At 32.2% G+C, this 57500-nt stretch overlaps 1 protein-coding gene and 1 pseudogene across 2 annotated transcripts; both read right to left on the bottom strand.

Annotated features, from left to right (window-relative positions):
* Nucleotides 1–14467: 14467 nt before the first annotated feature.
* LOC117909778 (disease resistance protein RPV1-like) lies at nucleotides 14468–21930 on the bottom strand. Of its 2 annotated transcripts, XR_004650444.1 has the most exons (6): nucleotides 21215–21930; nucleotides 17689–18764; nucleotides 17233–17553; nucleotides 16108–17126; nucleotides 15365–15956; nucleotides 14468–14969 (listed from the first exon to the last, which is right to left on the bottom strand). XR_004650444.1 is itself a non-coding variant. In XM_034823829.1 (5 exons), the coding sequence occupies exons 3-4, from the start codon at nucleotides 16630–16632 to the stop codon at nucleotides 15378–15380; spliced, it is 1104 nt and encodes a 367-aa protein (XP_034679720.1). In that variant the 5' UTR covers nucleotides 16633–17126; nucleotides 17233–17553; nucleotides 21215–21295; the 3' UTR covers nucleotides 14468–14969; nucleotides 15365–15377. The 2 variants fall into 2 exon arrangements, 1 of the variants encoding a protein (XP_034679720.1); XM_034823829.1 differs by lacking the exon at nucleotides 17689–18764 and having other exon boundaries at nucleotides 21215–21295.
* A 34379-nt stretch (nucleotides 21931–56309) lies between these two features.
* LOC117909786 lies at nucleotides 56310–57171 on the bottom strand (annotated as a pseudogene).
* Nucleotides 57172–57500: the final 329 nt, after the last annotated feature.

The following is a 57500-nucleotide window of genomic DNA, read 5'->3' as shown; positions in this document are numbered from 1 at the left end:
TTACCTATCTAGGCAACCAATCCGATTGTTTTGTGACAATAAAGCCGCATGTGACATTGCTCATAATCCAGTACAACATGATCGTACAAAGCATGTCGAGGTGGATAGATTCTTCATTAAGGAAAAGTTGGATGATAAGATTGTGGAATTGCCTAAGATTCGATCAGAAGATCAATTGGCCGATATCCTCACCAAAGCTGTCTCAAGTCAAGTGTTCTCAAAATTTTTAGACAAGTTAGGCATGTGTGACATCTATGCACCAACTTGAGGGGGAGTGTTGAGATATTAGGAATGCTTTCCTTATATCATTTAGTGTTGAGATATTAGGAATATTGAGATATTAGGAAAGTTGAGATATTAGAATATTAGTTGTTATTTCCTTATATCATTCTTTCCTTGTATCATTCCTTCCCATTCTTAGAATGGTGATTACCCTTTATATATACTTTGTACATGAACGAATGAAAATATGAATGGAAAAAACTACCATTTATCAATTTGAAGAGTTAGTACCTTCATAAAGTTTAAAAAGTATAGTATTAGTGGAAACAAGGGTAGACATATATCAAATCATCCTTGTGAAAGAATATAATAAATTACTTTAATATACCTTTGCCCAATTAATTTAGTCATAATGTGAGGCTATGTTTGATTCTGAAAAGTACCAAGGAAAGATAAAAAAATGTTAAGGAAAATGGTTTTCTTGTGTTTGGTTTTACTATAGAAAATAGGAAAGAAAATCAAATATAATTAAAATTAGTTAAAATTTTATATAATTTGAAATTATTTAATCTTAATACAATGGAGAAAAAAAAAGTTAAATGGGTTTAAAGAAGCAAATAAAGATAATTTTTTATTTTTTATTTTCTTTCATTTTTTCTTTTCTTTTATTTTTCCTCTTTATTTTTTTCCCTCACATTTTCCCTCAAATTTTTCGGAAACCAAACATAGCCTAAAAGTATGTGTGGACCCTGCATTTCGGCTCATGTGTTTTCCACTAGATGGCGAGCTCGATTTTGATTTGAAACATGATCTTTATTGATTAAGAAAATGACTTGGAGTCGCCACTTATTTTTGTTTTATTTTTAAAAAGGGTAAACAAAATAAGAAAGAAAACCCTAAGTGCGACTCCTTATTTTGGAAAAGGTGATCTACGAAAAATCGGATCGGGCTCGAGGGTCAGGTTACTTATCGGGAAGGTATGGTGAAGATCATAGCACCCCTCTAAGTCCCTAAAGTCAGGTCTCTACTAATAAAATGAAGCTGACGTGGCAATTGATGAGTAAATCAATGAATATCCTGAATGATCATGCACACATAAGAATCGAGACATGCATAGACAACGATTAGAAGGAAAATAAGTACATACCTGGGCGAGGAGCCACCATGCGCTATCAATAAAGAGGGTTAGTACACCATATAGAGCATAAAACATATCACATGCATCACTAAACAGGGATTAAAATTGTTCGAAGGAAAACTGGATTTTTGAAATTCATTTGAGAATCGGAATCTTAGAGATTATTTGAAAATTGGATTCTTATGAATTAAATGTAAGAATGAGAATGTTTAGAAATTAAATTTGAAAGAAAATTGGGATTTTGAAGAATTATTTGAAAGTTCGGGATTTTTAAGAAAAATTAAGTTACAAAAATTGGGATTATGGGAGTTAAATTTTGAAAGGGATTAGAATCGTAAGTTATTTGAGAAGTAAAAAAAAAAAAATTGGAAATCTTAGAAATCATTCGAAGGCAGAATTTATAAAAATAATGAATAAGATGATAGTGATAGTGATAATAATAAATAGCGGGATAAATAAGGGAATTGGAGCATGGGAAACTGAGAATTGAGTTCCTAGATAGGACAATTGGAATTTCAAATAGCTAGATTTAGAAATCGGAATCTTGAAGAATTAGATTTTAATGATTGAGATTTTAAAGAGAAATAAGTGGGTAAGCATGGAATAATGTTATTAATTAATCAAAATGATATTTGGACGGATGAATAGTGAATAGTGGGATTTTTGAAAATTAAGTTTGAAAGTCGGATCTTTGAATAATTGGACTCTATTTATTGGAACTTTTAGAAGAAAGAAATAAGTAAACGTGGAATTTATAACAGTGATAACAAAGATGATATTTGAATGAATAAGAGTGAATGGTAGAATTTTTGAGTCTAAAGGTTAAATTTGGAAATCTGATTTTGAAGAATTGAATTTTAATGATTGAAATAAATTAATAAATAAATATGGAATAATGATACTAATTAACAAAAATAATGTTTGAACGAATAATAAAAGAAAAGATTAGTGGAATTTTTCTAATTGAGAATTTGAATTAGGGTGTTGGGTTTTTAAAGGATATGACTTTGAATAAATAGGTAGGTATGGGATTATAATACTAATTGACGAGAATAAATATTTAGGCGAATAACGATGGATAGTAGAATTTTTGGGATTGAAGTTTTGATTCAGAAATTGGATTTTTGAAGAATTAGACCTTATATAAATAAATAGATATGGAGCAAGAATCCTAATTAACCAAAATAACATTTTAGACGAATAATGGAATTTCTGGGATTGAAAATTGAATTAAGACATGGGGTTTTCAGAAGATTGGACTTTGAATAGATGTGGAATAATGATTCTAATTGATGATGATAAAATTTAGACGAATTGTAGAATTTTTAGGATTGAAAAATTGAATTAAGACAAGAGATTTTTGAAGAACTAGGTTTTAAATAAATAGATGAATATGGGATAATAATCCTGATTGATAAAAATAAGATTTAAATGAATTATTGAAAAATTAAATTAAGACAAGGGATTTTTGAAAGACTAGATTAGATGGATAGGTGAATATAAGATAATAATTCCAATTGATGATCATAAGTTTTAAACGAATATTTGAAGAATTAAATTAAGGCATGGGATTTTCTTGATGGATTTAAACTCTGAATAACTAATAAATACGGGATAAAGATTCGATTTATGAAAATATGAATTAAACGAATTATTGAAAAATTAAGTCAAGGCGTGGGATTTTCGAAGAATTAGACTTTTAATAAATAGTTAAATGGGGGAGGATAATTCTAATGAGAATAAGATTTAAACGAATTGTGGATTTTTTAGAATTGAAAAATTAAGTTGGGAGTTGGATTGTCGAGGGATTCAGACTTTAAATAAGCAAATGAATATAAGATACTAATTCAAATTAAAGAAAGTAACATTTAGACAAATAGTAGATTTTTAGGATTGAAAATTAAATTATGACATTGGATCTTTTAAAAGGATGGGATTTTGGATAAATAAACTAACATAGGATGATAATACCAATTAATGAAAATAACCATTTGAAACGGAATAAAAAGAACAGTGGAATTTTAGGGGTTTGAAAATTAAGTTAAGACATCGGATTTCTGAAAGGTTGGATTTTAAATAAATAAATATAAGATACTAATTCTAATTAAAGAAAATAACGTTTAAACGAATAGTGGAACTTTTAGGATTGAAAGCTAAATTGTGACATTGGATTTTTTTTTTTTTTCGAAGAATTAGAATTGGACTTTCATGAATGAGATTTTTAAAAGATGATAAATCGATACATGTGAAATAATAAGAATAGTTAACAATCATAACATTTAAACGAGTGAAATCGAATAAAATAAATTTCGAGATTAAAAATTAAATTTGGGCGCAGGATTTTTTTTTAAGAATTATAATTAGACTTTAATGAATGGGATTTTTAAAAGATGATAAATCTATACATACGAAATAATAATAATAATTAATAATCATAATATTTAAATGAGTGAAATAGAATAGTATAAATTTTGGGATTGAAAATTAAGTTTGGACGTAGGATTTTTGAAGAATTAGAATTAGACTTGAACACATGAGACTTTATTTTTAAAAAGAAATAAATAAGTAAATATAGAATAGTATTAATAATTAAATAAAGATGATATTTACTCGAATTAGAAGTGGGCAGTGGAATTTTTAAGCAACGATTGGAATTTTCAAAAGAAATAAATAACTAAACATGGGGTAATGATAATAATAACAAAATTAATAATAATAAAGAGTAAATAAATAGATATGAAAGGTAGAATTCTGAAAAACTTATTGGAAGAGGGAATTTTTGGACTTGAAAATTCTAAGGATAAAAGATTATAGAGTTAGATTACTTGGAAATTAGATTTCTGAAAATAAATTTTTAGAGTATGTGGGCTTTGGGGATGGGTCAAGAAAGGAGGCCACGTGAAATAGAATCATGCTAGTGGGCTTGGGTACAACTAGTGCCGCATTTAGAGGCTCAACATGGCCCATGCTGAGGTGATGGACCCTGACCGATGCCTAATGGTGACTGCTGGGCCACCTGAGTGAGGCAATGACTACTGAAATGGGCTATATGGCAGCATATTGGTGGGCTGGTTGGCTTGCTTGGCAAGGGCTACAAAGCCGATTGCTGCTGACCTCAAACACGGGCCTAAGAAGGGCGCTTCTAAGGGGATTGCTAAGGGGGATTGAACTTGGGGGCGCATATGCATAGGCTGCTGCTGCATCCACCCACCGAAAAGCCTTTGCAGCTGGAGATGGGGAGGGCTGCACCTACAGACAGCGGTGTCGGTGTAGATCTCAGTGATGGAGAGACGTTCAACTGGAGAGGCGCGGGCTTTCGTGATTCATCCAAAGCTTCAACGTGACAACGAATGAGATTCTATGATGAGGATTCAAGCGAAGGTGATGAAAATTCAGCTGGCGAAGTGGATTGAGGAGGAAACAGATGACTGGAGCTCGAGTGATGCCGCACTACTCAGGTTCGGGCAAAGACGCATGAAATGGTGAGGCGGTGGCCTGGTGCCAGGCTGCTACCGGTATGAGGAAAATTTTCTGGCGAGGGTGTGGACGCCGCACGGCTTGACTGAATGAATGGGACGGTGAGAGGATGACAGCTTGTTAATGAACCCGATGCATGGAAGGCTTGGAAGGTATGGGCATGGTGGATACATGGTAGGCATAGGCATAATAGAAATACCAGTGTGCTTGAGCATGACATGACTAAAAAGAGTGGTGAGTTAGAGAGAAGAGTGGGCGTGGAGATGGGTATGGAGGTTAGAAGGATGGTGAGAAAGAAAGTGAAGGAAAATGGGTCTGGGGGTATATGGAACGAGAACTGGGTATGGTTAACGTGAAGGGTACGTGTGCATGGCTCCATGCACGAGAGAGAGTGACCTTGGGGACTTCTATGGGGATGAGCATGACGCGGGTGTGGTGGTTAGAGAGAAGGCATGGCATCAAGGGTCTTAGATGGCTTAGCTATGGTGGATATGGTTTCCTCTATTATTGGTGTGCGGACTGGTAGAAAGGTTCGGGTTCAATGCCATTGGGTTGGCATGAAGCACCCAAAGTAACGGAGAAGCTCATTCCTTGAGAGGCCATGGATGAGCACACTGTAAGTCAACACTGTCAGTCCCAGTTTTCTCTTCTTCATTTCATCCCGTAATTCACAAGCACGAGCCATGTTCTGCTCTCGGCAATACTCTTCAACTAATAGACTACGAGTTTGGGAATCAAGTTCCACACCTTTTTCCATCATCTCTCGCATGATCTCTAATGCCTTCTCCATCTTACCAGCCTTACAAACCCCATTAAGAAGCGTGTTCCACATGATTAAATTCGCCTCAATACCACAAGCGACCATCTCATCTTCAATCCTAAAAAGCCTGTTCTATATCACCCCGTCTCATGAACCAATAAACATCAAAATAATACAATCCAACCAACAGAGTAGGAATCACCAAGAATGAGATATAACGAGTATGAAGAGCGAAAATACATAGGAAAACCATGATAATCGTACCTGAAGATGATCCCCTCCTGCTAGGTCGGCCGAGAAAAATCACACCTCCTCCTCCTCTTCTTCTCCTCTTCTATCCTGGCTTTTCTCCTTTTTTTCTTCTTTTCCTATCTCATCCGCTGTTCCTATCTTCCTTGGCAAGCCACTCCTCCGTTTGCTGTTCCTCACATCAGCAGCATGGCTTCCCTTTGCTGTTCCTCTCATCAGCAGCATGGCCTCCTCAACTACCAATCTGGCCATCCATGCTTGCACGTCTAATCCGGCTTCCCTTCAGCAGAAAAGGCCCCCCCCCCCCCCCCCCCCCCTCCAATGCCATCAAAAAATCCCTTTAAAAAAAACTAAACGTCCTTGCTCTCTAAAGGGGGTCTACAGTATGTCTGCATTTTTCAATCATTTATCATATTTTATTTTATTTTACTTTTCTATATTTGTCTTCCATAGATCATTATTATTTAATTTTATTATATGATTTAAAATGAAATACAATATTTTAGTGAAGAAAACTGGTGTAATAATTCTTTGAAATAGAAGCAATTCTCTTGAATGCATGTGTGGACGTGTTTTTCACATACATTTTCACTCGACGACGAGACTCGCTTTTTATTTATTTGGTGAAAAATATGATTTTTAGAAAAGATTTGGAGTCGCCACTTATTATTATTATTTTTAAACGTAAAAAACACAATAAGAAAGAAAAACCCTAAATGTGACTCCTAAAGAAAAAACAAGTCTCTGAAAAACTGAGTTTAGGTTCGGGGGTCAGGTTACCTATTGGGAAGGTACAGTGATGAGCCGTAGTACCCCTTTAAGCCCGTATATATACAGTTTCTACTAAACGAATCAAGGGAATTGTGGCAATTAATTAATTAATTATGGATACAAAAAAAAAATAATCACACAAATGAGTATGTACAAGTCATGGTGAAAATCAATATACACAAAAATAATGATGAAATCTAATTAAAAAAATACACAAAATAAATTACAAGAAGATTATACAAATTGATTTATTGAACAGATTAAAAAAAAAAGGTATTTTTTTCAAGAAATTTCAAATGAGTTTATTAAAACCAATTTCAAATTAATGATTTCAATTTATTTATTTACAAAAAAAGAGTCAATTTATTTTCTCAATTTCATTTGTATTTAATTTTCAAAAAAGTTATTCACACTTATTATATCAAAAGAATTTATAACAAAATTTCAATTTGGGTACAAATATTATTTTTACTTTCTTTTACTAAAAAGGAATGAATTTTTACAATTTTATTTATAAAAAAAATATTTAGATTTATTTTCATTTAAGAAAGTGACTTATACAAATTATTAAAGAAAATATGACTTTGTTTACAAAAGAATTTTTAATTAAAAAGAAAAAAAAAAATTTCTATTTCTAAAAATTACTTTTAATCTCATTTTAATTAAGGAAAAAGAATTTATTTAAAAAAAATTGGACAATTTTATTAAAAATTAATTTTCGAGAGAACTTTATTTACAAAGCAATTTTCAAACAATTATTATTAGAAACAAATTTTTTGGAATTTTATTAAAAGCGATTTTCTAAATTTTCCTAAAAACACTTTTTTGGATTTTTATTAAGAAAACTTACTTTTATTAAAAAGAATAATTTTTGAACTATTATTTTATTAAAACATGTTTACTGAATTGTTCCTTTTATTTAAACAAAATTTATGGTTTGTTTGATATTCAATTTTGTACACAATAAGTAAATATATACAAACAAATATTTACAAAAACCAATATAAATATAACCAAATAGAAGTGGGAAAAAAACATGTACCCCAATAAGCTTACAATAAGTTCAATGCTCCATTTACAGTTTTTCAAGTCTCACTTTCTCTCATGGAATTCCATACTCCACGTGTTATAAATCTATACTCAGCCAACAGAATTGTAGAATGGACCATGCAAAAACAAAAACAACCCAAATGTAAATATCTAGAAATGTACAAAATTCCAAATAAATATTCAAACCCAAATTCAAACTTCAAATTAGTCTAGTAAATTTCATTAATTAAAAATGGGTCTAAATTAGCAAATTTAATCCAACATAAATATCTCACATGTTAACCAAAATACAAGCACAATCTAATAAGCTCAAAATATGATAAATTAAAATAAATTCCATTAGGCCTAAATTCAATATCCCCATTTAATTTCATATCCAAGCCTACATCCACAACAAAAAATCAACCCAATTTAATATGCAAACCCATATCCAAAATATACCACAATTCTCATGTCAAATCAAATAATTAAAATGAGCACAACCATATAAATTATCAACTAATTTAACACAAATTAGCAAATTCTAAATTAATTCACCAACAATAAATGAGCCCAAATTTCATATTAATTTACCCAAAATAAATTAACTACTAATTAGCAAAGCCCAAATTTCATATTAATTTAACAATCCAAATTTTACAAACAACCATTACTATTAAAATCAAAGAAAGAAAAAATAAAATAAATCAAAAAGAATTTACACTTTTGTGAAGACCATGAGGGAAATTTGGGGCTAACAATGGTTGGGAAGGGATAATGAATTTTAAATAACGAGAGAATGAGAGAGGAGGGGGGGGGGGGGGGGGGGGAGGGATAAAAGGGCGCCAGAAATGGAGATGGCGTCACCGGCCAACAGTGGCATTGCCGGCTGGCCGATAGTGATACAAGCAGCAATGAGCTTTGATGGGTTTATAGGTGAGATAAAAAATAGGTATGAGGAAGACGAAAGGGAAAAAAAATGGAGAGGCCATGGGGTGGAAATGCAATCTCTGCAAGTGCGGTGTGGTAGTGTGTGGGAGGAAAAAGAAAGGTAGTGGTAGTGTGTGCGAGGAAAATGAAGTAGAGAGATGAAAAAAATGGGGGCGTGAGGGTGGGAGTGGTGAGTAGCGGAGGGAAGAAGATGGAAGAGAAAAACAAAAGAAAAAAAAAATGAAAAAGGAAGAGGAGAAGAGTGGAGGGAGAAATGTGGGTTCTCTCTCCCATGTGTGGGTGTTGGAGGGAAAGTGAGGGAATGAGAGAAAAGAGGAAGAGGTCGCCAGCCGACAGTGGCTTGTTGGCGGCTACTGGCCAGTGGTCCTACCGATGGTGGTGAGGATTGATGGGTTTTTGGGAAAAAAAAATTTAAATGAAGAAAAGAAAATAAGGAGTAAAAAAAATGGAGAAATGAGAGGAAGGTGGGAGAAGAGAGAAGGGAGAGAATGAAGAAAATGGGGTGAAGAAGAATGGAAGAAAAGGAAGAAAAAATGGGGAAAGAAGGAAAAAATCAGGTCGAAAAAATGAAGAAAGGTGAGTAGCTTAAAGAAGAAGAAAAAATAAAATAAAATAAAAAGAAAAAATGAGGGGAAAATGAGAGGGGACGATGATCTTGGGAATGGGGTGGTATGGGAGGAGAGAGAAAAATGGAGAGTAGGTAGAGTAGGTGGGAAAGGAAAGAAGAGAGAGGAGAGAGACAAGAAAGTAAAAATATATTTACTAATAATAGTAATAGTAATAATAATAAAATAAAATAAAACAATATATAAAATAATAAAAATTAAAAATTAAATTATGAGTGAACAAAAAATATCATATGTAATCGAGATTTAAATCTAAGGATAAAATTGAGCTCAAAATTAATGTAAAAATAAAATTTGAACAAATTTTGGGGTTTACAGCATGATATCAATCTTGTTTTTTATTATTTTTTTATTTTTTAACTTAATATTGGGGGAGGTTTGCCTTAATACTCAAGCTCTTTCTTTGGTAAAAGAAAATGGACATATGAGTGAATAAAATTCTTTAAGATTATTTTTGGATCTGAAAAGTACTAAGGAAAGATAAGAGAAAATAGTTTTCTATATTTGGTTTCATAATGAAAAGTATGGAAGAAAATCAAATATAATTAAAATTAATTAAAAATTTGTGTATTTAAAATTATTTAATTTTTATATAATGAAGAAAAATAAGTAAAATGAATTTTAAGAAATATATAAAAGTAATTTATTGATTTTGAATCTATTTTTTATTTTCTTTAATTATTTCTTTTCTTCTACTTTTTCTTTATATTTTCTTTTCCTCAAATTTTCTGGGAAGCAAGTATAGGCTTTATGAATTTTTTAGGATGGAGACACAATACAAAAAAAAAAAAAAACCCTCACACTCCTTTATTCATTTCATGAATCTTTTGGCATTGTTGTGCTTTTTTTTTTCTCCAATTCTTTTCTCAAAATATTCCTTGGCCATATCCGATGGTAATGACTAATGTTATTAGAAAATTATTATATTGTATCATTCTCAAATCTTTTGTTGCTCTCTCTTTCAACCCTAAAATCATTTACATGGTTGTTTGAGCCCAAATGTTTTGTCATTCTTTTAGCCAAATTGGCATATAGCAGAAGAAGTGCATGGTTATGAAATTATTATTTTTATTATTTAAAAAATCATGACTCTAAAATACTTACTAAAATAGTTTTAGGCGGTGAAAACATTTATTATAAAACGTATAGTTTGCTAAATTTTAGTTGTTCACATTATAATTTAAAAAAAAAAACTAAGATCAAAAATTATATTTTTATTGTGTAGTTTAATATGGAGATAATTATTATATAAAAGGCTAAAACATTTAACATCTCCATTATTATCGCAATGAAGAAGACGGGGACAAAAAAAAATTAAATATTATATAACTTTATGTGGACCCCGCATTTTGGCTCATGCATTTCCCACTCGATGGCAAGCTCAATTTTTATTTTGAAAAATGATTTCATTTATTAGGAAAATGACTTGGAGTCGCCACTTATTTTTGTTTTATTTTTAAAGGGTAACAAAATAAGAAAGAAAACCCTAAGTGCGACTCCTTATTTTGGAAAAGGTGGTCTGTGAAAAATCGGATTGGGCTCAGGGGTCAGGTTACTTATTGGGAAGGTACGGTAAAAACCGTAGCACCCCTCTAAGTCCCTAAAGTCGGGTCTCTACTAATAAAATGAAGCTGACATGACAATCAATAGGAAAATCAATGGATACTCAAATCAATCATGCACATATGGGAATCAAAACATGCATAGAAAATGACCAAAAAGAGAGTGGATGCGTACCTGAGCCACGAACGAGCAATGCGCTATCATAAAAATGGGGTCAGTGTACAATAAAAAAAAAAAAGCACAAAACCTATCACATACATCGCCAAACAGAAATTAAAACTGTTTAAGGGAAAACTGGATTTTTGAAGTTTATTTGAAAATTGGAATCTTGGAGATTATTTGAAAATTGGAGTTTTAGAGGTTATTTGAAAATAGGATTTTTAGAAATTAAATGTAAGAATGAGTTTTTTTTAGAAGTTAAATTTGAAAGAGATTGGAACCTTGAAAATTATTTGAGAGTTTGGGATTAAGTTACGAAAATTGGGACCTCGGAAATTAAATTTTGAAGGAAACCAAAATTGAAATTCATTTGAGAAGTAGAAATTGTGAAAATCGAATTATAAAAATTGGAAATCTTGGGGATCATTCGGAGGCAGAATTTTTAGAAATGAATGGATAAAATGATAATAATAAATAAGTAACGGAAGAAATGCGAGAATTAAGATATTGGAAACTGATAATTAAGTTCGAAAATTGGAAAATTGGAGTTTCAGATAACTAAATTTGGAAATCGGAATTTTGAAGAATTATTTAAAGACGGAATTTTAAATAAATGAATAAGTGAATAAATAAATGAATGGAATAATAATAATGACTGGATAAATAATAGTGAAAGTTAGAATTTCGGAAATTGGAAATTGAACTTAGGGATCAGAAATTTAAAGAATTATTTAGAAATAAATGAACCAGTGAATAAATAAATGAACAAAATAGCGAAAGTATGGATAAATGATTACAAAGATGGGAATTCTGGAAATTGGGAGTTGAATTTAGAGATTTGGAAATTTGAAGAATTATTTAGAGGGGGGATTTTAAATAAGTGGATAGGTGGATGAGTGAATAAGTAAATGAATTGAATAATAACGATGACAAAATAATAAAGATTAGGAAAGCTACGAAAGATAGAATTTTCGAGATTGGAGATTAAACTTAGAGATTTGAAAATTTAAGAGATTATTTAGGGATGAGATCTTTAATATATGAACAAGTGACTAAATAAATGGATGAGATAACATTAATAACGAAAATAATCATTAAACAGCTGAATGTGAACAATGGAGTTTTTTATATTGGAAATTAAATTTGGACGTTGGGTTTTTGAAGAACTGGACTTTAATTATTGAAATAAATAGATAAATATGGGATAATAATACTAATTAACGAGAATAATATTTAGGCGAATAAAGATGAATAGTAGAACTTTTGGGATTGAAAATTTAATTAGGACATTGGATTTTTGAAGAATTGGGCTTTAAGGAATGAGATTTTTGAAGGAGGATAAATAAACACATGAGGAATAATAATAATAATTAACAAACATGATATTTAAACAAATGAAATTGAATAGTGGAAATTTTGAGATGAAAATTTAATTAGGACATTAGATTTTTGAAGAATTGGGCTTTAAGGAATGAGATTTTTAAAAGAGGATAAATAAATACATGAGAAATAATAATGATAATTAACAAACATAATATTTAAACAATGAAATTGAATAGTGGAAATTTTGAGATTGAAAATTTAATTAGGACATTGAATTTTTGAAGAATTGGGCTTTAGGGAATGAGATTTTTAAAAGAGGATAGAAAAATACATAAGAAATAATAATAATAATTAACAAATATAATATTTAAACGAATGAAATCTGAATAGTGAAAATTTTGAGATTGAAAATTTAATTAGGACATTAGATTTTTGAAGAATTGGGCTTTAAGGAACGAGATTTTTAAAAGAAAATAAATAAATAAATATGAAATAATAATAATGATAACAAGAATAATATTTAAATAGATGAAAGTGAATAGTCGAATATTTGAGATTGAAAATTAAATTAGGAAGTCAGTTTTTGAAAAATTGAATTTTAATGATTGGAATTTTTAAAGGTAATAAATAAGTAAATACGGAATAATAATAATAATAACTAGAATAATATCTAAACGGATGAAAGTGAATAGTCAAATATTTGAGATTGAAAATTAATTTAGGAAGTCGGGTTTTTTTTTAAGAATTGAATTTTAATGATTGGGGTTTTTTTAAAGAATTAAATAAATAAATACGGAATAATAATAATAATAACTAGAATAATATCTAAACGGATGAAAGTGAATAGTCGAATATTTGAGATTGAAAATTAATTTAGGAAGTCAGATTTTTGAAGAATTGAATTTTAATGATTGTAATTTTTAAAAGAAATAAATAAATAAGTACAGAATAATAATAATAATAACAAGAATAACAATTAAATTCGGAATTGTGGGATTTTCAGAAAATTAAATTTAAAAATTCGGATCTTGGAGAATTAAAGTTAAAATTAGAACCTCAAAAAAAGAAAGAAAAAAAAGAAAAAAAAATTACTTTGAAGATTGAACTTTGAAGAATTAAATTTAAGGAATCGAGTTTCGAGAATTAGAGTTTGGCAAACTTAGTTTAGATTCGGGTTTTAGAAGATTTTTTCGAAAATGGTAATAATAATAATTCTTTTTTTTTTTTGTTTCAGAGAAAAAAAAAACATGAATAAGTAAATAAATTAGAACTTTAAAATTTATTATTATTTTTAAAGGATGGTTTGAGAATATATAAAACAAACAAGGAGATTTTTTTTAAAGAAAATGGAAAGAATTTAAAGTGCCAGTTTCTTCACGTGTCAACAAAACCCATTTCTTTTTTTCTTTTATCAATCAATTCCATGCATTACTGTAGCCCAACTTCCATGCCCCTTTTATCCATTTCTACCCTCTGCCTCACGCACATGATCTTCTCTACTCCACTCTCATCTCTTCTGCCTATAAACAAATACACAGATATTGTACCCATCTAGAACTGAGGCTGCAAATGATGCGTTGTCTTCAAAAACATCCGCTTGGTTTGTCAGGGGACCGAAGACAGCATCAAACTTGAAGCTTGGGTGCCCCATTTGATTTTACTGTAAGCTCACCATCCTCACCAGATTCAAAATCAACCACCATTGAAGCTCCAGCTGCAATTTCTTCACCATTCAGCGGCCTACATCGACAAAATACCCTTGTGCTCCCTTTCGACTCTAAAACCTTATTGTAAAGTTCCTTTTATCCCTTAACCCCTTCCATAAATTTGACCTTAAAACGTTCATAGGAATCTATTTGCTGTCCCATTTATAGACTGAATGGTAGAGCTCATTTCATTCATATCTGTAAGACACTTCTCGTATGATGAAACCTTTTGGGACATGCTGATGTGTTCTAATATCAAAACCTTCAACTTTCTTTTCATGCCCCTCAAAGACGAGAACTATTTGCTCCTCTTTCACTTTTCCCTTAAACACGAGATATTTGAAATCCTTACCCTACAACCGCCATGAACAGAGAAAGAAAGAAAAAAAATACGAACAAAAACAGAGCATAACCACGGGAAAGCAATCAAGCCATTGAACTAGATCCTGCATCTTGTGCTAATAAGAGGATCCAGAATAGGTGGAGGAAACCGGGAGTAATAATACGATTGATAAGATACCGAGCCCAAAAGAGCAAAACGACACAACAGTTATTCATCAAAGGAATCCAAGTAACCGGGAAAGAACCAAAACAAAGTAGGCATGAAAACTCAGATTCCGCACAGTTCACTACGCAATAAAATAAAATAATAACATTCAAGGAGCAAGACGAAATAATCAAGACCTGTGACGACGGGGAAGAGAGAATAAGAAAGGTGTGAAGAAACCATACCTGAAGTGTTCCTCTGATCCTCCCCTTTCACTGGCTGCCGAATACCACCCCCCCCTTACGAAAAAAAACCTCCTGTTTCTATCTTGTCCCTCTCTTCCTCAGCAAGCCACTACCCACTCTCCTATTCCCCCCCTCAGCAAGCATGGGCTTGCAACTACTTTCATGGGCAGCCATTATCTCTTGCCACACGTCCAAGGCAGCTGAATTTCTCTCCCGGGTCATGCCATGCCCCCCTTGTTTAAAACCATCAGAAAAACCAAGAGCTGAAAAGAGAAGGTCTACACCTTATGTTTGATTCCAAAAAGTATAAAAGAAATAAAAAAAAGTCAAGGAAAATAATTTTCTCATGTTTAGGTATCTATAGAAAACAAAAAATAAAAAAAAATCAAATATAATTTAAATTAGTTAAAAATTTATGCATTTTCAAATTATTTAATTTTTATGTTGATAAATTAAAATTAGTTAAATGAGTCCTAAATAGCAAATAAAAATAATTTATTGATTTAAAAAAAAAAAAAATTTCCTTCCTGCTCCTTTTCCTATTTATTTTCTTTCACCTTACATTTCCCCTCAAATTTTCCGAGAGCCAAACATAAGCCAAAAGAACAAGCTGAAGATAGAGATGGTTGAATATAAAGAAAGAGTTTTGGTGATGTACCTGGTGATTGAGTTTAAAGCTTGAGATGGGTGTTAGATTCTCTCAATCTTTTATGGTATGGCTCCTCTGCTTGGTTATGTGCTGCATCATCATGGCTTCTTTTAATGTCCTTTGCTGTTGATCTGTTGTCACCAGAATTCTCAGGAAAATCTAACGAGTTATGATTCTGTTGATGATCTTGGGAGTATATAAGATGGACCCCGCAATTTTTGGTTTTATTCTGGCTACCAAAATTAGAACCATAAAATGAAACCTCAAGGTCCATATATTGATTGGAGTGGAACTTGTCTCGAATAGTAGTCTTAGGATAGTACACCAGGCTCAGTTTATCCTCATTACCATTAATCTCATTGCACACACAAAAAGGACTATATACTCTCTTGTAAGCATATTCTTCTTCATCAAATTTGAAAGATAAATCTAAATGTGATTTTAGTGGATGAAGAAAGAAAAATGCAAATCCGAGGAACTGGTCATCTTCATACCAATTCATAGGGAACTCTATTCTTATTTGTCTTCCCATTTCCTGATGCAGTACCCACCCTGGAATTCCATGACTTCCTAGATCAATTAGTTTCCCTTGCGAAGGAGGCTGCACAGTTAAAAGTAACATGAAAATGGTGTGGCTTTCATGAGGTATTGAAAAAAACATGGTTACATATGAAGAAGTTGGGATGGATTGTTTCACAAGTATTTTGTAATTAAAAGAGAAGAAAAACAAAAAGTTTAAACAAAAATTATACCTCAACTTTCTTGAGCCATTTGAGGAGAGACCAGAGAAGTGTGGATGAATTGGACAGATTTCCTAGGCTTGCGCAATCATGTGCATCGATTTCTCTTAGATTTGATGGAAGCTCTGGAATTTCTTCAAGCATGTTGCAGTGACTGATATTAAGGAAACTCAGATTACAAAGTTGAGTAATAGCAGCAGGTATATGACGCATATCGTTTCGGCTTAGATCTAAACCTAGCAGTGAGGATAGGCACCATAAATCGCTTGATGTTACTCCATCCATTAGATTCTGAGTTTCTGATAAACCAAGTTTTGTTAAATTTTCCATGTCCGCTGTGACTAGGTTTGGACAGCCTCCGAGATGGAGATACATAAGCAATTTCAACCTACCAATGCTGCTTGGAAGACGACTCAAGTTTTTGCATTGTTTCAATGACAAATAGGAAAGATTATTTACATATTCAATTGATGATGGAAGCTCTTTTATACCCGTTCCACCCAAATCAAGATCTTTCAAGCATTTCATATCATCCATGATTTCTGGAAAAGTCTCCAAGTTTGAACAATTCCTTAGAGAAAGATAGCTAAGGGATTTCAACCAACAAATGCTATTTGGGAGACGACTCAAGTTTTCGCACCCCTCCAAATTAAAAAAAAAAAGAGATGATTTAGAAATTCAATTGATGATGGAAGCTCTTTTATACATGTTCTACTTAAATCAAGATACTTTAAGCATTCCATATACTTGCTGATCTCCGGAAAAGTCTCCAAGTTTGAACAATCACTGAGATTGAGATATTCAAGAAAGACCAAGTGTTGAATGGTACTTGGCAAGCTCCTAATCTTTCGGCACCCACTCAAATTCAATGAAGTAAGCTTCTTTAGGGAACCAATGGATGAGTCAACCTTTTCCAAACTTTCACAAAATGCAATATTTAGTCTCACCAGATTTGACATATATGAGAAGTGTGGCATGCTAGTGAGCCGTTGAGATCCTGATAAATTCAACACCTTTAAATTTTGAAGACACTGTAACAAAATAAATTAATTATTTTATTTTAGCAAATAAATTTTGATGAATTGAAAAATTAATAATACAAAGGAAGGACACAATATAACTGAATAGTAATACTACCTTTTCCCCTTGCCAAAGGTATCTTATATTGCTATGCTTCAAGTTGAGTTCAATGAGGTTCTCCCCTTCAAAATTTGAGGGTAAGGATTTTAAAGTATATCCTTCCCAGTGAAGATATCTTAAATCATATGACGGAAATTCAAAGTCTTCAGGAATGATGAGTTTTTGATACTCCTTTCCCATATCATTAACATTAACATCACAACTCCAATAAACTTTGAGCAATCTAAGTCTCTCCATCCTTTCGAAAGCTTTAGTAGTGAATGAGATTTCTCTTGATCTAGACATGTCTAGAAATATCCCTTCAATTGCTTTCGGCCCCTAAAACATAAAAGTTCAAGAAGATGAGTAAAGCGAAAAATATATAGAACCTTACCAAAATTATAAAGATACATAGGTACTTTAATAAAAATAATAATACTATAAATCAACTAAGTTTATGCATTTAGATTATACCTTTTTTTGTCTCAATATGCGGAAAATATCCTCAGGGTCCCACAATCTACTCCATTTCCAAGGCTTTTGAGGATAATCATGTTGAACAATTTCTCTACCCATTTCTTGTACCAAATCATGCATCCCTATGATGTTATGTGAAAGAGTAATTAGACACTTGTCACTAAGAACTCTTATTACACCCTTTGCACAGTCAAGTAGTCGTGTAACATCGTTTTTCTGACATCCTTTGAAGAAGCATGCAACATCAAGAAATATCCCCTTCTCTATCTCATCTAGTCCATCAAGGCTTATACTAAGCACATTTTGGACTTGCTTGTTGGGTTTTTTTTTTTAGTTTTTGCAATGTACTTTCCCACTCATCCTTGCTTTTACTAAAAAGAGAAGAACCCAAAATTTTAATGGCTAAGGATAGGCCATTAGCATAACGTACCACACCATTTGAGATAGATACATAATCTTTTTCTGGAATATTTTGTTTAAAGGCATGTTGACAAAAAAGCTTAATTGATTCCTTATAATCTAACTCCTTAACTTCATATGATACATTCACTTTATGCACCCTCAGCAATTGTTGATCTCTAGTTGTTATGATGATTCTACTTCCAGGACCAAACCAATCATGCTTTCCTGCTAAGAATTCCAATTGCTCTAACTTGTCTACATCATCAAGAATGAGAAGAACCTTTTTTGAGCAAAGTCTTTGTCTGATCACATGAATATTATTTATTTCCAAATTTTTTCCCCTTATAATACCACTAAGAAGTTCTTTTTGTAATTCAAGTTGACTTGAGTGGCTTTGAGATCTTTCTCTCACATTTGTAATAAAGATACTACTCTCAAAGAGATGGAAGATGTTATTATATACAACTTTGGAGATTGTGGTCTTACCAATTCCTCCAAGTCCATAAATCCCAATCATGCGAACATCACTTGACTCAATATTTATCAATGATTTCAATTTTTCCAAATGAAAATTCATTCCAACCATGTTCTCACTAACATGTAGTAAGAGCTTAGAATTCAATTCTTTGAGGATGACATTAGTAATTTCCTTAATAAGCCTTGTCTCATATCTGTCAATTACGAAGTATATGTGGTTAGTTAATAAGTTGCAAAAAAAAAGAAAAAAAAAAAAACAAATGTGTAGTAAATTGGTAATAATTTGTAATCTTTATTGTGATTGAACTAGTGACTAATCGAATGTGAACCCAAAATAAAAAATAAAAAATAAAAAATCACCCAGTTTACTAAATTATGTATTTTTAATAATATCTAGTAATCTCCACTATTATTGAACTAGTGGCTAATTGAATTTAAACCAAAAAAAAAAAAAATCCAATTGACTAAATTTCATATTTTTAAGTATTTTTTTATTTTATGAAGCATAATGTAAATGAGAAAAAAAGTAAAAAAGAAAACAAAACTTTCCCTACTTAAAAAATGGGGGTGGGGAAAAGTAAAATCATGTCGTTTTTACCTTCTTTTCCTCAATATTTTATTTTTGTACTATTGTCTATGTTATTCAAAAATAAGAAAATCATTTCTCATAACATTTTTTTCCCTTGGTTTTCTAAAAACAAAATATAGCCTAAGTGAAAAGTTAGGTTTCTAATATTCAGGTTTTTATGAAAATTTGTTGATCATTTCATTTATTATGAAAAGTTTTTTTTTTTTTTTTTAATAAAAACCAAATTTATTATAAAGCCTAACAAATGGGAAGCTACAAAATCGTTATATTAATCCCATGCCAACACGGTAGGAATATGAAGATATTATGCTTATCTTGAATAAGTAGATCAATAAGAGAGACTAATTGCGGATTTCTTTTGGAGTAATAAAAAAATTTTAAGATCAAAAAATAAAATTAAAAGATCCTAGAAATTCAAAAGTAAATATTCCTAAAGAAAAATTGGGATAAGGTGTAATGAGATGAAAATATTTGAAACAATTATGGTTAATTTTTCACCTTTTTAATCTAGAAAGTTTTAAAATGTATTTCATTTAAAAAAAAATTAATTACCCTTATTTTTTTATAATGACTAAAATAGACTGATTTTAACTTTTTATAAATTTAAAAGAAATAATTAATGTAATATAATCTATATCATTCCAATCTCAAAAATTATTAAAATAATAAAAATTATAATATTCTCTAATTTAATTGTAATAAAAAATACAAAAATAAACCATAATAAAATTATCTTAAATTTAAATATTTTTTAAACTCTTTATTTGTTCTCTATAAAGTTACTAAAGTTATACTCCAATAATTTTTCTATTTTCTTTTTGTTAAAGTTGGTTTGAGCATAATAATATTCTAATATTTTTTTTCTTTTAGTTATGTATATCTCTAAAACTACAATAAGAAGGAGTATTACTTTGTTAGCAAGAAGTTTAAAAGTAGAAAATAAAGATGCATGTAGATCACTTAAGTGAAAAAAATTGTCCTTATTCATGAAGTGTTTGATATGTATACTCTTAATTAGAACTATAATGTTTCTAATTAAATCGCCTCATCATATTATCATATGACATTAGAATTTAAGGAAGACTCTCACTAATTATCTTGAATAAAAAAATATATATTAAATTTTTTTATTATTAGTGAGAGTTAAATAAATAAATAAAAATTGAAATAATATATTGAAATAATTTATCGATTTTAAATCTATTTTTAATTTTCATTCATTTTATTTTTTCTTTCTATTTTATTTCGCTTATATTCTCCTTCAAGCTTTCTAAGAACCAAATATAATCTAAAGGTAATAAACAGGGCACATGGATGAGGAGAAGTGGAGAGAAAGTTGTTGTCATCTACCATCATATTGAATGCATTTATAACAAAAACTAAATTTTTCCAAACTTGTATCCTTATTAAAATTTGTAAGTATTGTTATTAAATCTGAAGATGCAACTCTTTTTAATACTACATTTCTTAATTTAAAAAAATTATAAAAGAATCCAATGTGACAAAGTATCTAAGAAGAAGAAAAAATAAAATAAAATAAAGGGAAATTCCATCTACAAGCAATAATGGCTTTTAGTTTTATTTTCTTCTATATTTTTATTTTCATATTTAGTGTTGACATGGTGGTTGATATTGAATAGACTTTTAATTTATTTTTAATTTTATGTTTTTTCAATTTTATATGATTTTTATATTTTATTATTGATAAAATATATTTTTTTTTTTGGCAAAAACTAATATTTTTTAATTTTAATTTATGTAATTTTTATTTTTATATTGTACTTTTATTAATATAAATCTTCAATTTTATAAAATTTTTCTCTTTCCTTCTAATTTTTTTTTTCTCCATTTTCTTTCCCTTGACTCTCTCTTTAATTTTCAAAGAATCAAACAAAGGTTAAGTGATAAAAATTTTAAAAATAAATAAAAACTTTTTTTTTTTTTTTAATTTTAGAAAAGCATTTTTGGTAAAGTTGGATGAACAATCTGTGGAAAGGTCAACCCAGATTGAAGGAGAAAATTTTGAAATTAAAGATCAAAGGAAATTATAGTTACCGATAGTTTTGTAGATCATATCCAGCTAGATTGCCTGCTTCTGTCAAGGCAATTCTCCACTTCTGAATCTTCTTCTTTTTCTCCACGTCAGCTTCTTTTTCGTGATGATGAAATGCTTCTTCATAACATCCTGACTGTTTTCGCACTTCTGATGGATCCACATGATAGAAAATGGGTAGAATTAATCGCTGCTTTGTTGCCATGCAATCGAAGATCTTCACGAGCTCATCTAGACACCACCTGGAGGTAGCATAGTTTTTGGAAAAAATGATAACAAAAATCTTTGATTCTTCAATAGCATTCAGGAGCTCAGACGCAATTACTCTTCCTCTCACGAGTTCTTCGTCATCTCTAAAGGTGCGAATTCCATGGGAAATCAAAGCCTCATAAAGATGATCGGTGAAACCATAGCGGGTGTCTTCTCCTCTGAAATTCAAGAAGACTTCATAAGGGAATTGATGGGTTGATTTAGAAGAGGAAGAAGAAGAAGAAGAAGAAGGAGGAGAATAAGAGATGATTTGGGTGTTTGTAGAAGTCATGGTTGTTTTTTTCCCCTCCTTGAAGCTTGATTTCTCTTCAGGCTAGGAGGCAGGGGTGGCTTAGCAATATTTAAGCTATTTCTTGAGAAATGTTTAGGGAGGAATGTAGGGAAGAAGGTAGGAGGAACTGAGGAAGGACGTCGCCTGAAATTTCAGGGAAGAAAGGGTAGCATTTGTGCCGTGCTTTGATCCTGGTAGGTGGGTATGAAGAAAACACCAAATTTCCACAAAAATTTCGTTGGATTCCCAGCTGACAGTCAACAAAACTTTTGGTGTCACTATTTATTTATGGAAATGAATGGCAGTGGGGCATAGTGCTCGTGAAGGCTTCCGTAGCTTTCATTTTTTTAATTATTGCCTGAGTGCATTGCCTAAAAGTCTTGAATTTTATTATAATGTATTATACATAAATTACAAGATGTACTAGGCTATCTTTGATTCTTGAAAAGTACCAAGGGAATGAGAAAAATGTTAAAAAAAATTATTATCTTGTATTTGGTTTTTATATAAAAAATAGGAAAAAAAGTCAAATATAATTAAAATTATTAAGAAATTTTCATATTTTAAATTATTTAATCTTTATATAAAAAAAATTAAAGACATGAAAAAAGTTTCAAAATAATTTATGAACTTTAAATTAATATTTTATTTTCCTTCATTTTTTTTTTTTACTTTTCTTTTTTATTTTCTTTCCCTTACATTCTCCTTTAAGCTTTTTGAAAACTAAACATGACGTTAGTAATTGATTAATAATATCATATGAACCGGAAAACTATTATGCAAGAAAGGTAATGAGATGAATCATTTATGTCAGTGGGTATAGAACATATATTCATTTATGTGTTGCCCCCATTTTCTTTATATTTTTCTTATTCGTTTTTCTCCGAAGAATTTGAAGGACAAGAGAAGATATCTTATTTAAAGTAAACTCATTTTTTTTCAATAGGAACCAAAGTTTATAAAATATAAATTTCAACCATTTTATACGCTTTTTGGTCAGATATAGATATTACGGTGACCATCTTAGGTATTATCTTTTAATGATATAAGTATTATCTTTAATCATCTTATAGACCATTTTTGACCGGGGAGTGCATGAAACTTTAATTATTTTTAAAGGGTTCTTATTTTATGATTATTTTTATATGACTATATGAAAATGCACTTTTTCCATGAAAAAAAACCATAACATAAGAACCTAAATTCATAAAATACAAATTTCAAGTAGCAATTTAAAAATAATAAGCATTTCATGCACTTTTTGGTCAAAGATACTATGGAGCATTTAAATGCTCCTCAAGGTGTCTAAATATTATCCCATTTTTTTATTTGCATTCCAATTCTCATTTTATGACTTCTTTTTTTTTTTTTTCAATAATCACTACAACGTGAGATTTAGTAACAAATTTTGTTGTATATGACTAAAATTTCATAACCAACACTACAAGAAGGCAAGTTTATGGTCGTCGCCATTGATCGTGGCTAAAGGGACTACTTAGCGCAGGTATAAGATATGAGTACAAACAAAATACACTGCAACAAGGTGTGACCATTGGGGCACAAATAAATGCTATAGCTACGGCCACATGTAAGGTGGCATATAGCTGCAACCACATTTCTGTCACGACTAAAGGTGGCATATAGCTGAGGCCACTCTGGCAGCCACTATAAGGCTGTAAATTAAAAAAAAAATAAAATTGATAGTATGGTGTTTATGGGTGCAAGTTTTATTTGGTCGCAACCATATGATGTCATGATATGGAGATGCATATGCTTAGACCGCTACATGTGGAGAATAATATGATTACTGAGTGGGAATAATTTACATTAAAACTTTTCGACAATACATGGTGGATAGCTAAAGGCACAACGCCGCGTGTAGTCCCCTTCGCCAGCTCAAAAAGGTTTCAATTCTCTCATCAATATTCTAAAATTGTTTTCAGCCTCTTTACAGCCTAAGCAAAACCTATAATCACCAGCAACTCATCCAATTACCATAGGAAGGAACGTATATATGCACTTGGATTGCAAATATAAAAAAATGAAAGAGTATCAGATTCCCACATAAAGGAAAAAAAAAAGGTTAGTCTTAATTATTGATCTGAAAATTTCTCATTTCTAATTGGTGCTATCAGTACTAAAGCACTAGTATTATGAATATAAAGCATAAATAAATTTTAATTCTGTTGAAAGATCATAAACTTTACTTCAAGAATATATACCCCATTCTTAGTGATTTTTCCTTAATTCTTCTTTAGGTTAGTTCCAGCATGATCTACTCTTAGAAGGGGTTAGATTTTTTTCAATCATGGAGTGTGTTTCTTTATCTTTATTTTTTGTGTGCTGATAGGAAAAGGACTCGATCACATTTCTTGGTACTCTCACAAAAGAAGGGCAGCACCTTTAAGATAAGAAAGTTTAAAACCCTCCCTGCTTTTTTGCAAATGCAAATGCAAATGCTTTTCTGTTCTTGCTCGTTACCGTTTGATTTTTTCCAAGGGAGATAATATCCTTCTTAGTTTACATGTTTTTCAAATCAATTCTTTGAATCCAAGCCCTTTAAAGTGTGAGTTTATTGGATTATATGTCTTAATATTTATATCTAATTAAAATCCTTCAATTATAATTATTTTTTTATTAAAAAGAAATATTAGATAAATTCCTACTACAAATAAAGGATCATAGAAAAAGGACTTTTCATGAAATTTCCCGAAATTTTGTATCTTAGTACCTCGATCACATTTTTCGTACCTCAATACCAAGGTCATATTTTGTATCATATTACCTAGGTCACTTTCTTTATATTTTAGTCATATTATTTATACCTTATTACCTTGGTCATTTTTTCTATATCTTAATAATTGGGTTACATTCTTCCTACATAGGTCATCCTTTTTGTATCTTAATGTTTAGCAATTTATTTTTCAACAAATATTTTTATTATTTTATAATTATTTTCCTAATGCAACTTTTTTTTTTTGTTTTCATTTTTTATTTTTGATACAAATTTACCTCAATTTATTATATATAAATATATGATTGGGATTAATTTGTTTCTATGCTTTGTCATACTTACTGATTTTTATTATACTTTGTTAAATTAATATGTAGACATACATAAAAATATACACATATCGACATGCATACACATATTTGTTTATTTATTTATTTAAATATAAGATAATATCATGTATTTCTATATAATTATATTTTCCCCATTTTAATTTTTTTTTTTCCAAAAACAATCATTAGAAACCCTTATTATATTAGTTTTCTATATAAATTTTTTAGCTCTTTAACTTTTTGCTAAGTCACTCTAAGAGCACTACAATCCACGTAATTCTTTTAATTTTTTCTAATCTTCATATAGTAAGATGTCATAATCAAGGTATAGACCCTCCATTTTGTCCTTATCGCACATGTCGTTTATAGCAATTCCCTGATGGCCCATTAATACTCGCATAGCCTTCTTTTCTAAGCCACTTCGGGGACATTGATTGAGGGATTCATTTAACCCGATTGTGACTCTTGGTAGCCCTAATTTAGACCTAGGCCCACTTAGGCACCCTAGGTTCATTTAGGTACATTTGGCCCATTAGGCATCACCCTAGGCCCATTTAGACACCTTAGGCCTATTTAGACACTTTAGGCCCACTTAAGCACCTTAGGCCCATTTAGACACTTTAGGCCCATTTAGCCATTTTAAGCCCACTTAGGCACCACCCTAGGCCCATTTAGGCACATTTTGATACACTTGGCTCATTAGGCACCGCCTTAGGCCAACTTAGACACTTTTCAAGGTTTAGTTTCACTTAGATTTGTTTTCTTGTTTTTATTTATTTATTAATTATATTGATTGCTTTTAGGATTAAGTGAGTTTTGATAGATTTATATTATTTCATCATTATTATTATTAGTATTTTTGTTTATTTATTTTATTTTATAATTGCATGAAATGAATTATTATTATTATTATTATTATTATTATTATTATTATTATTTTTGGTGGTTTGAGTTTGACACTTTGACTATTATTATATGTTGCATTAGTTTAATTCTTTTTATTATTATTATTATTAAATATATCTAATATTTATTTATTTATTTATTTATTTTTAGGTATGTATGTTTTTATCTATGTATTGATATTTTCCTATTTGGGATTTAAGGACTTCTTGAAATTTTAATGAAAGGAATGTTAACTTTGAATGACGGGAATGGTTTTGACTTCATGGATTCTTGCTTTCTTTTTTGGATTTTTTTTTTATTATTGTTATTTTTCCATATAGGTGGAGTCAATCGGTAGGTGTGCAGAAGATGCTCATGGAAAGGGACCACACTGTTTTTTTGGAAAGGTGGATTCGGGGCGTGAAAGCAGAATAAAAATAATGGATGAATGAGGATGTTTTTTTAGGGAAGATACAAAGAAGGATCAGAAATTTTTAGAAAGGAAGGAGAAGGACACACGGGTTGGTGGATGACTGAAGCCGGTTGTAGGAAAAATTACCAAAGTGGTTTTGGCAAGTGAAAAGGAAAAAGAAAAGACTTAGCATGTACGTGGACGGAATGAGGGCTAGGTCTTAAAAAAAAAAAAAAAAAAAAGAAAATTCTGAACGTGCATGGAAAAGGTATGGGGGAGGCTGGTTTTTGGAAGGTGAGGCTGTGCAGGAAAAGATAGAATATTGGGTGATGGAGTGGGTTGGTTTTAGGGGGAATGGAATGGAGGATTCAAGGCACGTGAAGGGGCACCATTGAGAAGGAAGAGAGAGGTAGCAACCGTAAAAAAAAGACAAGAATTTTTTGACATTAGGAAGGAGAAAAGAGGATCAACTGAGGTGATTTTCTGGAAAGGGGGAGCACTCTACAGAGAAAGGAAGAAGTTGCAGCCACATGGTGGAGGGAACACATACACAGGCCTGCCATCTACAGGGGAGTCCAGGGGAAATTCACATCTTGGAGAAAAGAACCATCAGCCGGTTGAACACGGGTTTCTCGCTGAGAGTAGTCCACGCATCAAATCTTCATCTCCACGGGCTGCATCCATCATCAGTCCGCGCATCTGCTCTTCATCCAAACGGCTCCATATCAGGTTCCGGAGCGTGATCTTACACTGCAAGTGTCACGGCTGCACCCTGCGCCATACCAGCCGCACATCTCCGGAAGCACCTTCAACACGCACCTCCACTTGAAGGAGATCCACTTACATGGCTGCCACTTTGGGAAGAACAGGCCACGCACTTAGCCGCTGGATAAGTTTGGTTTTATGTTGTGTTGCTTTAAAAAATATATATAAAAGTCTGGTTTGATTCTTATTTAGATTATTATATTGGGTTGAATGCTTTATTGGTCAGTACGTTTTCTTTAATATGACAGCAACAATACTATTTTTTGGTTTAATTGTTTTAGTTATTATATTTGGTGTACCATTTTCAATTTGGATTATTATATTGGGTGAGTGGGTTGATATGTTTATTAGCTTCAACACGTGTTTGTTTTAATATGGCAATACAATCTCACATTTGTTTAATTTTTTTATTCATCACGTTAAATGTTAGTTTTAATGTATTATATTAAATTCATAAAATATGATTTTAGGTAGCTTTACTTGAAAAAAATAAATACATATTTTAATCTTTATTTGATGTGGTTTTGATTCATTTAATTATTGATTGTTTATTTATTCATTTGTTACCAATTTAATGCTTTGTAATTTATTTAATTATAATTAAAATTGATTCTATAGGTTAGAGATTTGGTTTTAAAAATCATTTTTGTTAGTTTTTAATTTTACTTTAGGTTTAAGCACTTTTATAAAATTTTAGTTCATTAAAATAATTGATCATATACATGTATTTATCTACTTATAAAATAAAATTGATTCTATAGGTTATGGATCTAGTTTTAAAAAATCATTTTTTATAAATTGATTCTATAGGTTAGAGATTTAGTTTTAAAAATCATTTTTGTTAGTTTTTAATTTTATCTTAGATTTAAGCACTCTTATAAAATTTTAGTTCATTAAAATAATCGATCATATATATATTTATCCAATTATAAATAAATTATTTTTGATTTATTATTCTAGCTTGAAAATTATGTTTTTGTTCAATGTAGTTACAATTTATTTTCTTAGTTTGACAAATTAGTTTTTTAGTATTGGTTTGGGCAATTTTTGTTAATAATGGAAAAGTTAAGATTTTTTAGAGTTTAGATAATTTGTTATGATAGTTAAAAATTTAGAATTTTGATTAGCATTATTTTGGTTATCAATTAGGAAATTCATAATTTCTTTTAGTTTAGTTTTAATTTATCTTTTAGTTTAGATGTTATTAAAATCCAGTTTATTAGTTCAATTGATTCCATGTCACATCTTTTAATATCTAAAGGTTGTTAAATTTAATTCATGATTCATTCTTTTAGTTTATTAATTTTAGAATTTAAGTTGGTTAATTTATTTCATTCCACGTTGATATATTCATGTTTTAAAATAAATAAATAAATAAATATTTTAGTTTTGATTGATCCTGCTTTAGTTGATATTCTTTAGAGTTTTAATTAATTCGATTGGTTTTATATTGTTTAGTTTATGTTAAGATTTTTTAATTCCATTTTTCTATTAATTCTATGCTTTCAAATTGTAGGCTATTAGTTTAATCTATCCCCATGTTGTCATTTTGTGTTTAAAAATAGTTCATTTTAGTTTTTGATCAAATTTATTTATTTTATGTGTTTGTTTTTTTATTTTATTTTTTATTTTTTATTATTCAGTTGTTTAGTTAGTCGATTAAATTTATGACTCCAAATCGTCAATATTAGTTGATACATATCGTTTGTACTATTTTAAAGGTCACATAATATTTAGTGCTTGATTAAGTTTATCTTAAGATTAAATGTTGTTAAAGTTTCAGTACTTGTAAGATCTAAGGTTTCGGTTTATCACTTTGGTCATCCTTTGTCAAATTCAATTTTCGGAGGCTATCGGAAAATAGTGAAGATTGGCCCCCATTCCCACCACTTCAATTTTCTCGGTTGTCAAAAAAAAAAAAAATCCTATTTTATGATTTTGTCCTCTTTTGTTTTGCTTGGTATTTTGATTCATACGTTTTATTGTTTGTGAACTAATTTCTTTTATTTTTAAAAACATAACACTATTCTCAAAAGATCCCTTTAAAAATCCATTTCAAAAATTCATTTAGAGTTCTTAGAATCAAAATCTCATTCCCTTTAGAAATCCATTTCAAAAATTCGTTTAGAGTTCTTAGAATCAAAATCTCATTTTCTTAAATAATGTGCAACCATGTTTTGATCGGTTCGCATCTTTCTCGTTTTTTTTTTTTTATGAAAATTTTGGTTTTAAATCAGACACGAACCCCAGCTTGTGGTCCCACATAAATGGGATAATTCCAAGTTAGATTTGTGTATATCAATTGGGGAATTGGTGAAACCCCTACATAAACAAAATCTTTTCAAAACTTATTTTTGCTACCACCTTTATTGGTTGTTACAATCATATCTATTTTTTTTTTAGGAATTATATACAAGACTTATGTGATAATTGTTGAATTAGTATACTTCGATAATTTTTGCTATGCTAATTAGATAACAAGCATGCTAGGATTTATCTTATTATTTATTATCTAACCCCTCATGTCTTATGGAAGTACATTACGAGTTACCCATGCTATTCAGGTATGCTTCTTACCTTCGTATCTTAATTCCATAAATTATGTATTGCTTTATATATGATCGTTATGTATTGCTTCGTATGCAATTCTCAACTTGTTCAACATATATATATATTTTTTTATTGTTTGTTTAGCTTGCCATGTTTGACAAAGAGATCAGGATAAAATATATGTTGTGTGTTTTATTTTCCAAACTAATCATTAATGTCTTTTGATGGCGCTTAAGAAGCAGTCCAAGTATGCACCCTAACTCTCCTTTATCGTAATTTGATCTTGTTTGGCATGTTATTTTTGAAATCACCTTAGTCTATCTAGGTATCCTCAATTAATCAATTAATTGCCACATTTCCCCAATTTAGTCAATAGAGACCTTTGTAGGGCTTAGAGGGGTGCTACCTCCTAGAGGTACCTTCCCAATAAGTAACCTGATCCCTGGACCTAAACTCGGGTTTTTCAAAGACATGCCTTTTCCAAAAATTATGGAGTCACATTTTAGGGTTTTTCTTTCTCATTTTATTTTCTCTTTAAAATAAAAATAAAATAAGTGGCGGCTCCAACTTTTCCAAAACTAAATAATTTTTCACAAATAAAAAGCGAGTCTCGCCGATCGAGTGGGGACGCACGTGAAAAATGCGAGTCCACACAAGGATGAAAATATTGATTTCTACAAATATATTGGTAACTTAATTTTATGGATATATCAAGGTATATAAAGAAATATCAGTGAATATTATAACACAAAATATCGATCAAATGAAAGTTGATTAAAACTTATAAAAATGTTGAGAAAATTTCTAAAAAATAATATAAGTAAGAAATAATAATGGATATTTTGAAAATTTTTTGTTAAAGAAATTGATATATATATATATATATATATATATATATATATATATATATATATATAAGTATTTTTATTTTAAAATGTTGATATTTTCAGTTATAAATTTATATTTATTTTATATTTAATTATTATACAAAATACATGATAATTATTATACATCTAGAATGAGCATTTTCCAAAACTATTATGGATTGGAAGCGAGAGTTGAATAGAGACAGAAATGGGGAGGAAAGTTTTTGTATACCAATACCGCCATGAGTTTACACTCAACAAAAATATTTGATACGCAAATAGTAGGTACTAGTGTTCAATTACTTTCATAATCTTCACGTCACTATTTGAATTGGTATTTTTGTATCTCTTCTAACTAACTAATCTACCATATTCCAACCGTTTTTCAAAACTGTGAGTATTTCTTAGGGGTGTAATTGGTTCTTTGAATGAACGGAACTAGGAGGTGATCTCAGATGGTAGATGTAGGTTCATCTTGAGAAGAACCACAGTAAAATTTTCCCATGTAGATTCGTGTTCTTGATAGCTTGTATTCAAATTTTGTTGGTGTGTGTTCTTCAGTGGTTTTTTATAAGTTTTGGAATTTTATCAAGGACTAGGTTTCTTAACAAAACTAAATATACTTTTGTTGGTAATATATTTTATTTTGTTCTTTCTTTCTTTCTTTTGGTGTGTTTCTTTTGCTCTTTCACAACATTGTTCCTTAAGAACTAAGTAAGAAATTTCCTCTACCTTTTCAAGAAGAAATTTATATCTTGATAGAAAATTTGCATAAACCCAAGCCACTACCTAAAAATCTTTGAATACCAATAATCTTTCACATTGAAAGGTTGGATTCACAAAGAAAAGTAAACTTTCCCTCCTAAGTTATTGCAATATGAGATATTTTAGTTTCCTTTTTGATCTTTAATCCCTTTGGGTATTCAATAATATACTATTCTACTAGTAAAACTTTTGTCATTCTTTTTCCATTTGTTTTTAATATCTATTTTGGTTTTAAGTAACAAAAGGTTCATAAAATTCTCTCTTTTCCTTTTTTTATTTTAAATATTTATCTTTTACCGTAATGAAATATCAAAATTAAAAAGTGTTCAATCATGTCTCTTTTACTATCATTGAGAAATTCAAAATCCCATCTCTCCACTAGGTAAACTAAGTCCTCTTTGATAAAATTTAGGAAGTAATCTTTGACTGACTGCTTGATAAGAAATTTGGCATAGGGATGGATGGTATCATATAATAAATGGTAATTAATTGATTAATATCAACAAAAAATTATTCTCCATTATTAAACATAAAAGTTTGTTACCTAGCCATGTGGTAAAAATTGTTACAAAAGTAATGGTATGAGCACAATTTTCCTTGTCATGAATAATTAAAATGGTGAAAAACTCCAATACAATTTCAAATATAAGATTGCTTTGAAAATTAGATTGTAGTAATATGCCACATGAACACCTAAGAAGTCACACATTCTACCAAAGTATGCTATATTTTCTTTGGAGGCATAAAAAAAAATTCAAAGTCATGCATAAGAAGGAAAAAAGAACATTTTTAGAATTGGAAAGAAAATAGGAAACATAAAGTAATTTTCGTTCTTAATTTCTTGTATTTGTCATTCCAAAATCTTTACCCACTATAAATGCACATTGAAATTGAATTTCACCCGAAACAATCCAAATCTAAATTTGATAAATTTCAAAGTTGTCATGTCACATATAAGACCGAAGAAAATAAATTACATCTAATTAGTAAGAAATGAAACAAATTTGTCAACTAATCAAAATACACTAACACGTACAATTTCTATTGGGCAAAATTTTAAAGTTTTTATTAAAATTAGAAGTATACAACAACAAATATTGTATTTGGTGGGCACTAAATTTTTATCATTTTGTCTATTTCTTTGTTTCTTATCGTAAAGCTTCCTTTCTTTGAAAAAAATTCTCCTAAAGATTTTTTATAAGTAATAAGTTTATGAATCAAAGTGTTAAAATTATTTAAACTTTCTTTCTCTTCTAAAGATTTTTTTTTTTTTTGGTTCTACCATTGTCTTGAATATATATACACTTTTTAAGTGGTGGAGAACTAAATAATCGTATTCTAAACTTCCAAGAGGGAGAGAGACCATCCAAAAATCAACAAAATTAAGATTTTGGATGACTTTTTAAACTTGTGTTGTTGCCATAATTGTCATTTTCTGTTAGCCATTTCTCATTTGTAGGAAGACTTTAAACACTCCTATGTTTGCCTTTCCTTTTCTCTTTTTTCATGAGTCAAGTTCTCTTTTTACAAGTAAAGGTCTTTGATGTTTGTGTTTTATATTTTATATTTTATTTTATTTGTGTTTTTCTCCTTCGGCCATTCTAAGAGAATACCATTGATCTAAATTTTTTATTTTAAAGTTAATTTATTTTTAGGAGCTAAAAATTATTTATTTTAAAGTAAACTATGATTAAAATAATAAACTCCAATAATTTATTTAAGTGTTTTAGCATGGTGGAAATGTAAATTGATTTATTTTGTTGTAAATATTTTATTTGATCAAATAATTAATCAATGTTTTTCATACAAATCTCTCACTTTTTTAAATAAAAAAATTGAATTAAGAGAAAATCAAAATTATGTTTATACCCTTTTTTTCATATAAGGCAATTAACTAGAAATAAATCAATCATGAATTTTTTACATATATTTTTTTATAAAGTAAAATTCTCACTTTGGAAATTTATAGTAAGAATGCAATAAAGAAGTAGCATGATAAGTCAATGACCAAAAAATATGTAATATAATGGAATAAATTTATATTAAATATATGTTTTTTTTTATATAATTTATTTTTTTAAAATGGATAAAATAGAAGTGGTTATCTTGTGAGAAGAATAAGAATGAGTTTTGGTACTTTGAGGTGATGAAATTGTATACTCCATTCTTGAAAAATTCAAATAACATATATTACCTTCATAAAGTTTCAAAAGTATAGTATTAGTGGAACAAGGAGTCAAAAAGTAAACATACATCACATCATTCTTGTGAAAGAATATAACTAATTACTTTAATATACCTTTGCCCAATTAATTTAGTCATAATTGTTAGCCCAAGGGTTCTCCTAATCGGGTTTTGATGATAACAAACCATGGTTAAATAACTAATTGGTTTAATGTTTAAGAATCTCAGGTATAAACTCGAAAATTCATCAAATGACCAAATGGATACAAGATCGAGAAGCTTGGAAGACTTGAGATCATAGGAAACTAATGTAAGATGAATGCATGAGTGCACTTAGGATTTTTCATACGTTTTCATGCATCTTAGAAAACTCGGTTTATTCTTTAAAACGTCGACTTCATTAAAACCTGAGTTTTTAACTAATTTACCTTAGGCAAAATGTTTCAAAATTGGCTTAATAATTTACTTAAAGACCTTGCCTAAGTGTTAGAAAAGAAAGGAATCAAAAAATAGGTTTTTTGGGGCTAAAAAGGCTCAACTGGTCGAGGCTATGGCCAATCGGTCAACCGGTTGAGGAACCGGTCAACCGGTTGAGGTCGTCCGGTCGAGGACCGGTCGAGGAAGGTTAAAAACCTTCTCTCTCTCCCAGTAGCCTTCTCTTCCCGGTCGAGGTGATTCCTTTACCGGTCGAGGATCGGTCGAGGTCCGGTTGAGGCAACGGTAACCTGTCATGCATTAAATACTCCAACGGCTAGTGAATCGGTCAACCCCTAGCTCGACCGGACGAGGTTGCCTTTTGCTGATTTTGACTCCCGAGCTTAGAAACCTATAAATTGAGAGCTCCACTTCATTTATTGATAAGAGAACAATTGCATTCAAAGCCTACCTACCTGTTCTTGATCAAAAAGCTCTCATTTCTTTCATTGTGCATTAAATCACCACTGCATATCCTTTAGTGCACTCTTGTTTGTCATCCTAGCCTTGTCTTGTATTTGAGCCATCTTTAAGCTAGGTTGAGTGATTATATCTTGTAACAATCCGAGTGTTAAAGCCTTCAAGAGGGTTGAATCTTGAAGAGGTTGTGTAAGAGCCCATTGGAGCTGGAATCCAAGTGTAAGAAGATTGGAAGCTTGGTTGAAGCTTCAAGTTAGTGGAACCCTCACTCGATTAGGAGGTCGAGGAGAGTGGATGTAGGCAAGGAAGTGTCGAACCACTATAAACCCGAGTTTGAATTCTCTCAACTCTATCTCTTTACTTTGCTTATCTTTTTAATTTTGTTGTGATTGAAAAGATTTTAAAAACCCAATTCACCCCTGATTACTACTCAAAAAAATGCTATTTCATAGCTTGTAATAAACTCTTTTAAACACTTTTGAGTAGTAGTTATCACCTTTTAACCCAATTAACATATTAAGGACCCTTGCAATCAATTCTAATCAAATTGTGTTAAGTTTTGATGTTTTGATAGCTTTTTGATCACCAAAGAAATCAGAGATTGAGGAGAGTTCTTTGGAATCCATGGCAAAGCAATGGAAAGCTCAGAAACATGAAGAACCGAAGCTTTGAAGTCCTTTGCCATAAGCAAATCTGGAATGCAAGGAGTAAAAGATGTCCGGACAGGGAGTCCGGACAAGATGGTGGTGGAACGTGAGCTGTAGCAAGGCTTGCTCACATTAGTCAATGATCCGGACAGCATATCCGGATAGGATATGCTATCGTCCAGGTGTGATGAATACGAGTGTCGTGTGCCTTTCCACTTGGGGAATCCGGATAGCATTGCGCCGCCTTTCCGTTTGGGGAATCTGGATAGCATTGCGCCGCCTTTCCCCTTGGGGAATCCAGATAGCCTTGCGCACTCCGTGTCATCCGGGAGAGGGGTCCCTACACCTTGCACACGCAGACGGTCCCCCTTGAGCAACATAGCTCAATCCACCCGGGGAAGAATTTCGTGCGTCAACATTTTCACATCCGAAATTCCGTGCGCCGACATTTTACATCCGGATATCTCACAGCCGGATGGGAGAGGAGGACGCTTCAACTTCTCCGGATAGACATATCTGGACCTTCTGATAACGCTTACCCGCAGAGTTTTTCTCTTAGTATATAGTGCAGCGATGTTCTCCTAAAGCTTCCTGATATTTTCGACCAACATTTTGAGATATTTTGGGATATTTTGCTTTAGATATTTGATGTCTAAATCCCCAAAGTCTCCTTGTAATCCACCTATCATAGGATTCCTTAGTCTTTAAGCAAGGAAAAGGGTGAATAACCTCATATATATAGTTTGTAATTTTCTTTACAAAGAGATATATGATGTAATCGACGGAAGAAAGAAATATATTTCACAAAGCACTTGCTCTGTTTTTCCTTGATATATTTGTTTTCTCGTTAGTTTTCTTTCTAGCCAAACAAGCTCTGAGGAAGTTTCCTCAGAGAATGAGTGGCTAGACTTTTAGTTCCTTGGAGTTAAGGTTGCCGGGAAAGGTTCCAAGTGCATAAATTAGTAGCTTTGTGGTTTCAACCATTAATGAAAAGAAAGTGTGATCCTTTAATGATTTCTATGTTTTTAGTTAACTTAAAACACCTTCAATTCACTTGAGCCAACACTTGGTAAGGCACGTGATCTCCATCCATAGAGATGCACTTGTTTATCTCTTGCGAGCTTTTGGGAAGTGACTTGGAGGTAGGATTTTCTAGAATTGCCAACACTTGGTAAGCTTTTGGACTCCAAGGAGACATCCATTAGTTATCTCTTGCGAGCTTGAGAAGGGAAGTCCAAAGTTAAAGATCACCTTGAATGGCAAATGCTAGGTGAGAGGCATGAGCCATTGCAAGTTGCATCAGTGAGAGGGAATTAGAGTTGAAATCCATTTAAAGGTTACATCTGTACAACACCGGTTAGAGAATTGACTATATGTTAATTCTCTAATGCGAGGAAATGAACCAAATGACCAGAGCTCTGTTTTTGCATAAGGAAACTCCCCTGTGAACCTAAACCTCCAAGGAATGTTTTTCTTCATAAGTAATTTCCATTACTTTCTTTTTAGGTAGCTTTAAACAAAACCTCATTTAAACAAAGTTTGTGTTTTATTTCTTAAGCTAACCTTGAAATGAAAAAGCACCAATTTACTTTGAATTGGTATCAGTTGTGAGTTGAAAACCCTTCCTAGTGAACGATCCTAGAGCCACTATGCTATATTAGCTAAGCTATCCTAATGCATGGTGATATAGGTTATAAATTTTGTTGATTACTCTCTCAATCAAAGAGCACCAGCTGGACATGAATCAGCTGAGACACCAATTGGGAACGAATCAACCCCCCATTTTGGGTGTTTTTCTTAACTAAACATAGCCTTTGTTTTCTCAATTGGTATCAGAGCTAGACCTCTTCTTTTAAGACTTAATCGTCTAAGAGGAAATGGCTATTCCATCAAGCTCATCCCAAGTTGAAAAATTTTCAAAACATAGAGCTCCATTCTTTACGGGAACCGACTATCCCTATTGGAAAACTAGAATGACTTGGTATTTGCAATCTACTGATTTAGATGTATGGGATGTCATTGAAGATGGCCCAACTTTTCCCACTAAACTAGTGGATGGTGTTTTGGTTCCAACCAAACAAGAATGGAATGAGTTTGATAGAAGAAACTTTCAATTAAATGCTAAAGTCGTTTTTACTTTGCAATGTGCTATGGATAGAAATGAATATAATAGAATATGTCAATGCAAATCGGCTAAAGAAATTTGGAGGTTGCTTGAAATAACTCATGAAGGAACTAATCAAGTGAAAGAGTCAAAAATCAATTTACTTGTTCATAATTATGAATTGTTTTCAATGAAAGATACTGAGACTATTGTTGAGATGATTACTAGGTTCACCGACATTGTCAATGGTTTTGAAGCTTTGGGAAAACCTACAAGGAATCTGAGAAGGTGATGAAGATATTGAGGTCTCTCCCATCAAAGTGGCATACTAAGGTCACCGCAATTCAAGAAGCAAAAGACTTGACTAAGCTACCTATGGAAGAGCTCATAGGGTCATTAATGACATATGAGATCAATTTGACAAAGAAGCTACAAGAGGGTGAAGACAAAAAGAAGAAGAGCATAGCCCTTAAAGCTACAACCAAGGAAGAAGAAGATGTTGAAGAAGAAAAGCCAAGTGATGAAGATGATGATCTAGCCCTCATCACAAGAAAGCTCAATAAATTCATGAGAGGTGAAAGGTTTAGAGGAAGGAAATTCACCTCTAGAAGGGATCCTTCTAAAAAGGAATCTTCACCCCATGGTGACAAAGAGAAATGGGAAGAGAAAAGAGAATTGACAAACCGGGACACATCAAATATGATTGTCCTCTCTACAAGAGTGAAGCCAAGAGAAGAATGAAGAAGGCAATGATGGCCACTTGAAGTGAAAGTGAAGAATCCTCCGAAGAAGAAAATGAAAAGGAAGTGGCAAACATGTGCTTCATGGCAATAGATGATCTTGATGAGGTAAACTCTAACTTTAGTGATGAAGATATGCATGATGTTTTTGAAGAATTATATGAGGATTTTGAAAAACTTAGTTTGAAAAATAATTCTCTTAAAAAGAAAATTCAAGATTTTGAAAAGGAACTTGAAGAAGTGAAAGAAAAGTTTTCAATTGATGAATTATCTAAAACTCATCTTGAAAAGGAAAATTAGATTTTGAGGAGTGAAAATGAGATTTTGAAAAAGAAAAATGAATGGTTAACCTCCTCTCTTTCAATTTTCTCTTGTGGACAAAAATCTTTTGAAATGATCTTAGCTAGCCAAAAATGTGTCTTTGACAAACAAGGGCTAGGATTCAAATCATCAAAAAATCAAAAGTATTTTAAAAACTACTTTGTAAAAGAATCCGCAAGTGCAAGTCCTTCCACCACTTGCAACTTTTGTGGAAGAGGAGGGCACATTAGTAGTACATGTCCCTTAAGAAATGGTACTCAAAATATTTCTAATGCTAAAGCTAAAAATGTTTGGGTTAAGAAATCCAAGGTTACTAACCCTCAAGGACCCAAAAAGATATGGGTACCTAAATCAACTTGAATTTTATTTTGTAGGGATCAATGAAGGATACGTGGTTCTTGGATAGTGGATGCTCAAGGCACATGATCGGGGATGAATCCAAGTTCGCTTTCCTTACAAAAAGAAAGGGAGGATACGTTACCTTTGGAGACAATTCAAAAGGAAGGATCATTGGTCAAGGTAACATTGGTAATGGCACATCCTCTCTTATTGAAAGTGTTTTATTAGTTGATGGTTTAAAATATAATCTTTTGAGCATAAGTCAACTTTGTGACAAAGGTTTTAAAGTGATTTTTAAAGCATCTCATTGCATCATCAAAGATATTCAAAATGATAAAACCATTTTCATGGGTCATAGATGTGATAATGTTTATGCAATAAATATTTCAAAATATGATGGCCATGATAGATGCTTTTCAAGCATGCATGATCAAAGTTGGTTGTGGCATAGGAGGTTGGGACATGCTAACATGGACCTCATTTCCCAACTCAACAAAGATGAACTTGTTAGAGGCCTTCCCAAAATAAATTTTCAAAAAGACAAAGTTTGTGAAGCTTGCCAAATGGGAAAGCAAATCAAAAACTCTTTTAAAAACAAAATTTTCATTTCAACAACTAGACCTCTTGAATTGTTGCATATGGATTTATTTGGTCCCTCTAGGACACCAAGCCTTGGAGGAAAATCTTATGCTTTTGTTATTGTGGATGACTTCTCTAGATACACTGGGTCTTATTTTTAAGTCAAAAGAATGAAGCCTTTTATGAGTTTTCAAAGTTTTACAACAAGGTTCAAAATGAAAAAGGTTTACAATTACTTGTATAAGAAGTGATCATGGGAGAGAATTTGAAAATATTGATTTTGAAGACTATTGCAATGAGCATGGTATTAACCACAACTTTTCGGCTCCTAGAACTCCTCAACAAAATGGGGTAGTTGAAAGGAAAAATAGAACTCTTCAAGAAATGGCTAGAACCATGCTAAATGAAAACAATTTACCAAAATACTTTTGGGCTGAAGCCGTTAACACTTTTTGTTATGTTTTAAATAGAATTTTATTAAGGCCTATTCTTAAGAAAACTCCCTATGAGCTTTCAAAAAAAAACAAGAAACTCAACATTAGCTATTTCAAAGTCTTTGGGTGCAAATGCTTTATATTAAACACCAAAGACAATCTTGGAAAATTTGATGCAAAATCGGATGTTGGAATTTTTCTTGGTTACTCAACTTCAAGTAAAGCTTTTAGAGTTTTTAACAAAAGAACCATGGTAGTTGAGGAGTCCATCCATGTTATTTTTTATGAATCTAACAATTCTCTCTAAGAAAGAGAGAGCTTTGATGATGATTTAGGCTTGGAGACCTCCATGGGAAAATGACAAATTGAAGATAGAAGGCAACAAGAAGAAGTTGTAGAGGATCCCAAGAAAGAGGAATCACCTTTGGCACTACCTCCTCCTCAACAAGTGCAAGGTGAATCAAGCCAAGACCTCCCTAAAGATTGGAAGTTTGTCATCAACCACCCACAAGATCAAATTATAGGTAATCCATTTAGTGGGGTAAAAACTAGATCATCCCTTAGAAATATTTGCAATAATCTTGCTTTTATCTCTCAAATTGACCCTAAAAATATAAAAAATGCTCTAGTTGATGAAAATTGGATGATTGCCATGCAAGAAGAGTTAAACCAATTTGAAAGAAGTGAAGTATGGGAATTAGTGCCAAGACCTCAAAATCAAAGTGTTATTGGAACTAGATGGGTCTTTAGAAACAAAATGGATGAGAATGGCATAATTATAAGGAATAAAGCAAGATTGGTAGCCCAAGGTTTTAATCAAGAAGAATGGATAGATTATGAAGAAACCTTTGCTCCCGTAGCTAGATTGGAAGCCATTAGGATGCTACTTGCCTTTGCATGTTTTAAAGACTTTGTTTTATATCAAATGGATGTGAAAAGTGCTTTCTTAAATGGCTTTATAAATGAAGAGGTATATGTTGAACAACCACCCGGTTTTCAAAGTTTTAACTTTCCTAATCATGTTTTTAGACTTAAAAAGGCACTTTATGGTTTGAAACAAGCACCTAGAGCATGGTATGAAAGATTGAGTAAATTTGTTTTGAAAAAGGGTTTTAAAATGGGAAAAATTGACACAACTCTTTTCATAAAAACCAAAGATAATGACATGCTCTTAGTACAAATATACGTTGATGATATCATTTTTGGAGCTACTAATGTTTCTCTTTGTGAAGAATTCTCTAAATGCATGCATAGTGAGTTCGAAATGAGCATGATGGGAGAACTTAACTTCTTTCTTGGACTTCAAATCAAGCAACTAAAGGAAGGAACCTTAATCAATCAAGCCAAGTATATAAGGGATCTCCTCAAAAGGTTCAAAATGGAGGAAGCCAAAATAATGAAGACTCCAATGAGTTCATCCATCAAGCTTGACATGGATGAGAAAGGTAAGCCTGTCAACTCAACTATGTATAAAGGCATGATAGGTTCTTTGCTATACTTGACCGCTAGTAGACCCGACATCATGTATAGTGTATGCTTGTGTGCTAGATTTCAATCTTGCCCTAAGGAATCTCAATTAAGTGCTATAAATTCTTAGATATTTAAAAGGAACTATGGACATAGGCCTATGGTATCCTAAGGGTGATAACTTTGAATTAATTGGATACTCGGATGCCGACTTTGCCGGTTGTAAAGTTGAGAGGAAAAGCACTAGTGGCACTTGTCATTTCCTAGGACACTCACTTGTTTCATGGCATAATAAGAAGCAAAATTCGGTAGCCTTGTCTACGGCGGAAGCCGAATACATAGCAGTCGGTTTATGTTGTGCATAAATCCTTTGGATGAAACAAACACTTAGTGATTTCAATTTGATTTTTGAGCATGTTCCTATAAAATGTGATAACACTAGTGCCATAAATATTTCAAAGAATCCGGTACAACACTCTAAGACTAAGCATATAGAGATAAGACATCATTTTCTTAGAGACCATGCACAAAAGGGTGACATTTCACTTGAGTTTGTAAGCACAAAAAATCAACTTGCCAATATTTTTACAAAACCCCTAAGTGAAAAGCAATTTGTTGATATTAGAAGACAACTAGGGGTGATTTCTTTATGATCAAATGATTGCTTGATGAATTCTTGTTGATATTGCTCTTGAATATATCCTATGATTGCGTGAAATTCATATCATATGCATCATATAGAAATAATCATAGGAAAGAGGTCAAATTTTGACCAAAAATCAAAATTTCTGTGGCATTGGACATCAAAATTGGGATTTCAACTGAAAAGAGAAAAGAGAGGATCACGAGACAAGAAAATGCAAGAAAATTTGGAAAAATTGATCATTGACCATGCCGTTGACCATTGACTATTGACCAGGTGGTCGACCGGTTGAGGAACCGATCGACCGGTCCGTCGGGGCTAAGAATTTAAAACGCCCCCCGCACGCTTCATTTCTCCCATTTTCTCCTCCAGAGCTTGCCGCCCCTTCACATCCTTACTTCCCGAAGACTTTTTAGCCAGATTTCGGATTGATTGCAGGCTGAGGACTTGATTTTGGGACAGATTTGAGCTAGGGTTTTGGTTTGGAACCCAGGGTTTCACCTCTTGAGAGCGTCTCCTCTCTGCACCGCGCGTCTCAAGGTTGTTCAGCTCCATTTCCGGGCATCTAGGGTTTCGGGTTGGTGGTTGCTTCTTCCTCTTTGCTTTCCTTCTCTCTTTAGACTCCTTCTTCCCCTTTTGTTTCATTGGATGGCACCACGGAGAGAGATGGGCACTTCCAGGGCTCAGGTCAAGCGCCCTGCTGAGCCATCTCAGCTCGAGTAGACGGAGGCTCGCCGAAAGGCGAGGTTTGACATGACACTCTTCAGTTCGAATGAAGACTATCAGCGCTACAAGCAAAAATTTGCTGAGAGGAAAGTCGTCCCAGGGAGAAGTGTCAATTTCTCCCAACTTCAGCACTTCAGGTTTGAGGGGCTATTCGGACGGATGGGATGGCTGCCTGTAGTGACGATCTCTGAGCCGGTCTTCCCGACTCTGGTACGAGCTTTCTATTCTCGGGCGACCTACGGGCTTGGAGGACCCGTATTATCCACTGTGAGAGGCGTTGAGATCCGCTTGAGTCCCGAGAGCATCTGCCGCATTCTCGACATCCCTTTGGTTGGACTCCGTGTTTATGAGGCCAAGGCGTGGCCCACTGTGCCGAGATTTGAGCCTAGAGAGGCTGTTCAGAGGTTATGCGGACTTGCCGATCCCCATGGGATGGGCAAACCATTGGCTCATAGCTTGACAATGACTAGCCGAGTCCTTCACCATATGATCTGTTCGATTCTCTTGCCACGTGGAGGACATCGAGATGAGGTCTCCTACCTCGAGGCTTTCATTGTGGACTCGATCCTCACCGGGAGACGGATTCATGTTAGATACCTTATGATGATGCATATGATCCCCTGTGTTGAGAGCTCGACACGAGTACTCCCCTACGGCCGCTTCCTTACCCGTGCTTTCAAGAATGCCGAGGTCGACTTGAGTAGAGAGACAGATTTTGAGGCCCCACCACCTATGACACGTATGATGAGCAGTCTCTGGGGTGCATGAAGTCCGAGAAGGCACCCGATGGCTCCTGGGTTAGGAAAGCCGAGCGATAGGCCCGGGGACATGATTAGATACACCCCGGAGTAGAGGAGGAGGCCGAGATCAGAGAGATGGAGAATGGGTTGGACCCTCAGAGGGACTTTGAGCAGAGAGGGCCCGAGCTTGACATTCCGCCTCCACATCAGTCAGAGGGCATTCATGTTGAGGCTACCTTCTCCAAGCCCATGATGACTGAGTCGTCTTTCCTAGCAGGCCCTTCATTTCAGCCATCATTTACCGAGCTACCATCTCAGGCACCTCATGTTCCTGATCATGCGCCTTGGATGGATCTGTCCGCGCAGATAAGCTCTCTTAGGACTCGTATGGAGGAGTTTGCCTTAGTCCATGACTCCCGCTTCTATTCTATGGAGGAACATCTCAATCAGTATCAGACTGGAGTCATCTCTCGGTTTGATCACTTCCAGCAGCACTTTAAGCGCATAGAGGAGCGTATGGATCAACAACAGGCTACCTTTGACCATCTCGAGCAGCACATGGACCGTATTGAGAGCCGTCAGGCGAGTCAGCATGAGGAGATGATGGCATATCTCCGCTCTGTGTTTCCTCCTCCATCCCCTCAGCCTTGAGACTATCTGGACATCCCCCTTCGTTTCTTTTTTATGTTGCCAAAATGGGAGATATTTATAGGATCTAGGATCTATAGGATCTAGGAGACTCTCATGCATGTCACATGTTATCATTGTCATATCTATCTTATTGTACATGTGAGATTTCCTTATATATATGATATGATATTTTTATCCATTGATTTTTCTTGTTTTACATTGCTTATCGTTTGATTGATCCATGATTGGTTTGAGGGGGAGATTTCTTTCTCTCCTAGATAACCAAGGTTTGTCATCATAGAAAAGGGGGAGATTGTTAGTCCAAGGGTTCTCCTAATTGGGTTTTGATGATAACAAACCATGGTTAAGTAACTAATTGGTTTAATGTTTAAGAATCTCAGGTATAAACTCGAAAATTCATCAAAGGACCAAATGGATACAAGATCGAGACGCTTGGAAGACCTGAGATCATAGGAAACTAATGTAAGATGAATGCATGAGTGCACTTAGGATTTTCATACATTTTCATTCATCTTAGAAAACTCGATTTATTCTTTAAAACGTCGACTTCATTAAAACCCGAGTTTTTAACTAATTTACCTTAGGCAAAATGTTTCATTGGCTTAATAATTTACGTAAAGACCTTGCCTAAGTGTTAGAAAAGAAAAGAATCAAAAAATAGGTTTTTCGGGGTCAAAAAGGCTCAACCAGTCGAGGCTATGGCTAATCGATCAATCGATTGAGGTCGTCCGGTCGAGGACCGATCGAGGAAGGTTAAAAACCTTCTCTCTCTCCTAATAGCCTTCTCTTCCCGATCGAGGTGATTCCTTTACCGGTCGAGGTCCGGTCGAGGACCGGTTGAGCCAACGGTAACCTGTCATGCATTAAATGCTCCAACAGCTAGTGAACCGATCGACCCCTAACTCAACCGGACGAGGTTGTCTTTTGCTGATTTTGACTCCCGAGCTTAGAAACCTATAAATTGAGAGCTCCACTTCATTTATTGATAAGAGAACAATTGCATTCAAAGCCTACCTACCTGTTCTTGATCAAAAAGCTCTCATTTCTTTCATTGTGCATTAAATCACCACTTGCATATCCTTTAGTGCACTCTTGTTTGTCATCCTAGCCTTGTCTTGTATTTGAGCCATCTTTAAGCTAGGTTGAGTGATTATATCTTGTAATAATCCGAGTGTTAAAGCCTTCAAGAGGGTTGAATCTTGAAGAGGTTGTGTAAGAGCCCATTGGAGCCGGAATCCAAGTATAAGAAGATTGGAAGCTTGGTTGAAGCTTCAAGTTAATGGAACCCTCACTTGGTTAGGAGGTTGAGGAGAGTGGACGTAGGCAAGGAAGTGTCGAACCACTATAAACTCGAGTTTGAATTCTCTCAACTCTATCTCTTTACTTTGCTTATCTTTTGTTTAATTTTGTTGTGATTGAAAATATTTTAAAAACCCAATTCACCCCCCCGCCCCCCTTTTGGATGTTTTTCTTAACTAAACATAGCCTTTGTTTTCTCAATAATGTAAGGGTATGTTTGGTTCTAAAAGTACTAAAGAGAGAAAAAAATGTTAAAGAAAATAGTTTTCTCATTTTTGGTTTCATTATGAAAAATACGAAAAAAAAAAATCAAATATAATTAAAATTAGTTAAAAATTTATATAATTTGAAATTATTTATTCTTAATATAATGGAGAGAAAAAAAAAGTTAAACAGGGTTAAAGAAGCATATATAAATAATTTATTATTTTAATCTATTTTTTATTTCTTTCATTTTTCCTCTTTATTTTCTTTCCCTCAAATTTTTCGGAAACCAAGCATAGCCTAAAAGTATGTTTTCATTTTTCAATCTTTTATTTTATTTCATTTTACTTTTCTATATTTGTCTTCCATAGATCATTATTATTTTATTTTATTATATGATTTAAAATAAAATATAATATTTTAGTGAAGGAAACTGATGTAGTAATTCTCTTAAAATAGAAGCAATTCTCTTGAATGCACTATAAGTCATAAATGACAAAAAGATATCAATCCTGTTTTTCATTTTTATTTTATTTTTTAACTTAATATTGGGGGAGACTTGACTTAATACTCAAGCTTTTTCTTTGGGGAAGAAAATGGAGATATGAGCGGATAAATTTTTTTTTAAGGTTATGTTTGTTCCTAGAAAGTACTAAAGAAAGAGAAAAGTATTAAATAAAATAGTTTTCTCATGTTAGGTTTTATTATGAAAAATATGGAAGAAAATAACAAAATTAAAATTAATTAAAAATTTATGCAGTTTAAAATTATTTAATTTTTATATAAAGGAGAAAAATAAGTAAGATGAATTTTCAGAAGCATATAAAAATAATTTATTAGTTTTGAATCTATTTTTTATTTTTCTTAATTTTTTCTTTCTTCTATTTTCTTTTATATTTTCATTCCCTCACGTTTTCTCTCAAATTTTTCAAGAACCAAACATAAACTTTATGAATTTTCTAGGACCGAGACACAATACAAATTAAAAAAAAAAACTCACACTTTCTTTATTCATTGCATGAAACTTTCAGCGTTGTTGTTTTTTTCTTTCCTCCAATTCTTTTCTCAAAATATTCCTTGCCCATATCCAATGGTAATGACCTTCCTATGAATGTTATTGGAAAATTATTATATTTTATCATTCTCAAATCTTTTGTTCCTCTCTCTTTCAACCCTAAAATCATTTACATGTTTGAACTCAAATGTTCTGTCAATCATTTAGCCAAATTGAATCATTTACATGGTTGTTTGAGCCCAAATGTTTTGTCATTCTTTTAGCCGAATTGGCATATAGCAGAAGTGCATGGTTGTGAAACTATTATTATTGATATTTAAAAAATCATGACTCTAACCATTTACTAAAATAGTTTTAGGTGGTGATAACATTTATTATAAATGGCATAGTTTTCTAAATATTAGTTGTGCACTTTATAATTTAAAAAAAAAAAAAAACTAAAGCAAGATAAAAAATTATATTTTTAATGTACAATTTAATATGGACATAATTATTATATAAATGACTAAAACATTTAACATCTCCATTATTATCGCAAGGAAGACTAGGACAAAAGGAAAAAAAAAGAAAAGAAAAAACTTCAAACCAATAATGCATAAAAGAAATGAAACAAAGTTACATATACTAGAATGTGGTTGAGCAAAAATGCAAAATTACCATTCAAGGAGGGTGCCAAAAGTATGATCAAAGAGAAAGTATGATCAAAGAGTGATATCAAGGAATTAAATTGAACCTAAGACATAACCTACTTTTGAATGTTTGACATTGTATCAGTCTCAATTGCCCAAATTGAAGATGGAGTCAAAAAGCAATAAAGGATTCTTGTAAGCAATCCTAAACACTTAGGCAATAACCTACTTTCTTGATTTAGTTGAGCAAGCAAGGTGAATAAGGATGGAAATGGTTTCTTGAGTTAGTTGAACATACAAAGTAAATAAGGATAGAAATGGATAGGTTTTTTCGGATCTTCATTCCACCCCACTCCTAATAGGATTGGTTTAGGACAAGGATAAATAGTTGTGGGATAAATTTTAAAATTTTTTATAACTTACGTTAGGTTTATGGCAGGTTTAAGTATTACCTTGTTCAGGTTTGCCTTATTCTAGTTATATATATATATTAAATGAATAAATTATTAAACTATGATATTTTTTTATTTATAAATTATATTTTTAATATAATTAAAAATAAATAAATAAGAAATAAGAAATTTAATATTATAAAAAATTAAATGGAAAAAAAGAGAAGTATATTTCTAAATGGGTATGAATATCACCTGCCTGATCAGTTATCCTATTTATTTATTTATTTATTAGGATGGAGACAAGAATAAATTTAAATAATAAGGATCAAGTTAAGATTGGGATGACCCATTATGAACCCATCTCATTGTTATCTATAAAGGTGGACATACCATGCTTAAAAATATAATCTTCTGAAAATGCTTATGATCACTTCAACATTGTGACTTTAAAGATAAAGATGTTTTAACAAATTATTTGCATCTTGTGTTATATTTCTCATGAGAATTATTAGTAGAAGTTTATTCACGACTCATTGTTGAATACCCAAGTCAAGTACATCCAAATAAGATCATTGCCATTAATGAGTTAATTTCCTTATTTCACCATAATATTTCACTTCTTATCTCAACAATCTTAAGGTTTAAATAATAAAAGTTACTAGGATTAAACATATCAAGAGTCTTGGTTCTCTCATTGATTCCTTTCAGGTAAGAGTTAAAACCTTTGTTTCTGTTGTTTAAAGCCATAATTTTGGAGCAAGAGAAAATCAAGGGACTCTTCAAAAGTTCTTCGTAAAATTGAAGGCATCTATATATATATATTAAATAATATCATATTAGTGGGACTTTATCATATCAAAGGTAAATTAAGTGTAATATTTTTTTATTTTTTTTATGTAAATATTGATAAATTTCTTGAGTTTAAAGGTTGTAAAGAAGATTAAGAATATTTCTTCTTATTCATTATTCCTAATAAAAAAAAATATGAATATTTTTAATCCAAATTTCATTTCAATTATATAGGCTAATTCTAAATCACTTTCAGATTTCCCCCCAAAAAAAAAAAAGTACAATCTTTTAAAATTATTAAATTGAAAAGAGGGGTTTTTTTTTTTTTTAATAATACTACTATTAAAAATTTTGTATTCTTTCGTATAAAAGCATTACCCAAAGGATAGGTATTTACCCATATCATCCTGAGATAGAGGAAATGAATGAGCCCACATGAACATGTCCAAACAATCAAGCCCAAATGAATGTCCTTAGCTCCACTTCAGATATCACGCCTAGATGAATGTCCTTAGCTCCAATTACCAAAACCTTTACGGGCTAAGTACAGTTTGCCAATTGACCCCGAAAATGAACCCAACACTCCATCAAGTTGGGCTTACCTTTTCCTTTAAAAGCCTAACTCTTATTTGCAGATTCTACTTGCAGAGCATGAAATGAATGGGCCCATTTGTCCTCATTTACCAGCCCAATATGATAAGTGACATGGAAAAGTCGGTGGATCAATTTTTTGCTTAAATTTTTAGTTACACAAACAACTTCCAAAATTGAAATGAAAAATTGCGCAACTCCCCATACAAGGAAGCAATACCACCACCCACTAATTTGAAGTTTGACGAAATGTTAAGAATCAAAATTCAAAGTGTAAACATTAAAAAATAAAAAATACAATAACTTAAAATAAGCTTTATTCTATCAATAATTATGTAACCACACTCTCTTATATTTTTTAACTTTTGTTCGTCTTTTTATTGTCACTATAAAATATTAAAATCAATGTGTAGTTAGCAAATAAGGTTCTAGTTTTTCATTAAAATAATTCTTTTCTAAAAGAACATTTTATACCATGCAAAATGTTTGAATATTTTTTAGGCCATATGAGGGTTTCACTATCAAGTGAACAAATAATTTTAAAAAGAAGAAGAAAAACAATTAGAAGGTAGTTATAAGGGTGACGTTTATTGTTTATGTAGTATGCACGTTTAGCATACGGATTGAGTCTAGGTACATAGATTATCCCAATTTGGAGCCTAAAAACTTGGCTTTTATTAATGCCGCGAATGGTTTCTTGGTCATCTTTGGCCTTAAATGAACCAAAATTCTATATTCTATGGCTTTTCCATTTAGGTCAAGGCACCTTCTAGCTCCTTCCTGATGAAAAAAAAAAAAGTAAGAGCTAGTTTGGTATTGCTTTTAAAAAATATTTTAATAAAAGTTTTTTTGAAGTAAAATTAAGAGTGTGTTTGACAATAATTCTAAAAAGTGTTTTTTCTTTTTTTAATATTTAAAAGTTAAAAATTTTCAAGTGTTTAAAAAACTAAAATATTTCCTAAAATAATTATCAAACGTAATATAAGCTTTGATAAAATTTAAAAAACATTTTTTTAAAAGGTGAAGAATCACTAACACTACTTCCTATAAAAGGATTTGATAGCTAATTCTACTTAAAAACGTTTTTTTTTTTTTAAAGATCTTTAACTCAAAGCATTTCAAATGGAAACAATCCCAAGCATGTTCTAAGAGTGTAATCTATCTATTATCAAAAATAAGAAAAGAGTCATTGAACGTATGAAAGTACATAGACAAGACGTCTTAAAAATTGCCATTACCATTTGTTAAGTCACAATGTCTTTGGGGAGAACCTAGCTTAACATTGCAGCAAAGTGTACTCTAACAAATAGGATTCAGTAGATCTAATCATCCAAGTCAGAAGAAAAGTACAAAACATAGATTTTAAGAAAAAAGCATGATGATTACATGCATTGGTTCATCAATTGTTGGTACAGTAGAGACTCCATCATCCTATGTGGAAATAGGTTTTGCATCCTTTCATTGGTCACATGAAGAGAGATTAGTTGAAGACTTTTGGGGTGACAAAGCATTTGTTTGCAAGCACACACCACCATTCAGATATGCTTTCGGTAGCACACTTGTAGAAAAAAAAAATGTATTTCATTACTATAGGAGAAAAATAAAGAAAACAACATGAAAGAACCACACTAGCCTAATGGAATGAATGGAAACAACCACATGATCAATTCTCGAACGTGAAAAGAAAAGGAAGTATTCATTGTTGCCAAGTACAACTTACTTACCCGTACTAAAATCATTTCTCACCAGCCACAAACAATAGAGGAAGTGACTCTAGCAATATCAAAACCATATATTAACTAAACATAATAGTATTAAATTTCCCTAGTGTTGGGTTACTTTAATTATGTTACAATGCAAGATTTAGAAGGTGATAATGATACTTGCACTGTCTTGTCTTGATCCTAAAAATAATGTCACCACTCTACTCAAAGCTTATTTGGGGAATGTTAATAACTTCGAGAGATAGTCAACCTGGTAAAAAGTTGCATTTCAAAGCACTTTGTCATGATCCAAATAGAAAATGAATTCAACTTTAACATTGACTCTAAGCTGAATTTCTTGTTTGGTCTTATGGTTTACCCCATTTATTTTAGATAGTGGTTTACCTATTACTTTTACAAAAAATGGTGGGCTTGTGGTTATGATCAAGGTAAATTTTAGACTAGTATTGTTAGGTGTTGGACTAGCAGGCCCTGTGGATTCTGCCTACTTAGATCTTAGCCCATCATCATGACAATTTATATATTAGACTTTCAATAGTTTTTTTTATAGACCTACTTGTTTTATCTAACAAGGAACTCCTAATTATTCTAGTCACATAACAGTTAACTCCTCGTTGACCCTCATGACCAAAAAGGCATAACAAATGCCCTTCTAAATCTCCTTGTTGACAATAACTTATGATTCATTGCCATAAAAATGGGATAAAAGACATCCACTAGTTTTCACAATTAAAACATAACATGAAAATGTCCTTCTAATGTAACTACTTACCTTGAGCACTACTAGAACCGCCACCCCGACACCCATCTTAGGATTGTGCCAACTGTTGAAGAACCATGAGTGACTCCTTAAGGAATGTAGAAGACCTTCCTCTAAAGTTCTCTTTTGATGGATACTTCAAGATTAATGGGGAGCTTGATGCAGTAACAAGACAAAGGAAACTCATTGAAACTCTAACCCATATGGCTTCTTCTAATTTCAATTATAGCATTAGCCACAATCCTGGCAAGAGACAAAGGTTATATGTAATAGATCGGTATGATAGCAATGGAGATAACATTGAGAGATTACTAACAGTTATAAAAAATGTGATGAAAGTTATAAGCTCTAGTTCAAGCTGAATAAGATTTGTATTGTTAATCGGTTTGAGTTTTCACAAGATAGTAGAAAAGTAAGAGGTGAACTTAAAAGAATTCGATACATTCGTTTGTAATAGCGGGAGGGAAATTTACTATACGTGGAGGGATTTGGTAGTTGAAGAAGAGAGAAAAGTGAAGATCAAAGCCTTCAAGAGTGTTCTCTGTCTGGACTTAGGACTTGAAAGGAATTTGACTCCTAGACAGTAAAATATGTTGATGATTACTACTCAAAAAGTGTTATTTCATAGCTTGTAATTAGCTCTTATAAACACTTTTGAGTAGTAGTTATCACCTTTTAACCCAGTTAACATATTAAGGACCTTTGCAAGCAATTTTAATCAAATTGTGTTAAGCTTTGGTGTTTTGATAGCTTTATGATCACCAAAGCAATCTGAGATTGAGGAGAGTTCTTTGGAATCCTTGGCAAAGATGTCCGGACAGGGCGTCCGGACACACCATTGGAGAGCGGCGGAACGTGGGTTGTAGCAAGGCTCGCTCACTCACTTTAGTCAATGTTTCTATCCGGACAACATATCCGGATAGTATATGCTTTCGTCTGGATGGAGTTGTGCCGAATAGCATTGCGCCGCCTTTTCCTCTTAGGGAGTCCGGATAGCATTGCGGGCATGTCCTCTTGGGAAATCCGAATGGAACATATCCAGATAGCCTTGCGCATCCTGTGTCATCCGGGAGAGGGGTCCCTACACCTTGCACACGCAGACGATCCCCCTTGCGCAACATAGCTCAGTCCACCCGAGGAGGAATTCTGTGCGCCGACATTTTACATCCGGATATCTCACAGCCGGATGGGAGAGGAGGATGCTTCAACTTCTCCGGATAGACATATTCGGATCCACTGGAAGCACCTACCCGGTTAGACATGCACAGCTACGGTGTTCTCCTTAAGCTTCCTGATATTTCCGACCGACATGTTGAGATATTTTGGGATATTTTGCTTTAGATATTTGTTGTCTAAATTCCCAAACTCTCCTTGTAATCCACTTATCATAGGATTCCTTAGTCTTTAAGCAAGGGAAAGGGTGAATAACCTCATATATATAGTTTGTAATTTTCTCTACAAAGACATCATGTAGGATCATCTCTTATATGATCTATTTTGTAATCAATAGAAGGAAGAAATATAATTTAGAGAGCACTTGCTCTGTTTTTCCTTGATATATTTGTTTTCTTGTTAGTTTTCTTTCTAACCAAACAAGCTCTGAGGAAGTTTCCTCAGAGAATGAGTGGCTAGACTTTTAGTTCCTTGGAGTTAAGGTAGCCGGGAAAGGTTCCAAGTGCATGAATTAGTAGCTTTGTGGTTTCAACCATGAATGAAAAGAAAGTGTGTGATCCTTTAATGATTTCTATGTTTTTAGTTAACTTAAAACACCTTCAAGTCATTTGAGCCAACACTTGGTAAGGCCAATGATCTCCGTCCATGGAGATGCACTTGTTTATCTCTTGCGAGCTTTTGGGAAGTGACGTAGAGGTAGGATTTTCTAGAATTGCCAACACTTGGTAAGCTTTTGGACTCCAAGGAGACATCCATTAGTTATCTCTTGCGAGCTTGAGAAGGGAAGTCCAAAGTTAAAGATCACCTTGAATGGCAAATGCTAGGTGAGAGGCACGAGCCATTGCAAGTTGTATCAGTGAGAGGGAATTAGAGCTGAAATCCATTTAAAGGATACCTCTGTACAGCACCGGTTAGAGAATTGACTACATGTTAATTCTCTAATGCGAGGAAATGAACCAAATGACCGGAGCTCTGTTTTTGCATAAGGAACCTCCCCTGTAAACCTGAACCTCCAAGGAATGTTTTTCTTCATAAGTAATTTCCATTACTTTCTTTTTGGTTAGTTTAAGACCAAACCCTTTTCACTCAAACATCTTTATGTTTTCTTTTAAAGCTGACCTTGAAATGAAAAAGCACTAATTTACTTTGAATTGGTATCAGTTGTGAGTTGAAAACCCTTCCCAGTGAACGATCCTAGAGCCACTATGCTATAGTAGCTTTGTCTTTGCTACCCTAGTTCATGGTGTAATAGGTTATAAATTTTATTGATTACTCTCTCAATCAAAGAGTACCAGTTGGATATGAATCTGCTGAGACACCAATTGGGAAAAACGAATCAATTGACATGAAGAGGAACATATTTACTAGTTCATTTAGCCTCATTACATCAATATGGATCAAATAATCCATTGGTACACATTCAAGGATGGATAAAATTTCTTCGTTACCCTTATTTTTATGTAAAAAATCTAATAGGCCTATTTCGAGTATCGATGGCTTGGTGAGAATGTTAGATCAATGGTTGACATTGTCGAGTGTGCAATGTGTAGTTGTAGGTGTTACTCTTATAGAGTGAAACTAGGAGCCAAGGTAAGACTATTATGAACCACTCCTCGTGGGAAAATTTGTAGAGGATAGTACCTCGAATATGAACTAGTTGATGCTTTGGTACTATGTTTCTAATAAGGATTTAAACAAATGAATGACAAACTCACAAAATTGATGGCCTACACCAAAGGGATGCAGATGAGAGGTTTCCGTTGTTGCCTTGTCCATATGCTAATTGCATCAAGTTTGAATGTGGTACCCTTATTTGCATTAAGGGCCCAAGCATAATCTAAATCACAAAATTTAGCACATCTAATATATTTTAGACTCAATTATCAACGTTAAGAACCAAATAATGAAGGAAAGGTAACTCTATATATGTATTACTTCAATCAACATATGTATAGCATCAAATAAAGACACTATCAAGCCCAACATGGTTTTCACAAAAACACTATGCTGGTTACTGAAATTATCTCTCAAGTCTATCAAGTTTGTTGGGCATCTATTATACTGTTGACCATCTTGTAAAAATTTACCTTTTCAATGTCTCCAAATGTTTATCAAATGCATTCCAAGCAAGAAAATACTTTTACCTTTAATTGATTTCCCAATTTGGGCCTATAGAGAGTGCAAATAGTCCACTTCTCTTGCTTTACCAGAGAAGACAACTTTGTGTTCCTCTTCCATGTTCTTTTGATCCACTATCCTAAATTCAAGCTATAGTTACACACTCATTAACAATAATATTCTTGTGTACAGTGATTTAAAATGCTATTAAGGCTTATGCCTTAACGCTTGCCTCAAGGCAAGGCTATGCAAATTAGCCTTGAGGCTATAGCCTCAACATAGGGTAATTGAGGCTTAAGCCTCACCTAGTTGAGGCTTATATCCTCAAAGCTTTAGAGGCTTAAGCCACAAATATTCAAAGGATTTTAATGGGTTTAGAGCTTTTTGACATATTTTATAAGATGTTCAAGCCTCAATATTCAATAGATTTAATGAATTGTGCTTTTGTTAGGTTTTGTTATACATTTATATTTTTTTCTTGAGTTTACGACTAGGGTTAATGAGCACATGGATGATCTTTCAATGATTATGATAAGATTTATTGATTGACTTAGCTCCAAGTAAGGAGAAGGAGCTTATTTTTTGTTTTCATTTTTTTTTTTTTGCTTGCCTAATGGTGTTTATTGTATACATCATGTATACTCTAGTATGCTTTTTTCTTAAGTGTTGTTAATATATATCCTATTTTACCTTCAAAATAAAAGACTAGGATTAAATATTTTATGAAATAAGAGCTTAGTTAGCAACCAATTAATCCTCTGAATGGAGAGGAAATAAAGGGATTCAAAAGAAGAAAGACCATTATAACTAATGAATGAAGAAGAAGAATGCTTATATATTAACATTGATGTGGAGGATAATATAACAATAGGATATGATTATGATTCCCTGGATGATCCTTACTTGTGATTGTGATGCTAGTGTTAAAGAAAATTTGATAAAGCCATGAGAGAGAGAGAGTTGGATTATAAAAGAAAGAAAGAGGAATTAAATTAGAAACTATTGATGATGACAAACAATTAATTTGATTATTATGAATTGTATGATTTTCTTATTGTTCAATTTTCATTTAATATTTTATTTTTTGAAAATTTTTTCTCTTCTTCTTCATTATTATTTATTATTGTTTTCTTTAATTAGAGGCTTAAGCCTTGATTGCTTCATTTGGGAAAAATGCCTCAACACCTACCCTTTTAAAACAATACTACTTGTGTAGAACATGATAGGTATATTTCACACATGCATCATATGTAAAAGCAACATTAAGATATCCTAGTTTGCAATTTGGACCACATAATTATTGGTTCGTAAAATCAACACAATTGACCAATTCAAATTTTCATACATTGTTTTGCTCAATGAAGAAAGAAATATAAATTGGGCTTGTATATTGGAATAGGTTCACTCATGTCCTACCTTTGGCTAGTTTGGATATGATAAGCATGCATAAAAATAAATACATGGTGTTTTAGCAATGTCCTCGTTTTAAAAAGTCTCAAAATTTTGGGATGAGTGAATATATAGGTTAAAAGGGAAAGATCCTCTATTTTAATGCGTTAAAAGGGTAAGGTCCATGTAGATAATGGCAATAGAAACTACTAACAGCTAACTGTTGACTATAACACCCCAAAATAAACTTTAGGGGCAAAATAGTAAATTACAAATTAATTAATTAATTAATTGAACTTGTTAAAGGTAAAAGAGTCATTTTAAAATTAAAAATCCTAGGTATAAATTAGATTTTCCTCTTATCTTCTTTATTCAGAAAACTTTATTAACCAAAAATCGGATAATTGGAGAATGTAGGGCTAAAGGTTTGGAGATCTAGAGTTTGAAGTTTAGATTTTTCCAGGTAAGATTCTAACCCTAGATTAATATATTATATTCATTTATGCATTTAGATCATACCGTTTTTTTTCTCAATATGAGGCAAATATCCTCAAGGTCCCACAGTCTACTCCATTTCCCAGGCTCTTTAGGATGATCATGTCGAACAATTTCTCTACCCATTTCTTGTACCAAATCATGCATCCTTATGATGTTATGTGAAAGAGTTATTAGACACTTGTCACTAAGAACTCTTATTACACCCTTTGCATGGTCAAGTCGCCTTGTAACATCCTTTCATTACATCCTTTGAAGAAGCATGCAACATCAAGAAATATATCCTTCTCTATCTCATCTAGTCCATCAAAGCTTGTCCTAAGCACATTTTGGACTGTCATGTTGGGTTTTCTTTTTAGTTTTTGTAATGTACTTTCCCACTCAGCCTTGCTTTTACTAAAAGAGAAGAACCCAAACTTCAAGGCTAAGGGTAGGCCATTAACATAATCTACCACATCATTTGAGACATCTACATAATCTTTTTTAGGAGCATTTTGTTTAAAGGCATGTTGACAAAAAAGTTGAAGCGATTCCTCGTAATCTAACTCCTTAACTTCATATGGCGGTACATCCACTTCATGCTCCTTCAGCAAGTGTTGATCTCTAGTTGTTATGATGATTCTACTTCTAAGACCAAACCAACCACGCTCTCTAGCTAAGAATTCTAATTGCTCTAATTTATCTACATCATCAAGAATCAGAAGAACCCTTTTTGAGCGAAGTCTCTGTTTTATCACATTAATCCCCTCATGAATATTATTTATTTCCATATTTTTTTCCCTTTATGACACTATTAAGAAGTTCTTTTTGTAATTGAAGCCGACTTGGGTAGTCTTGGGATCTTTCTCTCACATTTGAAAGAAATATACTACTCTCAAAGAGATGGAAGATGTTATTATAAACAACTTTGGAGATTGTGGTCTTACCAATTCCACCAAGTCCATAAATCCCAATCATGCGAACATCATTTGACTCAATTTTTATCAATGATTTCAATTTTTCCAAATGAAAATTCATTCCAACCATGTTCTTGCTAACAGGTAGTAAGAGCTTAGAATTCATTTCTCTGAGGATGACATCAATAATTTCTTTAATAAGCCTTGTCTCATATCTGTCAATTACAAAGTATATGTGGTGAGTTAAAATAAGTTGTAAAAAAATAACAAATGTAAAGTAAATTAGTAATACTTGGTAATCTCCAATATGATTGAACTAGTGACCAATCGAATGTGAACCCAAAAAAAAAAAAAAAAAAATCACCCAATTTACCAAATTATATATTTTTAATAATATTTGGTAATCTCCATTATGATTGAACTAGTGATTAATTGAATGTGAACCAAAAAAAAACCACCTAATTTACTAAGTTTTGTATCTTTAAGTACTTTTTC

Source organism: Vitis riparia, unplaced genomic scaffold (assembly GCF_004353265.1).
Source record: "Vitis riparia cultivar Riparia Gloire de Montpellier isolate 1030 unplaced genomic scaffold, EGFV_Vit.rip_1.0 scaffold349_pilon_pilon, whole genome shotgun sequence".
NCBI classification, from domain to species: Eukaryota; Viridiplantae; Streptophyta; class Magnoliopsida; order Vitales; family Vitaceae; genus Vitis; species Vitis riparia.
The sequence above is the reverse complement of the archived record's forward strand: the minus strand, read 5'-3'. Positions and strand labels throughout refer to the sequence as shown.

Coding starts and splice junctions, on each gene's coding strand:
- LOC117909778 (XM_034823829.1), bottom strand. CDS start 16,632: ATGGATGATATGAAATGCTTGAAAGATCTTGATTTGGGTGGAACGGGT. Junction 15,957..16,107: donor AATGGCTCAAGAAAGTTGAG/GTATAATTTTTG, acceptor TTAACTGTGCAG/CCTCCTTCGCAAGGGAAACT.